The sequence below is a fragment of the Miscanthus floridulus genome, chromosome 18, assembly GCF_019320115.1.
Source record: "Miscanthus floridulus cultivar M001 chromosome 18, ASM1932011v1, whole genome shotgun sequence".
Taxonomy (NCBI): Eukaryota; Viridiplantae; Streptophyta; class Magnoliopsida; order Poales; family Poaceae; genus Miscanthus; species Miscanthus floridulus.
This window is the reverse complement of record NC_089597.1, coordinates 82054118-82126206: the sequence shown is the minus strand read 5'-3', so window position 1 is coordinate 82126206 and position 72089 is coordinate 82054118. Positions and strand designations below refer to the sequence as shown.

At 44.6% G+C, this 72089-nt stretch overlaps 2 pseudogenes; one reads left to right on the top strand and one right to left on the bottom strand.

Moving 5' to 3' along the window:
* Positions 1-16554: 16554 nt before the first annotated feature.
* On the bottom strand, positions 16555-33565 carry LOC136524097 (putative 3,4-dihydroxy-2-butanone kinase; annotated as a pseudogene).
* Positions 23571-25986, top strand: LOC136521116 (uncharacterized; annotated as a pseudogene).
* Positions 33566-72089: the final 38524 nt, after the last annotated feature.

Genomic DNA, 72089 nt, shown 5'->3' with positions numbered 1-72089 from the left:
CGTGCGTGTAGGGTACTTACATAGTCCACAGCGTCAACATTTGTGAATTGAGAGAGCATTTCTGGTATAGCTGGAACAAGCACTCCCACTCGACATCGAACTTCTCTTCTTCAGAATAATGAAAAACATGTGGCGAACGGATAATAACCTCAAAACCAAAGTCCTCCGTCTCTGTTGCTTGAGCCATGTAATATTCATGCAAATGGCGCATATAAGTTGTCAAATTTTTATACTCGTCATCGAGAACCAAAAGATTGCCCCTTTCATACTTCATTGCCAGTGTTCCCGTCCCTTGTACATCATAATAGATGTTCGTGGCCTCTTCCATGGTTAATTCAGGGTTGTCTTCGACATACTTCTGTATCTTTCTTAAATCTTCATTGTGTATTTCTTCGGCTCTTATTGTAGCGTACTTATTATGTGTTTGCCTTTCGAATTCGGACTTCAACAAACACTAAGGCAGTGAGGCAAAGAGATTAAAGAAACTAACACAATCTTCCTTTGAGATGTGTGCTGTAAATTTTTCTTTCATCAAGTTCGTATCGCTGCCACTGAATGGCCTTTTATTTTTTTGTTGGTCCACTTTGGAAGCATTAGCGACCGAATCCAGGGACATTTTCTGCGACTGCGAGGATGCCTTTGATCTTGTTTTGAGCTGAGGTGGAGGAGGAGGAGGAGGATGACGACGAGAATTCTGTTTTCCCGAGGCTGATGAAGATGGAGGAGGAGGAGGAGTCTTATCTTTTCACAGGGCTGATTAAGATGGAGTCAGACGAGGAGGAATAGAAGGAGACCTCTGTCTTCTTAGGGGTGATGGCAAGGGATGAGGAGGGGAGTGATCTCTATTGGGAGATGATGAGTGATCATCATGGGTGGGCGAAGACTCACAGTCGTCCTCATCATCAGAGGACAATTGGTGGTCAAGCTTAATGAAACGCTTGCGCCAGGCCACTTGAGAGCCCTTGTTATGACCAAGTTTCAGCATGTCTTCTATTGTGGGGTACTCAATGTGTATCTTGTTATACTTCTTATCAAGTATTCTATCAATGGTGACGCGAGCATACCCCTGTGGAATTGGGCAGCCATAATGGTCCCGTCTCTCATAGGCCTGGCCTGGCCGAGCGCCACCTTGTCCTTTGTCCATTCCTGACGGATGTACAACTTGACATTGATGAGTTCAATGATGCCGTCTACCGGATGAGGCACATTCGCATCTTCTTCATCGAGTGGGGTCGATCCGCAGCTGCTGCGACCCCTCAATTGTGGGCTAAAGGCAGTAGGAGTAGGGTTTTGTGGTACTCCTGACCCCTTGGACAGCAAAATTTGCTGAACTCGTGCTTCAATAGTCGCCTCAATCTATGCGTCCATTCTATCTTCCATCTCTTTTAGTCGCCTCAAACACTCTGCCTCCTGTTCCGCTCTACCCCTCGAGCGGCTCCGGTAAGTGTGAGATTCTTCGGGGAATGCTAGTTTCCAAGGAACAACACTGGTTCCTCTAGTGCGACCAGGGTGCTCCTTGGTTCCGAGTGCTTGGGTGAGCACATCTTTCTCCTTATTAGAAGTGCGAGTCCCTTACCTCACCTCCTCAGTTACTTGGGAGATCCTCTAGATGAGTTCGCTCATGGGTGGATTTGTGGAGTTATAGCTCCCGTCCTCGGCGTGGTGTACATTCCTCCCCATATAGTATATTATCAATCTTGACTCCCAATGGGCGGACTCAACCTGAACGCCTTCCTCAGCAAGGCGATCCATCTTTTTAAGTTATGCTTCAAATTCTGGCATCTTTTTGGCGTAGCCACGAGAACCGAGATGATGAGGATTCATCACTTTCTGCAAGTTTTCCTTATTCTTCATGCTTAGTTCTAAGTACTCCTCGGATAATCTGTATTCCTTAAAATCCTGCTAGAAGTCCTTCTACTTGCTAAACTGTCTACCATCGAAATCTGGCTCTTTATTTTGGAGGACAAAATGCTTGTACAATGTCCCCTTGAAATTCTTGAAGCATGTCCCCATGATTTCTTTTGCTTTTTTCTTGACTACCTCCTTGTCATACTCCGTTGGGAAAGTGAAATACTCTAGGATCTTGATATCCCATATGTAATCCTTCTCACTTTCAGGAACCCTCCATAGGTCATTATCTTTCCCAATCCACTTCCTATACCTAATCGGGATGAAGTCACTTACAAGTAACCCGAGGATAGTCTTGTATTTGGTCAAAGCTATAGGCGTTGAGAGTGGATCCCTGAATTCATTGAACTCAGTGATGTGCCAGTGTGCGTTCCTACCAACAGGAAGCTTTAACATGCCTCGCTTGGATCTGGCCTTCCTGCTAACCGAACCCTCTGGCTCCTCAGCCGGCAGAGGCTCCTGTTGGAGACACCAAGTAAGATATGACCCTCTCAATTGATTAGCGTGTGTGGCTATATAGTCACATGGTACCAAAGTTACCTGGCCATCTTGGTCATTTTGACCTAGCTCGAGCAGGTCGAACGGAGTCCATGGCTGCTCGTTCTCACCATCCTAATTGACACCGTCACCGTTTGTTGAATCATGCGGCTCTCCCATCCTAGCGATATCAACCGCTTCTTGCTGTCGATCTGTTCTTCGGTGATGGGGTAACAGGCGATGACGAGTCATGGCTGTGACACGATCGTGGTTAGTTTTGGCGGTGGACAACTACTAATAGCATATGCAAAAATAAAGAGGACAGAAACTTAGCATCAAACACAAACACCAAAATGATGCAGCAATTCCAAAAATGAGATGGAACCTAGTCGGAAGCTACACAGAAAACTAACTCATTGCAAGTGGTCACCTAAGTCACAAAAAAGGTACAAAAGCAGTTCCTATCCACTCTTCTGGTGACACCAACTAGGATACAACATCAACAAAACCATCATAAGATAACACACGCTGCTACAAATTAATACATGTACTGCAATTTTACACCTTCTATATTATACCAAGCGGCTTTGATTTAACTGTCGTACCCGAATTCCGATGCATGTTAACCGGGCAACAAATTTTAACAAACTATTACTTCCAATTCACACCACGGTATGAAAACACGCATAATTCATTCCACCACAATCTACTCTCGTATGCAATTAAAGCTCATATGCAAGAACGAAGGGGGGCAGAGCCCAGGTTGGCCTCGGCTAACCTAATGGGCATTTCATCAAACACATAGCGGGCAATGAGCCACGCACTCACCGTGGGGGTGGGGAAGCAGTTGTCCACGTGCTCCTGAAGGCCTCGACGGTGGGAGTGCAGGCGTGGAGGAGGAGGGGCACGGCCGGTGTCGTGGATGAGGAACGAGGGCACGAACGGCGCGGTGCTCCGACGTGGGGCGGTGGATAGCATTGCGGGCGCTGGTGCGGGACTAACGAGGACTCATCGAGGGGATGCACGGGCGTCGACATCGAAGAAGAGGAGAAAGGGGCTGGGAACGGCGGCGCGGGGGGCGGTGGACGGGTGTGGGGGCAGTGGTGCCCATCGGCGCAGGGTGGTGCTCCGGCAACGCGGGGGGAGAGGTTGCAGCGGGGTTGAAATGACTTTGAAAAAATTCACCCCGCGCCTTGCTTTTATCCTAATGGCTCATCACTACTGGTTGCAAGGTCTAAACCGACTGTGATGAGGTAACATCACTACCGGGCCATGCCTGGACCCAATAGTGATGGGGTGCAGCGGTTACGGGTTAAGTAGCATATCTTTTCCCTTTCTTTCGAAATCCTCCAACTGGCGCAACGGTTAAGATCGCGCAATATAGCCCCCAAGACCCGTGTTTGAGTCCTAGGTGGCCCAATTTTTTTGGTTTAATTTTATAAATTATTAAGCGCTCTAAAAGGTCAATAAGAAAAAAATAAAATAAGCCTTGACACACCTCCTATACTAGCGTAGCAGTTAAGACTCAGAACTCTGGTCCCCGAGACCTAAGCTCGAACCCGAGGGCTGGCATAATTTTTTTAATTTTTTTATAAATCACTGTCGGTTTTCAAAATGAACTGACAGTGATAACCAGCATCACTGTCAGTTTTGTCTCATCACTGCCGGCTTTTTGAAAACGACAGTGAATTATATATATATATATATATATATATATATATATATATATATATATATATATATATATATATATATATATATATATATACAGAATTAGAGCCAGGCTCTATCCATTTATTCACTAGACCCAGAAAATCAGAATTTTTTGATTAAAAAAAAAGAAATTGAGGACTGAAACATGCCACTGAAAGACTCTACTGAGACAAAAAGATGGGCTGTCAAAAAGGTAGAGGAGGTAGGATGGGCAGTTGGTCAGATCTAGTATGGATCGTACATGGACGATAGTTGGAGTCGGCGGGCTGAGTAGGATTCGACAATTGCTGAGTAGGATTCGACAATGGGCCTGAGTCAGTGATTCGAAAACTTAATTTACTCCCTTTCCTCGGGAAAGAAGTACCACTCGGGTAATATTTCCAAAGGAGTTGCAAACGGATCCGCTGGTTCACCAATCATTGATATATATATATAATTCCTTTTATATACTGAATAAATAGAAGCAAGTGTATTCCTATGTCGAAATGGCTTAAATTATTTTTGGCAAGCATGTACACCTAAAGTAAGACCCCACACAGGATCTTAGATTTTTCTGAATAGTTTTTTATTTATTATATTATTCTGTGTGCTGAATGAGACAAAAGAGGGTGAATTTTATCTTGTACCCAATAGATTTTTTCATCGACCTTCACAAAATTCTTATCCCTAGGGCACATGAGAGCCTGTGTAAAAGTTGGCACCATTCCGGATCTTTTCGTGGGTAGACTCCGTTCAACCTATAATTAATCGGTGACATCGCGCGGAAATTCAATTAAACCTCAGAAAGTAGCAAACCATCTCTAGAAAATCCTAAACTTAGTGTTTCCTTTACCCGCGGCATATGCAAGCCTAAGAAAAAGTTTGAGACCAATACGACACCGGAATGCATATGAACCACAGAAACATTGATAACATATGTGTATAGTCATTGTTCGATGAAAGGGCTCATGTACCTCTGTGAAACATGTATACTCCGCATATGTCGAAATGGCTTAAAAAAATTTTGGCAAGCATGTATACCCAAATTAAGGCCCCACACAACATCTTAGGTTTTTCTGTTCATTTTTTTATTATTATATTTTTCTCTGTGCTGAATGAGACAAAAGAGGGTGAATTACATCTTCGACCCACTAGATTTTTTCATTGACCTAAACAAAATTCTGATCCCTAGGGCACATGAGACCCTGTGTAAAAGTTTGGCACCATTCCGGATCTTTTTGCGGGTAGACTGAGTTCAACCTATAATTAATCGGTGTCATCGCGCGGAAATTCAATTAAACCTCAGAAAGTAGCAAACCATCTCCGGAAAATCCCAAACTTGGTGTTTCCTTCACCCGTGGCACGTGCAAGCCTAAGAATAATTTTGAGACCAATGCGACACCAGAATGTAGATTTTTAGTTGCCCAACAAATGTTACACGAATTACATACATGGCAATAATTAAACACACAAGCCATACAAATTAAAATTAGAACTCAATTAAACTGCAACCTTGCAAACCTAGCTAAATAAATATTAATTACTCTCAGAATCACTGTCAGGATGGAAAAACTGAGTTCACACGTCCATAGCCGACCACTTGCATTAGATGCCGTGTTCTCGATGATGTCCGAGATAAAGAACCCGCTAAGTGTTGTTTGCAGCCAATCTATTGGGGATATAGTCTATGACATATATATATGCAACAATGATATTAAACTAATTACACTCATTTGTTAGCATCAAAAAAATAAAAGAAGTTGGAAAATATTTCATACAATAGCTAGAACAGGGAATCGTGGAATGGCCACATTAGGAGCGAATGGCTCATCGCCAGGGTGGAAACCTGGTTCTTGTGGTGGGGGCGGTCCGTTGTTCATACCATCTGATCGATAAAATGCAAAAAAAAATATGCACAAAAAATTCCTCCAAGTAAAATGTGGCAACATAATAAAATATAGATCGAATGCAAGGAATAAGAATATATATAAATGTAGAATGCAAAGAAACATGAATATAAATATAGATCAAATGAATATAGATAGAATATTGGAGAAGACAACATATCAATACCAATGAAAAATATAGGAGCATGACCAAATCATGTAGAGAGAATGGATTTTTTAGATGTGAGAGTGAAACGTGAGAAATGAGATTGCGAGAGTTCGTGGGTGGGTGGGATCGATGTATGTGGCCGGCAGTTTGTTTTATATAGGGGCATGGACATCATTGTCGGTTTTTAGTTACAACCGACAGTGAAAGTGAATATCACTATCGATTTTTAAATAGAACTGACAGTGAAGGTGCATATATGTAAAGGACCGTGGGAAAATTTTAACTACAACGATATATTTATTTAGATAGAGTATAGAAATACATCAAGAAATAACAAAAATATTAGAAATAAATTACATATATGATAACAAAGACCTTACACTAAAATTCTATATACGATAACAAAGACCTATTTGCGTATAGGTCAATGTTACAATCAATGTGTATCAACACATTATAATTTAACCACCTCAGTAGCATTCTTCTAGCACCAACTAGGGTCAAACAGCAGCACCGAGGTTGTCTATGAGCTATACCGGTTGGAGATGACAAGGTGGCATTGATGAATCCATGCCTCTGCTGTACATGGCATTTTTCTCGGTACAGTCCAGAGCACACCGGATTTAGCTCGGCACCGCACCGATGAACCAATACCGCTCCAGGATAGGAAATTGCCCAGAGCACACCAGGTAGGCTGAGCATGGAAGATGCCATGTCTCTCTGGACATACAGTCTAGAGCACACCATAGCGGATGGCTCTGTTAACCTCGCGGTGTCTCCAATCTTCGGCGTTGCTCTATCTTCAGTAGCATTCTTCTAGTACCTCTTGTGTGCACCATTTTGGTAGACAACGACACATAACAATATCTGTATGTGGAGGGCTTTCTCCCACAGAGAGGCCATGTATGTGGAAACTAGCAAGCAGAGAACGAACTAGAGAAATAAATAGCAAACAAACAGAGTTGCAAAATAAACACAAGTACTAGCCGTGGAGAGGCTCCCTAACAGGGCGTCATTTTATAGGCTAGCTGTCGTGGTAGGTGGGAGCAGTGCTCCTGCTATGGTGATCAGCGGGAGCACTACTGGCCCGTAGAGGTAATATTCTTATCACTGTCGGTTTTGATAAAAAACCGGCAGTGATAGGGGTCATTAGTGCCGGTTTTTAGAACCGGCAGTGATTCCATGTATCACTGTCTGTTTTTATGCAAAAACCAACAGTGATAGGCCTAGCAAAGCAGCTGCCGCTGCCACAGGCGCTCAGTTTTTTTTTAAAAAATCAGAGCCACTGCCGCAGGCTCTGGATAAAAAAAATTGTCCCGCCTGTGTTTCGAACCGAGGGAGCGAGAAAGAGGGATTAGTGGCTTAACCGCTGCGTTAAAGGAGGATTTACGTTAGGAAACATTTTGTTATCATTTTTATAGTTTAAGTTGAGGTTCATTTAATTATATAAAAATATAAAAAAAAGTTTGCCGCACCTCGGATTCGAACCAAGGGCGTGGGATTCAAAGTAGCTGGCTTTTACCGCTGCGCTATGATAGAGAGTACATCAAGGTAGGTTTTCTTTTTTGTTTTATCCTCTAAATGGGAGTTAATTAATTCAAGGTCTAGATTATAGGGCCTTAACCACTACGCTAGCATTAGGGATTACGTTAGTTTAGGTTATGTTTGTTCTTTTATCCGTTTAGTGCATGTAAATACATATAATTTATTGTAAAATAATATAAATATTTGTGTCTCAATTATTTAATTCCATGATAATTAATTAATGGTCTATAATTATCAAATAATAGTGTTTCTGAACATCATCTCAATATTTGATTACATAGTCAATTATTTAATTTTAGAGAAGCGCACAAAATATAAATTAGATTACATAGTTGGTGAACAATGTTCGAATAATGATTACATAGTTAACAATAATCTAACTATCTTTAGGTGCATCAATAATGAGGGCCTCATTATGATCAAGCCGTACGTAAGCAGGTTCATCACCCTCTTGAAGGATAGATAGGGGTACGTTCACCCTGAATCGAGGCATTTCCTGATAGCCCCTGTAGTCTTCTTCGTCCGTCACTCCATCGACACCGATAATCTTTCTTTTCCCTTCTAGGACTACTTTTAGCCTTCCTTTTGTCTTGTTGTCCCTTGCATAGAAGACTTGCATAACATCTCTTGCAAGGACGAAGGGGTCGTCTCTGTATGCGGTCTTAGTGAGATCAACGGTAGTGAACCCTTCACTATCGGTGTTGATTTCCTTGAGCTAGACCCACTGGCAGTGAAAAAGAGCTGCCTTCAACGGACCGTAGGCTAGCTCCCATATCTCCTCTATGAAACCATAGTATGTCGCCTGCACGTTTCCATTTTCGTCGTGAGCATCAAAATGAACACCACAATTTTGGTATGTGCTCTTTCCATCTTGCTTTTTGTGTAAAATGTGAATCCATTGATCTCATACCCTTGGTAATTAAGATATGTACTTGAAGGTCCCTTGGCTAAGGCATCCAGTTGATTACCCAACTTTATTCCAAGAAAGTGGCGTCACAACCAGTTGACAAATTCCTTCTTATGCTTTTTATCTAGCCAAGCCTATGACCTGCTCGTATACAGAGTTTGCAGCGATTGCCTATGCTCGTCAATGTATGGCATCACACCCTTGGCTTGCTGGAGAACAGCAAATTGTGCCTGTCTAAAAGAAACATGGTCGTCTACTGTAACAGATTTCTCCCCGATCGTTCCTTTGTCACGTAGTCTTCCCTTGTGATGAGATTTTAGAACTCTGACCCTTTTGATGTTCAGATAATATGTGCATAACTCAATAGCCTCCTCTGTTAAGCATCCTTCAACCATGCCCCCTTCTAGCCTAAATCTGTTCCTAACATACCTCCTAAAAACTTTCATCAATCTTCTGAAAGGGAACATCTAATGCAGGTACATTGGGCCAAGGTTCTCTAATTTGGTCAACAAGATGAATGACTAGATGCAATGAGATATCAAAGTAAGTCGGCAGAAAATGCATCTCAAGCCTAATGAGAGTTTCGGCTATGTCCCGCTACAGCTGCTCTCGCGTGGACACATCAATGACCTTTTTTGAGATCATGTTGAAGAACGAGTACATCTTTATGATTGGGGCGTAGACCTTTGGGGGAGGATACCACGTAGGGCAATAGGGAGTAGCTAAGTCATAATGACATGACAGTCATGGGCCTTCATAGGGCTATAGTTGAAATTGAGTTCTCTTATGTTCACTAGCCTCTTTGGGTTCGCACAGTAGCCCATTCAGACTTTGAGTTCATTGAAGAAAGAAATAAGCGAATGCTTTTCTTCCTTCTTCAATGTCCATGACGCAACCGGAAGTTCGAACTAGCCATTCTCTACCTCCACGGGATGCAGCTCCTTCCTGATTCCCTAGTGTTGCATGTCCAGGCGTGTGGCTAGTGAATCCTTCGATGTCCCCCCTGGTGTCCATCAAGGTGTTATGCGTGTTAGTGCACATGTTTTTAGTGATGTGCATGGGATCAAGACAGTGGCGTACACTCAGAAATGCCCAGTAAGGTAGTTTCTAGAGAACCATTTTTTTCTTCCAAATGCTCCCATAAGGCGCTGCTACTGCATTGTCCCCTTCCCAAGGACAACCTTCAGTTTGTTGAGTTCACGAAGTATCGCAGGCCCGTCTCAATATTTTGGAGCTAAGCGTTTCTTAATAGAACCGTTGAAATCTTTTATGTTCCTGCGGTAAGGGTGATCCTTAGGTAGGAATCTACGGTGTCCCATATAAACTATCTTTAAGTTATTTGGCAGATTTACCGTATCGGTGTCGTCAAGGCACTCTACACATCCAGTATAGCCTTTTGTCTTCTCTTCGGACAATGAACCTCGACCTGGCAGGTCGGTGATTGTAGCGATAAGTACTCCCTTGATCTTGACATGTTCCTTTTTGTACTCATCCCAAACATCCAGCACACCCTTTTCAAACATCTCCACTAGTTCATCGATCATCGGTTCTAGAAACACATCGATGTCATTCCTAGGTTGTCTTGGCTCTTAGATCAGTAGTGGCATTTGGATGTACGACCGCTTCATACAGACCCAAGGTGGAAGGTTGTATATACAGAGTGTCACTGGCCAGGTGCTATGATTGCTTCTAACCTAGTCGAATTGATTCATCCCATCTGTGCTCAAAGCAAACCAAAGGTGCCTTACCTCTCCACCAATGTCCTTATAGAACATAGTATTGACAGTCCTCTAGTTATGCCCATCGGCGGGATGTCTCATCATTGTATCTTTCTTACGCTCTTTGCCATGCCAGCGCAATAGCTTGGCTGACTTTGCACATGCAAACAGCATATGCACCCGGGGAGCTATAGGGAAATACCAAACAACGTTTACGGGACATCCTCTGGTCTTGGTACCCTCATCTGACGGCCCTTCCTTGTACCGTGGAGCTTCACACTTAGGGCACTTGTCCAAGTTTTTGTATTTTTCTCCACGGTACAATATGCAATCATTGGAACACGCGTGGATTTTTTCAACCTCAAGGCCGATGGGGCAGATTATTTGCTTGGCCAAGTATGTCTTTTCTAGCAACTCATTTTTTTCTGGGAGCATTTTCCTTATTATACCTAACAACTGATCGAAGCCTTTATCGCTCAATCCATTTGTCGATTTGAACTCTAACAGCATGATGTCAGCTTCCTGTTTGCTCATTGGACAATTCTTATACAATGGTGTTTTGCCATCTTGTCTCATTTTCTCTAGCTTTCCCAGCTGTCTTTCACTAAGACATCCGGTCTCTACATTACGTAGCAGCTGAGAAATGCCATCGTTATCCTTGGTGTCGTCAGCTAGTGTATTCCTAAATACATTATTAACTGTGGCCATAGGTTCCGTGTTGACATCGGGTTCCTCGTCAGCATCGTGGATGGCTACGTCAGGCATGTCCACATCATCATCGTTTTCCTACAGAACATTCACACCAACCTCGCCATGCATAGTCCATATCGTATAGTTTGGCATGAACCCCCTGGTAATCAAGTGCGATCATATAGACTCAATTTGATGAAAGTACCTTTAATTCTTGCAATCTTTGCATGGGTAGAAGGATAGGGTTCCCATTCCCAGCATGGCTTTGGCATCGGTGATAAACTGGCTGACGCCATGCATGTACCGCTTGTCCGTTCGGGACAGATGCATCCACTCTGATCCATCTCTGCACAAAAAAAATATTAAGACAGTAATTACAAAGAATTAATAAGAAATCGAGCTTCATAAATAACAATTATAGCTCAAAAGTGCCATTTTTGGAAAATATTATTGTACACTAATTATTGGAAAATTGAAATTGGTAGTCCCGGCCCTGTAAATTGAAAATCATAGTAAAAAAACAATTATTGCACAATAATAAAGAACAACTATTCTACTCCATGCCACATAAAAATGGACACTTATTTTAAAAAATACTAAAATTGGAGACATGATCATGAACAACAATGTAGCTCCAAACAATGCCCATATAAATTGAAAAGCGCAGCCCCATAAAAAATTATTGCACAATAATGAAGAACAATTATTCTACTCCATGCCACATAAAAATGGAGACACTAATTTTTAAAAAAGTCTAAAATTGGAGACATGATCATGAACAACAATGTAGCTCCAAACAATTCGTTGTTATATGACACATAGATTAATTTTCTCAACAAATTATAAAAGAATCTACTCTACTTCTAAGAACTAATTAAAGCATCACATACTAACAATGATGATCTTGACCACCATGGAATAATTAGCTAGGAATTTAAATGTGTTCATAGACACCAACCTTTTGGATGATGGATTCACCACAATTTGAGCCTTGCACAAATGTCCAATTGGAAAAGTGCTCTATAGAATGGAGAAAGAACTAGAATGAGAATCAAGCAATGTAGCCATCAAAACAAATCTAATTAAGCAACAAAATCAAATGAGTGGATGCTTGTTACTAACCTTAAAGCAAAAAGATCAAGCCATTCTTCAAAATCCAAGCGCTAGCTTCATGGTGAAGAGCAGCCGCAACAATGGAGGGAAGGGCCCAAAAGCGCGCCTCTGTTCTCGGAATGGAAGAGAGGAGGAAGGAGAGGACGGCTGCGGCTTTTTGTGTTGTAGGCTTATCACCGTTGGTTCTTGGCTAGAATCAATAGTGATAGAGTCCAATCACTGTCGGCTCTTGGCTTGAACCGGCAGTGATATGTTGCCGTTAAGCCACTGCCGGTTAGAGACACAAACCGGCAGTGATAGTTGTCATCATTGTCGGTTCGGTCACATCCCAAATCAATTTCTGATTTTCCGATCCAAGAACCGACAGTGAAGGGTCAACACTGCCGGTTCTCCTAATTCCGACAGTGATGAGGCCGGCAGTGAAGTGTTATTCTGTAGTAGTGCCTGCTAGGCTGCTTTCATCGATAGTGAAGTTCTACACATGCTACTGACGACTTAAGTTCATACATTTCATGTATAATTATGAACTTGTAATAATTTTTAAAACCTAGTGAGATTTCAATATTACCAAAATAATTTGGAGACAACTGCACAACTGACTACCTAAATGTGGGAACATACTAAATTTGGTTACGCCCAATACCTATGTATGATTTTTTTTTTACCTCCCATTGATCATTGAAATGACAGAACCGCCAAACAGGGGTGAGTTGGGCTTTAAAATGTTCGACGCAACAACTGAGCCTATACTAATCTACTCACCCGCTTGCATAGGGGAGCTAACACTTCAAAAGTTCACACTGAGCACAAGTCCTTAGGACCATCATACTAAACATGTCCTTAGTCAAGATCACACAAACATAACGTCCTTAGTTACGGAATTACCACTAGCCTCTTAATGAAAAACACGTGAAGTCGCCTTCGCAAAAAAAGTAAGAACACAGTATAGCATGGAGAAAAAACCAAGTTGCCAAAAAAAAAATTGTGCACCAAACAGAGATCAAAACACAACCTAGAAGGAGAGTGGAATTGCAAGAATTAGAAAGATGGAGAAGAGAAATCTGGATATATTGCCTGTGAAATTGGGTAGTTGCTACTACCCCTTAATCCACGTTGGAGCACCAAAGACTCGCAAAGACTCAAGTTTTCATTAGTGAACACCCCTTCTCTGCTATGGATAGGTGGTTTCAATCCAAGCACAACTCTAAGAGCCTCTCCATGAAGTAGCTCCACCAAGACGATCACCTATAGTCCTCCACCAGACCACTTAGGTGTTGTCAAACACAAGAGTAACAAGTCTTCAACGTCCATTTGATGAACTCTAGTTCAAGAACACTGAATGCACACTAAGTACACACTCCCAACTCATAATCTTAACCCTTCACCAAATTCCCCCTATATGTTGAAACTATGGGTTTAAGAGAGCTCCAAATAACTCCCAAGTATAGTTATTCCCATGTGTGAATCTTAAGATTTAGGGTGTGAAGGGGCTGCTAGCCGTTGGAAAAATCTACGAACACACACGTCACTAAATGATCCGATAAGTGCCACAAAGGCACACCAGATCATATAGTGACCTTATTCACTCCAGTTCTCCGACGGTTAGAAAAGAATATACTAGAATATGCTCTATCGGATGATATTGTTGACAGTCACTACATGATAAAATCTAACTGTTAACATGTATATGAAAGTGGCAAAAGCATGATCATCACCACTGGAACTAGCCGTTGTTGACCGTTTGGTATTGTTCATAGCACATACTCCTGTGCCCATCACCAGACTAATCCGGTGCCCTATTTTCCTATCTAGAACCTTACTGGTGATCACTGTGCTACACCTTTAGCACTCACCAGACTAGTCCGGTGGCAAACTCTAGGTTTGCACAATGGCAGCGCTTGGTCCAGTTCTCTTGTGGCCTCAGCCACCAGATCAATCTGGTGGGCCTACAAAACCCTGTGCGGATAGCCACCACACCGCATGGTCCAGTGCCTTGTCTGGGCTTACACTGGACCAATCTAGTGCATGCAAAAAGCATGCACCCGACCCCTTTTTCTGTGTCTTCGCGTTTGGCTTGGTACCATCTTGTGTCTTGGACTTTTGGCAAGTCTTGTGGATTTTCAACATGTCTTCTAATATCTTGCTCGAGGTGCTGATTATTCAGATCACCACTTTGCCTTAGTTTAAGTCCACCTTGCATCCATTTGAACCATACCTTGTATACTAGCAAACATCATTAGTCCAAATGGTCATGTTCATCCAAAACCAAAATGAAACTTAATGGCTTATAGGGTCTATTTTCCTTACAGGGGTCACGCCCATTAGTGGATAGAGGTTCCACGCATCGTGTGCGGCAGTACGGCCAAGAATGGGTCTCGAGGCGCGATGGAGGTCTGACAAGGCATTGATATGGCGGAGGCATCATGGTCCAACAATATAGATATGGCCGGTGAGCAGCTCATCTCGTCCTCCCCTCTCTTGCTCACCCTTATTATCCCTCTCCATCCCAGATCTGCAGTAACCTGGATGACATGGCGAGGGGGAAGAGAAGACGGCGTGGCTGCGGGGAGGTCGAGCATGGTGTGGCAAGAGTTTGCACATCAATAGCACAGTGCCCTAGCAGCGGCGTGTGGATTGATGCGGTGACGACGCCCTAGCGTCCCAGATCGAGACCTAGGCCTGGTTGGACACCTGAGGTTGCGCTTTTTTGTTTTTTATTTGGATTAACAGAGGCCGGCATAAATAGCCACCTGATTAAAAGTGATGTTGGAGAGCCCACCTGTGATAACCTATTTTGATCTACTCTGTAAATCGTTTTTGTGGTAATAGAAGCATGATACTAGAAAAGTTTTACAGGAACAGGTGCTCTTCTCTTCCTATAAGTATCCTATATGAAATTCACTGATACTAACAAATTCAGCAAGACAAATACAGCCACTGTGAATCAATAAATGGAGAGTAACCAAAACAGCATTTTTTTTCTTGGTCACGTCAGTGACGAACTAACAGACGGCCACTTCGCCAACATGCATATGTGATGTTAACATCCATATATACATAATAGTATGATACTGGGTATATATCCATCCGTGTCGTCCTTTTCAGTCCATGACACGACCGTGATCAAATGGACGACTGAAGAAGATTAATCCGTCTGATTTGCTGCTGCCTGTCGACACTCGACAGGATCGGATGCTGTTGTCCACGCATTCGCTTCTTCCATTTCTCTGACAAGTAACTGTGCTCGTGACCTCTCGCGGACTCGCACCAACGTGTGAATTCTGGACCGGAGCACTCATGCTTTGCTGAAGACACAGAAAATTGAAAGAAAGGTGCTCATCAGAGTAGATTGGATAATCTGCTACCCGACTATGTAAAAAAATGTTTTTTCAAGAAGCCATATTTTATTTCCGGCGACTAGAAAAATAGAGCGGTTTTCAAAAGTGGTTTGTGTTCCTCCATATCTTCTATCCCTTTTCGTTCTAGAAAACTTATGTTCTAGAATCTAAAAAGGTCTTAGAAAACTTGATGTTTTAACTCTTACACAATAAATTTAAATTTGTCTCGTCAATTTGAAATTGTAGTCTGAATGTGTATTTTTTTAATAAAAAGTTTATTTCTTAATTAACATGGTTCACCTTTAGTAAATAGGGGTATATGGGTAATTTATGTTGAGCACTAATGTATCCTAAAAGTCCTAATAAAGCCCTAAAGCATCGATCGAGTTCTTTAGGATGGAGGGAGTACATTACTATGAAGAAATATTTTGGTATTGACGTTTATAGTATTTTCTGCTTTTTATGTTGATAAATTTTAAATGAAAATTAAAGTATGTATGTGAAGTATAATGCCAAGATGGTTGTTACGGCTGTGTTTGGCAAGCTGGTCTACCCTCACCTTGGCCCCATAATACAATTTGCGTGTGTTTGAATGCACTACTACATAGATTTTAAGGAGGTGGCCAAATACAATTTCTAGAGCCGACACCCTGTCCGTCACTGTCTTATACTCTATGTAAATTGAATATAACAAAAGTAGTGGTGGATGTCTGCCTCTAAAAATGTTTTTAGAAAATAAAAATTATTGGGCCGTTGAGCCCAACCTACACTACACCACAACACCAAGATTAGCAATGGATGGTCTGACGCTAAAAACGGCTACAGCGACAGATAATCTGACGCTAAAAAGTTACAGCGACAAACTCCTGCAGACGTTGTAAGTCCTGTCGTTAAAAATCTTTAGCGTCAGACAGTACTTTTAGCGACAGACAGTCTGCTGCTCTAAATATTTATAGCGACAGATAGTCTATTGCTACTTTTTAGCGACAGATAGTTCATTGCTACTTTTTAGCGACGGACTATGCGATGGTACATATGGTTTTAGCGACAGACAGTCCAGCGAGACAATTTTAAATGGTTAAAAAAATAAAAATTAATCCATCAACAATTGTTCACAACAATACAAATGTCACTACACAACTAAGATTCAACTTCAACAAACATACATGCATCTTCACAAATTTGACCAAAACTTTACAACAGCTCACATAGATAAGCTCACCATCTCATCTATTTCCTCTAGAGACAATAAGAACATCCTTCGGAAAGCACAAATTATCATACAAGATTCCACTTGTTCCACCCATCACCCTTTGTTGCCCCAATTTCATTTATTGTTCCAGCTGCATCATCCATAGGGTAACTGGAATAGAGAAAAAAATGCACTAAATTTTGGTCATATTTTACATGAAAAAATGAATTATATCATAAAATTAGCTAACCCGATTATAATATCAGAAAAATGATATAGAAAAAGACACTGGCTGGAAATGAAGTGTGATACAGTGATACAACTAATGAGAATCATCAGCATCATGTATATGATTTCCACTGGATAGGAACCAGCGTTATATACTAAAGCTAGTAAAACCAGGTGGGAGTTCATATATCGTCTTTTTATCACATGTCAGCAGCACAATTATCATATTTCTAATCTACATTTCAAGAATAAAAAACTTCTTGCCAATGATTTGTAGTGCTTTGAACTTACCGCTTTTTCATATCTTCAAGAATAGCTGTTGCACCTCTACACATCTGAAAAGAACAGCAGTGAATTTCTCAATCCTAAAATAGCAGTAGTCAAATAAGCATTGAATTGAATTGGTAAACACAATTTTAACTCACTGTGGTTCCACAGTCACCATCGTCCACTTTACTGTCCCATTCATTTAGGCTATCCTTGAGATTGATAATTGCAGTAGCACTTACTTCAATAGCAGCCTCCAGGATACACCCTTGCTTGCTTAGCTCCTGAGATGGAGCAAAAATCTGCAGAAGAATAACAAATCATGATAACTGAGGGACTGCAAATGCATATGCCAGTGTGATAAAAGACAAAAAAAAATACAGAACAGTCTTGAAAGTTCTGTGAAAAGGGACAATGATAACAGAGCCCACGGTTTTCCCATTCTCTGGATCTGGCATTGAGAAACTGAGATGAAGCAATACCACATAACAGCTTGAAATAAAAAAAATTACACCCATAACCCCTACAGAACCAGCAAACAGCTACTTGCACTTCTTGCACGCTTCCACATTAGATCACAGGTGAACGGACGACCTCAGAAAACAGATCGCAAAAATCCTAATAGGGAATTTGTTTTACCTCGTCATCCTTAATTGAAGGTGATGGTGGTAGAGGAACAGGAAACTTTGCTGGTGGACGGTTTCCTACAGTCAAGTGATCAACACTAAGTTTAGAAAATTGATTCATAATTGAAAGGTTCTAATAGAGCTTAAAATATTTTTCCCCGTGCTGAAAACATGATTCGGAAGTTTTGATAGCAGTCTATGTGTCTCAATAAATTCCCATTTATCTGAACAACCTACACTTGTTACAGCCTTGAATCAATGTTCGCACAACACAGATCGTAAGCGAGTCTTTAGTATGTACTAAGAAAAGGAAATGTGTGGCAAGTGAGATGATGGTAGAAGGAGAAAAATAATGAAAGGAAGATAACAGTATAGGTCCAATTTATACACCAGAAATAAAATGACTACAGCATTGTTCTAAAATGTGACCATCCCACCCACCCACCTAGCCTTCACCTAGGTGTGAGTTAAATCCTTCCTCCTAGCACCTAATCATCCAATTAGCCACTCGCACCAATCAACCACCCTCATAGCACTGATTAGCCACTAGACATGGAGCCCACTGAACACCTAGCACCTTTTAGAGCGCTTTAGAGCAATGTTAGAGAACACTAGCTAAAGGCACTCCCTCCATTCCAAGTAATAAGTTATTCTGGCTTTTCTAGATACATAGCTTCAGTGGGAGCAGGCCAAATTAACTCACCTTCAGAACCAACAGGCCAAGCTGGAGCTTTAGTGGGAGCATCAAGTCTCTTTAAAATGCTATCATCGGACTTCATAATGGTAATAGATAATCCTGCAAAGGGAAAGAGTCTGAAACAATATTGCCTTCCTGGTTACTTAGGAAGCTGAGTCAACGTAAAATGCTGGCATATGCATTGTGATTAGATAAACAATTCCACTTAAGTCAACTGCCCGTATATCAGATGATTATGAACAATATATAAAACATTTTTGTTTGTGAGCATGACCGTTGGAGCAAAGCAGTTATCTTGACCAGTGAATGACTTACGAGGTTTGGTAAAATCATGTTAACTGAATGTAGAGATGACAAAGCTCATCCACATCATCATTTCGAGGAATCATGCAAAAAACTGACCTGCCATATCAAGAGATGTCATAAGTGTGCCAGTGTACACTCTGTCAACAGCAATGCCATACACCAATTGCGACTCAGGAACTGCTTTTCTCGCTGCGATCATAAGTTCCATGATAGGAGTGGCTCCTAATCTGCACATTAGAGATGGGGTTAAAGAACAAAGTTACAAACTGTACTCAATTCAGAACAAAGTGGGGAGAAAGGAAATAGCTACAGTTAAAAAGTAAATAAGTAATGTACACTTTCAAAGAGATCATCAGAAAAAGTGAATTTTAATCTAAGTATGATTTATATGGATAGACAATATTATAACCACGCTGCCATAAGCTCTCAATCCTCTCATATATAGCGTTAAATACATTTTGTAACAACTAATAAGCAGAAGTAATTAATGTAGTAGGCAGGCCAAAGTTAAATTTGAAAAAAGAAAAAAATATTTCTAATGCTATGTCTGACTCAATCCTGTGAGCCCTTCCAGCTATTCCAAGTCTCTGGTCGATCCGAACCACGTAATGAAGTGCTATAGAGATGGTAATAAGTAATCTTTCAGGAATTCAAAATGGATGCCCCCTACCCCGGCCACCATCAGCAAACAAAGAAATTATCCATAAAAGATGATGACCTAGGTACAAGTGACATTAATATGCAACCTTCTAACCAGATCCCTTCGATGTATGACGAGGGGAGGTAGAAGTCTCCAACTGAAACATACTCATAATTTTTAAATTGTTGTTGCTTTCCCATGTATGATATTTTTTTACTGCAAGTCTAGTGTTGTATATCCGGGATAAGTTTACTGGAAACAACTTTCACAGTAACTCATAAAAAGAAAGTGCAACTCCCATCGTACCAACAACCTCAGATGCATGCTTTGCTTCTGCAGCAACCGCTACAAGAGATAAACCAGCATCTACTGCAGCCCCAGCAACCTATGGATTAAACAAACTTAAAATTAGACATTAGAGTGCGAGAAGAAATTTTACAAGAAATCATTGGCTGCTTCAAGTTTGAAATCCATGCAATACAATGCCAGAATTTCTTCTAACAGAAAGGATCTTATATGCCAAAAGTCAAGATTATTGAAAAACTAATTATTACTTACTGTTTCCCCATTCCAAGTCTAGCACCTAACTGTACAAGGTTTAGTCACTATATTTGATGTACAGGGTGCAGGGTGCTGGCTTAGATTAGAAACGTGTGTTTCATGAACAAGCAGTATATCTTTGACTCCAGTTAAGATCACTATTGGTTAGTGTTTAGTGTTCATCTTAATATAATGATACGCAGCTCTCCTGCGTGTTTGAGAAAAAGTGTTTAGTGTTCATGCAGATAGCACATCAGCTTACTTAAAAAGGCACTCCCATTATTTTAGATGAGCATAGTGAATAGTTAAATACTTAAATTAGAGGGAAAAGGCTGCTTGCATGAAAAAGCAGATCAGATGAGTGTTAAAGAGATTTTTGCAGGTCAACTTGGCTGAGTGAAAGAATGTAACATGCCAGTAACTGGGGATGAGCCTAAGAGGAAAATCTAGGATAGAAAATACAATGGCAACAACAAAATACCTTATGCACAAGAATTGTTCCAGCTAAACCTCTTCTACCAGCTATCCCTCTAGGTGGGGGAAGGGCACAATCATTTCCAACAATGACCATCTACAATTGAAGGATAAATGATACATAGTCATTAAAATTAATATGATCTGCCACACAACATAGTAATATGTGTGTTTTTCAACCTCCATCTTATAGCCTTCAGATTTTGCCTGCTCAGCAGCTAATCCAAAATTCAGTCTATCACCAGTGTAGTTCTGCAAATGTTTGGCAATTGAAGGTAAGAAGAAATGAAGCTTAGTAAGATGAGAGCACTGCAATGCTTCACAGTTTACACTTATAAAATTGAACAAAATGGAGCACTGCAGTTTAAAAATAATGGAGAAAAGTATAATGGAGAAAAGTACCTGTATCCCTACATCAAGCATACACATTTATCCAAAACAGCCCATAGTTTGGCCCCTTTCAAAGCAAATACAGATGTACCACAGACTTCTTATTGAACTAAAAATTGATATCACTACACCATGACACACATTTGCCTACACTTATGTGTTGGCAAAAGGCAGGTTTGGACAACATATTATGTGTTGGCAATTGTATATCGTTTTAATGTCTAATCATCTGTCGGCAATAAGACTGTAAGACTACAAATTATTTGTCGGCGTTTCTCTGCTGGCAGAAAAAGTGTCGGCAAAAATTAGAAGACTTAGAAAGTGTCGGCGTAGCCTATACAGGGCAACTGTGCAAGTGTCGGCCAAGGAGTACCCGCGCTGGGTAAAAATACTCCTACCCTCCTCTCTCTCCCTCTTTCCGTCTCTTCCTTTCCCGTAGTGCTCTCTCTCCCTCCCCTGCTCTCCCGACACGGCCACGGCGGCGCCACCTCACCTCGGCAGCGCCGGCCCTCGACGCGGTGGCGGCTGCCCTCCTCCTCCTCCTTCTCCACGCCCTCATCACGCCTCGTGGCCGCGCAGGCCGATGGAGCCCCCCACCAGGTGTTGCGCCGGTGTGGAGGGTGGCCGCCCCAACCACAGCCGACAGCGCCCCCTCCTCGACGACACGCCTGGGGCCCATCGATGGCTGCCGGCGCGGGTGCCACCCGGCGCTGCCTCCTTCGACCGATCCGCCTGTGCTACTGTGGTCGATGAAACCCTAGCTACCTCATCTCAATGACGCCGGATGCATCGCGAGCCACGACCAACGTAGGCCGGCCGACCAAGCCTGTGCATGGCCTCATCATCGTCGGCGGCGGTGGCGCCTTACCTCGCCCGCTGAATCTGGCGGTACGTCACCCTCTTCCTCTCCTCCTCGGTCTCCTAACTCCTCCCCTAGATCCTCTCTCCCTCCACCTTTTCCCCTTTGTGCAGGTGATTGGGCGGCGTTGGCTAGCACAGCTACTCTCTCAGAGTAGAAGTGGGGATGAGAGGGCGCAGCAAAAGGAAAAGGATAAATGGTGAGACTGTTTTCCACCCTTCCACTTCCATTATATTGAAGTTGACCTCAGCTTACATGCTGCGCCAAGTGACCCTTAAACATTCCTCCTACGACGCTGTAGCTTGCCAACAATTGATTTATTTGCTCTACATTCTTAGCTAAGTACTGCTCCAGTTTTGCAGTAATGTATTGATTTATTTGCCAACAATTGATTTATTTGCTACTGGCATTCATAATGTTTTGCAGTAATGTATTGTTCTTTCCTTGTGATATTCACTGGTCATATATGATTAACATTGTCTTTGTTATGGTGTTTCTGTTGTTAGTAGTTTGTCAATGTGTTGCTCAGGAGCTATTCTTTGCATCCTAGCTCAGCTCTGCACAGATGTAATTAAGCATGTTTATAATTTGGTGGTTTCAACTACTCTGCAGGGACCAGTGGGCAAGGCATCAGTTTCATCTGTCTCTACAGCTGCACATGCTAGAACAATGCGGAAAGGGTCGTCGGATCATCTTGTTCTCAACATTGGTTCAGAGTCAGAATGATTAATTGCTGCGCGGGATTCAGATGACAAGGGTATCGCAGCCTTCTTCTTTTGTGCTTTTGTTTTTGTGCGGAACAACAAGGAGGAGGAGGGAGGGGGTGGGGGGGTAGTTCCGCTAATTTTCTAGTGTGTCTAACAGCATTGTATTTCTCATCTTTGAAGGGCGTATAAAATCACTCCATACATCTGGCTTCATTCCAGCTCAGGGAAAGCACATCGCTGATAGGGTCGATTCTGGTAAGCTGATTGCACAGTAATTGAATAATAATGTTGTACACGTGTGTTGGAAACTTAAAGAGTTAGGTGGACCATGCTCCATGCTCGACATTCTCTCATTCCCTTAGGCTCTAGTGGTTCAGTAACTTGCGCTTCTTAGCTCTACAGGTTTCAATTAATTTTGTAAAATGGATATCTGCCCTTTTTTTCAAAGATAAAAGGAATGTCTCTATTTCTCCGATGCTAAATGATTCTGTGAAATGTATGTAGAACATAGGCTCCAAAAGGATTACCTGCACCCTGATAATTCTAGCTGCTATACCCTTTACTTTCGTGTTACACTTAGTAAATTTCTTGTTACACCGAGGAGGAGTTACCACATGTTAGTTTTTGATACTGCCTTCTGTTTCCAATAGTGATAGGAGTGCATATCAAGCCGAAATCAGTAGTTAGATGCATATAAAACTTCTGGTCAACAGTCTCAGGAAAAACAAAACAACCTTCACAAATACTAGTCATTTCCAACACTGATAGGACTTAGGAGTGCTTATCAAGCCCAACCAGTAATTAGGTTCTCTAGTTCTCTTGTTTTGTTTGTTCTCCTAAGACATTGTATCTGATCATGAAGTTTCAGTACTATCTTCACAAATATTTTGGTTGTTGGCAATTCATTTTTTCAGTACACTGATATCACAATTGATTTATTTGCTTCTTTGGCTTTGGCTGTTGTTCTATAATAATTTCACTATCCTGCAGTATATGTTTGCTAGAGTCCTTAATGTCATGGCTTGTTGCTAGCCCCTTCCACTGCATTTGCCAAATTGGTCCCATGTATCATTATGTATGAAAGTGTACCTTGATACTTAGTGGTTAGTTATTTTGTATATCTGTTGAGACAATTTAATTTAGTAGTAAACTTTAAAGAATTAGTTATGAACTGTGCTGCATAGCCTCCCTGTATCAGGCAATGGTGGAATCTGCATCAGTAATTTCCTGCTCACATAGTCATCATTCTATATATGGTATGTTTTGTTTATTGCGTCCTCATTTTAGTAACTGTTGTTTTTGTTCTATATATATGTGCCAAGACAGTTGAAAAACTCCTTTTCATGAGCTTATTCGCTATTTGAATAAAGAATATAATTTGTTACCTATCCAGATTTGTGCAATCCATAGAAAAAAAACCATTATTTTCTTGTTAAAATTTCTTGCACATACATTGATTGCAGTCCTCTACTTCATTCCTCTGAAGTTAAAGGCACACATCATCAATGACATACATGTGGTCATGTGGACTTGTTTTTGCTGAACCCGATTGACATGGGATGTTTTCTGCTGTCTTTTGCCCTTGCAATTGGCAAAGAAGTGAACAATATTAGCTTGTTATAAGGCAACATCGTAAGAAACACATACCAATTCATCATAATAAGCATCTACACCTGTTACATCCAATTTTTCAGAAATTAAATGGGCAGATGACACTAGTATCTTTTCTCTATGCGATTTGTTTGTACATATTGCCAAGTTTGTCCCATTTTCTTATCAAGTTTAGTCAGTGATAAGATGGGGAATATATGCGTGCTTTCTGCGGAACTTATTGTATTGAAGGATGTATTTGACATTGAACTTTACTTGTACTGGTAACTGACTGCTGGCATTGTTTTGAAAGAATGCTTGTATATTCTCAATAGCTGGACTCTTTAGCTTAGCGATACCAAACAAGTTTGAATTATGAGTTTACAACAGCCTAATAAATCAAAGAATTGATAAGACCACCTTATATCCTGTTCAGTCTCCCAACTTCTCATTCAGTCACCAAAGTTCACAATGAACTACCTGTACATTGGGTGTAAAATACTATTTCACTTCATATGTTCAAGAATGGTTTTCTAACATTGCCATTTGGTTGACCTTTTTAGACTGACAATGCCACCAGTCCAGACGAACAAAAAAAAAGGTTGTTCTAAGAAAAACACCAATCTTGGACAGTGAACATTTCATCCTCTTTTTAGATTACATGATTTTTTGTACTCGTTTGCTTCATCTCTTTTAAAGCAGGCATCATCTCTTTTATACTGGTTTCGGAATGCATATGTCACCACAAGTCAATTTCACCACACTTGATGCACAAGTCAAGTATTAGCCAAGTATGCACAAGTGTGGTGAGATGATTTTTTAACATCTCAAGCTACTTGTTCAAATACCTGCACAAGTCAAGTATGCACTCACCCTTCAATGCATACTAGCCAGGAGAAGTTTGAAGTTATCACCTCTGAATGTTCCTTTAAGTAAGTGCTTACTATACCTTGTGCTTTCAACTGCAGAAAGAGTTTTCCTAGTTACTTGCAGGAGGGTATGCTTGAGGCCATCTCAATTCAGGCATTGGCTTAGGTAAGTTCACCTGTTATACTTATATTTTTTTTATATTATGGTGCTGAATTTGTAATTAGCTTGTACTGTCCAACTGCACAAAACAGTGTTGGCTTCTGAATGTGAAAAGGCAACATTGTCAGTAAAGAGGAGGCTAGCCTGTGAGCAAGTTAGTTATTTTTCTCAGGTCAGTATTGCTTAACACAGTCCTACAATTGACATTTTCTTCAGTTATTTCAGCGTCTAACAATATTGCTACTTATTTATGCTTAGGCTCACTATTGTCTGTCGGGATGCGATACAAGTGACTCGTATGGAAAGAAGCTTCTGTTGTTCTTGAAGTGGAAATGCATGGAGGCTAAGGTTGTCTGAAGACACAACATATATAATCCCTTCAGATACACAAGACTGAATTTCTGATGTTAATTTATTATCTTGCCCATTAGGCTGTAGCATATTACTACCATGGGCTCGTACTCGACAAGGGCAGTGAACCGACCAACCATATTAGCGCAGTCTGCTGCCTCTCTACAGTTGATGACCTACTTTCAGACAGCAAAAGGGCTTGCTTGAGTTTCTGCTTGGCTAATCCTGTCACAAGGTCTGATACTACATTACTACTCCAACATAGCTACATCTACATCTGAAATGGCAAATTTTACAGTTGGAAGGTTGTTGTTTGTTGATTCTAATTGCTTTTGCCCAAAAACAATATTCAGAGCATGTTGAAAATTGAAATGGTAGTCTGCTTGAATTAGGCTCAAGAACATAGATGAACAACCTATATCATTCATATTTATTGTTTTGCTCTAGTGGTAATTTCACTACTTTCCTGGTGCAGCACACTTCAATTGGTTCCTGATCTACCAGAGTTTGCGCTGTCACTGAGACCGGAAGGATACGAGTTGCCAAGCACTGATTCAATCTAGGAGAATGTTAATGGCCAACCTCAGATTCAGAGCCTCAAGGCGCATCTGAATGATGGTGAAGATGAAGTAGATTCAAAACGATAGTTCTCACTTCCAAATGCTTCCTTTCATTGTACCACCAAACGTAGCAGAAGTTATACTCTAGAATTCAAAATGCTTAATCCAAAATGGTTATGAACTCTTGCTTTAGTCATAACCAACTAATACAAGACTTGTAGTATGTCTATATATGTCTGTAACTGACTAATCTATATCTTGGACCTATATGGCTCTATGTACTATGATCATCACTTGACCTGATATATATATATATATATATATATATATATATATTGGTGTATGTATGGAAGATCTAATATATTATTTATACAAAAATCAAGTGAATTTGTTCAATGTGATGCCTTCTATATGAGCAAAAGTGGATTTATCAAATTATTTTAATTGTAATTATATTTATGCAGTTTTGCCGACAATTTTTTTGGGCAGGGTATGGTTTGTAAAATACCTTGGAAATGGTTTGGCCAACATACAAACTGTCGGCGTAGGTCTTAATTGTCGGCGTAGGTCTTAACTGTCGGCAAAGGGTTAACTGTCGGCAAAGGTTTCAACTGTCGGCGTAGGTAGACCGTTTGCCTACACATAAAGTGTCGGGGATTCTGTTAACCGTCGGCAAAAGTTTCGCCCGCGGCTTCTAGCGCGACTGTTTCTAAACTGTCGGCAAAACTTTTCGCGGGAGGTTATCTGTCGACAAAGGTGCCCTTTGCCTACAATAGAAAGTGTCGGCAAAAGTATGTTGTGTTATAGTGTATGTCCCAAGCAAATTTTAGAAAAGCAAATGTTATCCCTCCTCTCTATCCATTCATGCATGAACACAGGACGATAGGTGGAGGAAATGGTAGTTATTGATGTGGTAATAAATAAACAATGCATGGTCCCAAAGCATCAGATACTCATATTGCACAATCCTCAAGTGTACTAAAAGATCCCTCTTATCTCATGATTTGACATTTTAAAGCTGATATCACAGTGAGAGTACCTTTACTATTAGAAGGCACCCTAGGGGACCAGTTACAGCTCGAATAGCCTACAGTGAGAAGATGCAGTTAAATGTCAGTTAAGATGATTTATGCTACTTAAGAAGCTAGACATTGTTTTACTAAAAAAGAAACATATAGCTAAAATAGAATCAACAGGTGGAGAAGCGAAAACATCTCCAGAAACAGCAGCGGTCAACATCCCTGGTCCAACAAATCCAGCATGGGCAGGTTCATGGCCACTTCCACCACCTATGAACAAAACGGTGCTAGAATAAGTAATTGAACTTGATATGAAAAAATGGAAATATCCCAGCAACCATCAGCCATGCAAGTTACCAATGAAGATATTTTTTTCATGCAGAAGTTCCTATTTGACATTTCTTAAAGATGGAAAAGAAACAGTATGGCCATATGCTTATATATACTATTAGTTCAAACAGGGAAACACAACAAGTGTATGAGAGATTATATACATGGATTTCTGTATGATGATGCCATGGTATGCAAGAGGTCCATGCAATACACTGTCATCCGTTCCTCGTCCAGCAGTAATGTCTCCAAAGCAGAGTACAACGTGGTACTAAATGTAAAAGGATATCTCTTTTTTCATAGTAGTATACGAAAAGAGATTGATGGCATAAGATGATAGAGGTGGGTCATTCAATCGGCATATCTTTCTTTTCTCAAATGGAGACATTGGTTGCATAGTGATATGTGTAGCTCCTTACAAATCACTTAAAAACTTCTCTACTGAAAGTGGTACTAGTAGAAAAAATAAATTAATGCAGCAATATCCCTTCTCTATATGGATGAATCTCTTTTTGTCATGGTTAGTAGAAGAAATGGGACAACAAATAGTTAAGGCCAGTGCTCACATCAGCTGACAAAGCTAAATAGAAGTTCATACATATGACAACAGCTATATATATGAAAAAAATAATCATTAGTGAGAGCCCACAACAGTTGGCAAGGCTAAATAAAAGTTCATACATGGTGGTAGGCTTAGAACCACATATGACAAGGCTCTCAAGTACTCTGTCTGTCCCAATCCAAAAGACAAAGAACCTAATATATTTACGGAGGTCGGGATGGTACATATTGGAAATATTTGGGATAAATATAGCATGCACCACCACTATACTATTTTGCTAAGCTATAAGAGGTATAAACATACATAGCTAATTAAATATGGAAAATATATTTCCAGAAGAATGATGAGAGTATAGGAAAAACCATTTAGACCATGGTTGTATTCTAAAAATCAGAATAATACCATAGTTATTCATCAGTACTTACTTCCTGCATTTAAAATTTGAGGTACTTGGTGCTTGCCGTTGTAGCTTTCTCATTTACTGTTGCATCCCTGGTTGGTCGGTGCCTCAGCCTTAGCTGTCCTGCACTGCGCAAAGGGGAAGATGGAGGGAGGGACGATCTGGGTGAGGAGCCATGAGACAGAGGACGGATCTGGGTGACGAGCCATGAGACAGAGAAGAAGAGGGTGAGGTACCTCCAGATCTGGCCGCCAAGCTGATCCGCCGAGGAAGAGGCCACGCACGCGTAGACGGAGGCATCGAACACAGGCACCTAGGGTTTTGATGTTTCGTCGAGCCCAGGAGCGCACGTGGACCGGTGGGAGGAAGCCGTGTCGGGGGGTGGCAGCCACGACAATGGCCACCTGTGGGGGCTCGCTAGTGCCCGTGCGCCGCCGTCCCGCCCACGCAGGTGGTCTTCCCTCGCGGTTCTCCTCCCCTTCTTCCAGTCCGATCGGCCTAGAGGAGGTGGACGGCCGGTGAATGGGTAATGGCGAACATGGAAGGGGCGTGGTGGCAGGCTCCTTTAGATCCGCCATTGCTGGCTTCAAAAGTGGGCCCGCTTGCCGGCACTGGCCACGTCCGAGACACCGTGCGCAGGAGAGGCGATGCCGGCACCAGATCTGGGGCAAGCGGTTGCCAGTGGCGCGATGAGTCGGGAGGGGCCACTTGCCAGGACAGGACGCGCTCGGGGTGCCATGCGCTGGAGGGGCTGGACGATGGCAGATCTGGGGTAGGCGGCGCTACGGGCGGGGGGATGGCGGACTTGGGCAGCGGTGGCTAGCGCGCCGGGATACCGAAGGAGCGGCGGCGGCCGGGTGGGCTGAGTGGCGGTAGGCTGAAAGGGTCAAGATGGCGACTAGAGGGGGGGTGAATAGTCCTTTTTGAAACTTAATCACGTTGGCTAACCGAAACAAGTGCGGAATTAAAACTATCGGTCTAGCCAAGACTACACCCCTCTATATATGTTCACTAGCACCTTACAAAGACACTAATTATGCAACGAAGGTGCCGAGCTAGCTAGAGCTCTCCTAAACAAATCTAGGAGCAAGGTTACACAAACCTATGCCACTAGTGCTTTAAGCAACAAGGGAGCTCCTACACATGCTAGTAAGCAAGAGCACAAAGCTAACTAAGCTCACTAGCAATACTCAATAACAAGGCAACCAATGCCTAATTAGAGAGCGCAAATACTTAGCTACACAAACTAAGCAATGTGACTAACAAGGTTACTAAAACCAAATTAGCCACGCAAGGGAGCTACTTCTATGCTACACAAGCAAGAAGATAATTAGCAAGCTACACAAGCTATCTAATTACAAGAGCAACTACACAAGCTTAATATGTATAAAAGTAATTGCAAGCTTGTGTAATGGGGATGCAAACCAACGGGAAGAACAAGGTTGACATGATGATTTTTCTCCCGAGGTTCACGTGTTTGCCAACACGCTAGTCCCCGTTGTGTCGACCGCTCACTTGGTGGTTCGGCGGCTAATTAGCATCACCCGCTAAGCCCGCACGTCGGGCGCCGCAAGAACCTACCCCTTGAGTGAGGGTAGCTCAATGACACGCTTTACTAGAGTTACTCTTCGCGGCTCCCGCGGGGCGAGCACAATGCCCCTCACAAGCACTTCTCCGGAGCTCCGCACAAGCTTCTTGCGCGCTTCGACGGAGACCACCACCAAGCCATCTAGGAGGTGGCAACCTCCAAGAGTAACAAGCACCACCGGCTTGCAACTCGATCACCTAGTGCCACTCGATGCAACCTCATGATGCAATCGCACTAGAATCGCTCACTCACACAATCGAATGATCACTATCAAGTATATGTGTGATGGAGGGCTCCCAAGCACTCACAAGCACGGACACAAAGTCCCTTGAGGTGCTCAGCACCAGCCATGGCTGAAGGCCACTTCTATTTATAGCCCCAAGGGCTAAACTAGCCGTTACCCCTTCACTGGGCAACGGTCGGGCCGACCAGACGCTCCGGTCGTGTTGACCGGACGCTGGACCTCAGCGTCCGGTCGCCCACAGACGGCCACGTGTCCTGGTACCAACGGTCACTTGACCTGACCGAACGCAGCAGCTTCAACTGACCGGACGCTGGACCCTCAGCGTCCGGTCGTTTCCAGTAAGGTACCAACCTCGACCGGACGCGTCCGGTCACACTTGATCGGACGCAGCCAGCGTCCGGTCACACTCCAGCTTCTGCGTCATCGTACGTCAGCCTGACCGGACGCAGCCAGCCAGCGTCCGGTGCTTTCAGACCCAGCGTCCGGTCAGTTGACCGACGCCAGCATCACTCCATGTCAGCGCGACCGGACGCAGGCAGGCAGCGTCCGGTGCATTTGGATCCAGCGTCCGGTCACTTGACCGATGCTGGCATCTCCTCCATTCTCTTCACCCTTGCTCAAGTGTGCTAACCATAAGAATTTGCATCCGGCACAATAGAAAATAGGCATTCTATTTTCCCGAAAGCGCCGAATCCTTTGTAAACACCACCTCCTTTGTAAATGTGCCAACACCACCAAGTGTACACCATCATGTGTATGTGTGTTAGCATTTTCACAATCATTTCCCAAAGGATGTTAGCCACTCAACTTGCCACGCCACTCGATCCTAGCGACAATGCAAAGTTAGATCACTCGAGTGGCACTAGATGACCGATATGCAAACAAGTTTGCCCCTCTTGATAGTACGGCCATCTATCCTAAACCCGATCATAAACTTCTCTACACACCTATGACCGGTGAAATGAAATGCCCTAGGTTATACCTTTGCCTTGCGCATTCCATTTCATCTCCTTCAATGTTGATGCAACACATGCACCAACACGATCAACAATGATATGATCCACTTCATATCATCACATGATCATATTGGTTCATCGATCTTGACTTTACTTGCTCTTCACCGTTGCCATCGTCCATCGGCGCCAAGTCTTGCTCAAGCTTCACCGTCACGCGGTCCATCACTCCAAAGCCTTCGACTTGCCCTTCACGCTTGCAACCGGTCCATCAAGCCAAGTCTTGTCTTGATCTTCTCCACCTTGATCACATGACTTAATGTCATGTCTCATGTGCAATAAGCTCCTTCATCATCACATGTGTGAGCTTTGCAACATCTCCAAGCCATTTTCACCTTCATGGCATATGTTGCTCATACACATGTACCTGTGGACTAATCACCTGTGTATCTCACATAAACACAATTAGTCCACCTAGGTTGTCACTCAATTACCAAAACCAACATGGACCTTTCATAGGCGACGGGCGCCGGACCTGAGCTGGGAGCGATGGGATGGGGTGGGAGCAGCGGATCTATCTCGTGCGAGCGTGGGCGGCGCGTACTGCTGTGATGGGGTGGGGTGCCAGCCGCATATGGAGGATTTAGGTCTAGGTGGTTTTGTGTTTTTTTATTTTTTTCACTACCTTTTCTATTCCTAAAGACAGGCACCAAAGTTGAAAACCGGGTGCCAATGCCAAATGCAAGTGGGCGCTGGGCGCGTGAGCAAGGTGGGGGCCCTTTTTTAGCGACAGGCGGATTGATGCTATACCTATTTTCAGCGACAGATAGTTCGACGTTAAAGATGATTACCTATAGCGACAGACAGTTAATCTCTAAATGGAGAATTAGCGTCAGATTGTCTGTGAGTTATCTTTAGCATCAGATCATCCATCGATAAAAAAAAGTTTTAGCGTCAGATGTCTGACGGTGATATGGTGTTTGTGGTGTAGTGCTACACTACTACACTCAGACCTTTCACAACCACATGATAACCCCCATCGCAGCTGCATTTCAGCCTCGGTAGTAAGCTGTCGGCAGTGATGGTCATAGCCCTCACTGTCGGAATCTGAGACCGACTACGATGTACACTACACCGCCATATTGGCTTATGATCCATCCGTGATAAGGTCCTTACTTCCATCGCATTGAAGCACGACCCGTCTGTGGGTATACACTAACACCACCGCATTGGCAAATGATCCGCCTGTGTGGAGGCTATCATCACCGTCATGTGGGCACATCAACCGCTTGTGTAGTGGTCACCAGCACTGTTGCCTTGTACTTCGACCCAACTGTCTACGGTGCAGCTTCGCTGTCGCTTTGATGGCCGAGACATCTGTAGAGATAAACATCACCATCGCTTCAGCGTATGAACCATCAATACAAAGGTTATGGTCACCGTCGCCTTGATCCATGATCCGCCTTTGATGATCGTTTAGTCGGTGTTGGGTTACTAAACGATTCGGCGGTGATATACTTTTATCCCTGCCACATAATACGTATAGCGATGTTGTTGGACGTTTGCACCGCCAACGGTGGTGGTGATAACAATACAATAAATGGTTCTTAATAGCTTACTGAACGCAAAGCATACAGATATAATCATTGCATCCATAAACCATGTTCTTACAATAACAATGGACGCTTACCATAATATCTTTCTCGACTGATGTCCTAACACAAGCGGTACATAGATTGTAATCTAAAGGTACTGATCTCTATAGACATACATAATGAAAATGACATAGTTATGCTCCTCCTATGTGGCACTCCTGCTTGCTAGGGAAAAATGAATATAATTAGTGCATCCTTCGAATTGGTAGGCAATACACCATGGAACCCCACTTCTTCCTCCTAGCCAATGTAGGAAAATTGTTCAAAAGCACTCAGACTTCACCTACACAAAGCAGTAGAATTAATAATATTCAACACACCTTCCTTTAGTTAGGAAGCCCAAATTGGTCTATATATAGAATCAAAACAACTACCTACCTGAACAAAGGCATGACGTAATTACAATAAAATATAGCATATGCACCTTTACTGCTCTGCTAATGACTCCATGAACAAGGGAACATAAGGAAGATAGTGTGGTCCGCCGCTCATACATAATAGTTTCTAGGTACATCTAGGATAGCCAATATCCCGGGCAGGGAGGACATGAACTTTACTGTGGTTCATGTCATATGCAAGCAGTATTTTGTCCTCCCCAACATGGAAAATCAAATTCCATTCTGGATGAACTGCAATCACTCCGTAGGCCGCATCACAAACCTTGGTACCAATTTCAATACTCTTCTTTCCAAATAGCTCCAGCATGGTCACCTTATGCTTCAATGTCCATTTACTAGTACCATAGTCTTTAAGGATCCAGATTGAAAGCTCATACCTATTCAAAGTATCAGTAGTACATAAACACAACTGATCCTGAGCTTCATGGATGGAGATTGCATCACCAGTTGGCCTATGAATTTGCCTCCATGGCTTTCGCTCCATATCAATAGCAACTATCAGGGTGAACTCCAGCATGTGCATAAAACCATTAACAAACACACCTTTCCCATATGTGGATACTATAATACCCTCACCCCATTCATATTCTTTAAAGATCCATGCTCCACTTTTAGATGATTAGATGTTGACACCTAAGGAGTCATCATCAATGATCCTGTATTCAAACACATGGAAGTGTGAGGAGACTGTCGGATCAAACCCCAAGCGGGCTGAACCATAATAATGGTTGCTACCCAGTAGTAGCAACCATTTCTTAGTCACCGGATTGTAGACAACATAGCAAAACCCAGAGTAACAGCAGAGGATGAGGCCTCGGGAGCAATTTGAGATCATGACATCCTGAATGGGGAAGGGCAAGAAGGACAAGGAGTGGTATTCACCTTTGATGCTGGTGAAGTTGGATTTGCATTTCCAGCTGCGTTAGAAGAATCCGGTGAGAATCTGGGGCAGCTCCTTGCGGTACTCGGATCCCGAGATGAGGTTATTCCAGGAGTGACATACATACTTGTAGCTGCACAAGGAGTGGGCGGTGAGGCGGCTAAGGATGAGGACCAAGACATGGATTGTGAGGATGGCCACTTCGTTCCTCTTGTTGGGGGCCTCCGCCTCCATCTTGATGAGGATCTAGTGGAGCAGGGATGGTGATGGAAGCGACGATGTTGTCGCCTGAATTAGAGAAGGAGCGCCTGCGGGGATGTGTTCATGAGCTCGTTAATAATCAGATGGAAGCTTCATTCGTACTCAAATGAGTGAGGAAGGGAATAAAAATCTAAGAACAATGAATAAGTGTCGACCAAATATGTCTGATAGTCTACCGAGGGGTATACCCACGGTAGTAGATGAATCGGTGGAGGTGCGCATGAGGAAGCTGGATGGTGACATAGAACGCGAGAGACAACGATTAGACAGGTTCGGGCCATCAGCTTGACGTAATACCCTACGTCCTGTGTCTCTGTGGATTGTATTGCGTACGATCAAATGAAAACGAGGGGGTCCCTACCCGCCTTATATAGCTCGGGGGTAGGGTTACAGATCGGTTGTTTCTATCCTGATGGGTTTTACAAGATAGGAAGTTACAGATATTACGGGATCTGGCATATTCGAGCAGGTTTCCTAGACCATCGAAGATCTTCATGCAGTCTTGCAAGGCACGCCAAACTGTGTCGTGCCTCGCACGATGTCGTCTCGTAGGCTAGGCCTCCACTAGTGGTGTGGCCCATGCGTAGTCTTGTGGGCTAGACCTCCCCTAGTGGCTCGGCCCATGTACAACCCTGCTGGTATCGAGGGTTATACCCCCATAGCTAGTCCCCAAGAGCCTTGCATCCATTGAGCAACACCATCTTGAGCTTGTCTGAGCTTTTGAGCATGCATCCGAGCTGCTAAACATGTCATCCGAGCTGTTTGAACATGCATCCGAGCTATCTGAGCAAGCATCCGAGCTGTCTAAGCATGCGTCCTAGCTATCTAAGCATGCATCCAAGCTGTTCGTCTAGTTGCTAGAGCCGAGCACACTCGAAGCCAGGGTTTGTCAGAAGGATGTAAGGAGCTCAAGTAAAAAAATTCAAAGTCTCCACCTTAGGTGAAGTGTTCCCACTTAGGTTCTAGGCATCAAAGTTGGTCGCATGGCGTCCTTGACTTAGTTAGTGCAGAAGAACTTAGCCATTTTGTAGAAGATTAAGTCTAAAAATAAGCACATTCATCGCGAGGTGAAGTGTGCCCACTTAGTCCCCGAGCCTGGTAGTAGGTGAAGTAGTAACGTGGTGCCATGGTCTAATGTAGTAGTCTTCAGGTGTTGGCCAAGTCCCCAATGTCACTGGAAACCAGTGTAGAAATAAATACAGTCATCGCAAGATGATGTGTACACACGTAGTCCTCGAGCCTACTGGAAGATTTTGAAGATATCTTGTAGCAGGGTCAGAGAAAGAAAATATCATGTCGTAGCAATGCTCAGCATTCAATATCAACCCGTGTTTGATATAGTTTGACGTGGCGGCCCACAAGGCCCACTCAGTGGCCCAGCGACATGCGGAGGCGTCGGAGGAGAATGCGGGGCAGCGGGTGTGGTTTCCCAAAAATCCTAGAAGGCGGAGGGTCAGGGGTCGAACCGTTATAAGAGCATCGCAACCCCGATGCACATTCCCCTCTTTCTCTCCACCACTTCATCTTCTTCCTCACACCCACGTCGCTTCACCTGGCAACTGCTCTGCCATTAGAGCAACCGCAAGCGCACAGCCACATCTAGGCGACAGATCTGTTAGATGGCACCAAAAAAAACCACGGCGGTTTGAGTAGAGCATCACATGAGCTCAATCGCGCCGAGGAATGGGTGGGGTCCGTTAGCAACGAGGCGACACTCAATCGGTTGGTGGAGGACGGCGTGCTGCTCGATAGGGTGATGGTGGGATGGCATCTGGCTCGTGGTGAGAGCTTTTTGACTCCTCGCGGCGATGAATTAGTAGTTTTTGAGGATTATTTCTATCATGGATTTGGTGTTCCAATCCATACGTTCCTCCATGGATTGATTGACTATTATGAGATTAGTCTTTGCAATCTAGGCCTGAATTCCATCCTTCATGTCTCTGTCTTCATCCATTTCTGTGAGGCTTATCTTGGCATTCTTCTGCATTTTGATCTCTTCCTCCAGTTCTTCCGTTTGAAAGCCCGGGGGTATCTAGATCTAGGATCGTAGGCAGCGTGTACTTGCAGCTTCGGGACGGGATGGTTGGCCAATACATTGCCACCCCATTGAACACAAATGTGAAGTATTGGGCACAATAATGGTTCTACATGCCACAGGGGGAACACTATGTGGCATACGACTTTGATCAGATTCCGTGAGCCACGCCAAGTGGTCGAAGGGACCTAGTGCCAATGAGATGGAGCAAGTGACGGAGCTATTGGCCCTGATCGGCCGGAGAAGGGTGGATGGGGTCATAGTGGCGATGAACTTTACTTTTTGGTGATGCCAACCTAGCAAGGATAGAGCACATCCCGGATATGAATTCCGAGGAGATACTGATGGGACCCATGAAGTGCCCGAGCCATTAACTGGGATGAAGTCATGCAGCAAATGGGAGTGTTGTTTAACCTCATGGGGCATCATAGGATCAACGATCAGCAGAGGGCCTTCAGTGTAGGGCCCTCCCACCGCGGGTAAGAGTCTTCTTTTTAGCTTTGCTTGATCTCTTATCTGTTGCAATTGCAATATACTCATTCATTTTCCTGAAGATTTGTGGGAAGGATCGGTCCATATACTTCTTGGCGGTGCGGTTAGCTGACTGGCTGAGGGGTGTTGATGCCCAGTCGAGCCATCCTCAGCCTCGATCTAGCTCGAACGCTGGTGGGGATAGCTCGGCCGACCTTGACGACGGAGATGAAGACAAGCGGACGCCGTATGTCCGCGAGAAGCTGCAGGGGAAACGATGACCTGGCGAGGAGCTATCCCCTAAAAGAAGAAAAATAGCTAGATTGTCTCACCGTGAGGAGAGGCCGGTAACCATTGGAGCATCCACCTAGCCTCAAAGGCGGCAGGTGCTGATGTCGAGCTCATCGGACGACGATAAATAAGCGGCACCTCCTTCACCGAGGGTCGTGACACCCTCGCCATCTGCGCCAGCTGGGGCGGAGATGTGGGAGAGGTGGCGGATGCAGGGGGCTACAACAATAACGCCTGATAGCATGCGGGCGGCACCAGCAGTAGCAACTCAGGTGGCGCCATCAATGACAAACCGGACGGCTACCACAATCCCTGAGACCACGTAGATGACTCTAGAGGCGGCAGTGCAGGCGACCACCGTAGTCCCCAAGACCACACGAATGACTCCAGTGGTAGGGGTGGAGGCGCTAGGTAGTTCGGCTACTAGGCAAACCGGTTCTAGGCTGGGGCATATTTTCCGAGCTGTGCAGCGGGAGTCCTAGTTGTAAGTGCTTTATTTATTTGCCATATTCCTTCAGCACGGTGGTATGCTTCTTAATGAATTTTTTTGCTTGTTATAGTGTGGAGTCGACGGAGGTCCTGTAGCCATCGGCTGCTGATGACAGAAGGCACACGGAGGAGCCAGCAGCTCCCCATGCCAAGCAAGCACAAGCAAGGGTAGATCTGGTTGCCCCCTCCGTGGAGCAACCGATTGTTGCGGAACCGACCGCCCCTACTATGGAGGAGCCCTCAACAACTGGACCGACCTCACCAAGAGATGGATTGCATGATGACAACGATCCTGGTGTAGAGGAGGCATGGGATGCTGCGTCGACGTCAAGTGGCCTTGCTAGAGCAGGTACGGAGCCTATGGGGCTAGGGATGCGCCGAGCAGTGCGGTGCAAGGTCCACCCACGGTTGTTGAACAAGCACCATCTATAGCAGCGTCAACAGTGGGAGTGGCACTCAAATGCTCTGTCCAAGCACAATAGCAACCAAGGAGGGTACCTTTGTTGGTGGCCGCTATTGTGATCGAAGAGATAGTGCGGGAGCCCACCCTGCCTCCCCAACTCATTCGCATGGTCATTTAGCGCAGCAAAGAGTTTGAGATGCTTGAGGAGGGGGAAGCAGGCACGGAGATAAAGAAGCTGAGGGCTGATCTGACATCGATGATGAGCCATATTGAGGTAAGCCTAAAGAGATCTTATTTGTCCTTTAAAGAGCACAGTCTATTAATCCGTTTGCCCATGCAGAATGTGATGAAGGTGTCCGAGCAGCGCCGACAGTAGGTGGAGGAGATGACTCTGGTACTAGAGGAGAACAAGAGCCTACAAGCATTGGTGGAAGACCTCTAGGCGCGCCTGCTCTAAGAGTGCTACCGCAGGGAAGACCTGGAGGTGAAGGTTCTGGCGTTGTAGAAGGAGCGCCAGCAAATGGAGATGGAGGGCCAGTCGATGACCGAGCAGCTTAGCCATAGCACTGATCGGCAGAAAGGTAGGTCTCAGAATTTTGCTTTGCTGGTATTCAGCATTGTGAGACGTCTGACTGTTATACACAGCACTAGAGATGGAGCTTGGCCTTTCCCAAGGGGCCTTCGGCCAGCTTTCAGAGGCGAAGGAGAAAGCAGAGAAGAAGGTCGAGAAGATCACTGAAGATCTTCGACGTGAGTGTTTTCACGCTATTTTGACTTGTGCAGCGTTAAGTGCATGCTTAGCATATGACTGTCCTGCTTGCAGAGTATCGACACTAGGCCTAGGCATAGTTCCAGGTGCTCATGGAATAAGTGAAAACCCATGATGACAAAGTAGAGACAATGATCATAGGAATTCAACCCGTGCTAGACTGTGTCAGTCTTGAGCAACCTGAGGGGGCATGGCTGCCCAGTAATGGGCCGTACCGGTCGATCGTGAATCATTGCCGGATGGCACGGGTGGACTTCAAGGAGTTCACATGTAGCACCGCCCATGGAGCCATTGTCCACACATTCACGCAGCTGCAATCACACTACCCTTCAGTGGACCTCCGGCGGGTGGCGACCAGGTATGCGCAGGGCACGGACGTGGTGAAGATCGCCAGGCTAGAAAACGATGTAGAACAGCGGGCGAAGAGGCTGACCGAAGACATCAAGCTATTCGGTGAAGGGGGAGCTATGCCCCATAGATAAGACAAAACTCATGTTGAATCATTGTGTAATAGTGCTTAGCAACTTTTGTTGAACACTTGTTGTTATGGCATGTTTGTGTTTATATTTGATATAAACCATCCGAGCAGTAGTGTATAGCTGAGTCCCTAGCCCTAGCTAGCCTATTAACCAGAACGCAGGGCACATGGGCCGTGGGTGTGTGGGAAGAACAGGGCGTCACTAAGGGACCGCTGCCAACCACCCATGACACAGAGGGCAGACGCTCATGCACATGTAGGTTGAAGTCAGAGACAAGGTCGTCTCTAGAGGCGTCCGAGCATCAATGTGTCTGTTCGGGCATTTGCTTTAGGCATAGTTGGCATGTCATCTTTAAGATGTTGTACATAGAAACAGAATCACTTAGAAAAAAGCATGAAGATGACAATATGGATAAACATTAGAAAAAACTTTATTGAATACTCGAATATGAATGATACATATCTTTGAAAGGAGACCCTTCAAGCTTGATATGCCAAGAATTTGGAACACCTAAGAAGATCGATATGCCAAGAATTTGGAACATCTCTTTCATTCGTGTCGCATAGCCTATAGGAACCTGGTCGGGTGACAGCTTTAACAACGAAGGGGCCCTCCTAGGGTGAAGATAGCCTGTGCATCCTGTCGGTCTTCTGCTTCTTGCGGAGCACTAGGTCTCTGACCATGAAGAATCGATTGCTGACGTTGTGGTTGTAGTATCTTCACATGTTGTCAAGGTACTTCGCTGTCTAAACACAAGAAACCAAGCGCTCCTCCTCTAGGCTATCCAATTCAATGAGTCAGGCTTGGTCGTAGTTTTCTTCATTGTAGTTCTCCACTCTAGGTGCTTGGAAAGCGATGTCAACTGGTAAAACAGCCTTGCAGCCAAAAACCATGAAGTATGGGGAGATGCTAGTGTTGCGACTGGGCTAGGTCCTTAGTCCCCAGACCATAGCTGGCAATTCCTTAAGCCACTTGCCAAGGTGCTTCTGCTCATTCGTGTAGAGCCTTTTCTTCAACGCGTCAAGAATCATGTTGTTGGCATGCTCAACTTGGCCATTAGCCCTAGGGTGCACGACCAAAACATACTTAACTGAGATGCATCTTTCATCGCAGAAGTCCTAGAAATCAGCACCAGTGAAAGTTGGTGATGATGCTGTTCGGAAGGCCAAACCGGTGAACGATGTCGTCAAGCAGCTCAGCTGCCTTCTTCGCTGTAGCTTGGACCAGGGGTTTGTATTCAATCCACTTGAAGAATTTGTCGATGCAGACGTAGACCCAGCAGAAACCTCCCAGCGTAGTCTTGAAGGGCCCAATCATATCCAGTCCCTAGCATGCAAAGGCCCAAGATGTAGGAATCATTTGCAAGGCCTAGGTCAGGACATGGATTTGCTTAGCAAAAAACTAACAATTCTCGCACCGATGAACGAATGCCTCGGCATCGGCAACTGCAGAAGGCCAATAGAAACCAGCTTGGAAGGCTTTATCAACTAGTGTTCTAGAGGTTGCGTGATTGTCGTACGTGCCAGCATGGATCTCCTTGAGTATCTTCTTGCCCTCTTCCATGGAGACGCACTTCTAGAGTAGCTCTCCCTTGGCGTTCTTGCGATATAACTTTCCATCAACTAGGACGTAATGCTTGATGAGGTGGGTGAGGTGTTCTCTCTGTGTGTTGTTAGCTAGGACATCTGCAGTGGTGAGGTATTTGATGAAAGGTTCCCTTCAATCACTGCTCGGGCTAGGGACCGCTATGACTAACGACTCGGTAGGTGGCTTTTCTTCAATACCTTTTTGCCCCTGCTTGATGGATGGCGTCATGAGATCCTGGACAAACACTCCGGTAGGAACTTTAGCTCGGGTCGACCCTAACTTTGATAGCTCATCGGTTGCTTGGTTGTCAGCCCAGACCACATGGTGGTACTTGATACCGTAGAACTTGTCTTCTAGCTTTCTTATCACGGCGCAGTAAGTGTCCATCTTCTTGTTGGTGCAATTCCAATCCTTGTTGAGCTGATTGATCACGAGTGCGGAGTCACCGTACACCTAGAGGTGTTTAACACCAAGCTCGACAGCTATACGGAGACCATGAAGTGTCGCCTCGTATTCAGCGGTATTATTGGATGCTCGGAAGTTTAGGTGGAGAACATAGCGAAGCTTATCCCCCAATGGCGAGATGAAAAATACACCTGCCCTAGCACTGTTGAGGTTGAGAGACCCATCGAAGTACATGGTCGAGTGCTCAGGGTGGTCAACCGAGACAGGAGTCTGCATATCCGTCCACTCAATGATGAAGTCGACGAGCGCCTACGACTTGATCATGTGGCAAGGCCTAAAGTCGATGGTATAGGTGCCAAGCTCGACCGCCCATTTCATGATGCGGCCGCTGGCTTCCTTGTTGCGGAGGATGTCGCTGAGTGGGTACTCAGTAACTACCACTATGTGGTAGGCGTCAAAGTAGTAATGACGGAGCTTCTAGGATCTGATTAGGATGGCGTATAGTAGCTTCTGGACCTAGGGGTAGCGAGTCTTAGACTCATTTAGGACCTCGCTGATGAATTAGACTGGGCGCTGGACTTTGTATGTGTGTCCGGCCTCTTCTTGTTCAATAACAATGGTGGTGCTAACTACCCGGTTGGTCGCTATGATGTAGATTAGCAGGGTTTCATCCTTTTGGGGGCGGTCATGATCGAAGGTGTGGTGAGGAACCGCTTGAGCTCGGCGAATGCCTTGTCAGCATCCTCTGACCAGAAAAATTTCTCTTGAGCCTTGAGTAGCTTGAAGAAGGGGAGTCCCTTTTCACCTAGATGGGATATGAAATGACTTAAAGCCGCCATGCACCCTGTTAGCTTCTAGATGTCCTTAACACAGGTTGGTGGCTTCATGTTGGTCACCACCGCTATCTTCTCTAGGTTGGCTTCGATGCCACGGCGGCTGATGATGCTGCCTAGCTGGATATCGAATGGAACACCAAAAATGCAATTAGTGGGATTCAGCTTCCATCGGTACACTTTCAAGGCTTTGAAAACTTCAGTGAGATCAGTGATGAGGGTGTCATCAGTCTTAGACTTAACCATCATGTCATTGATGTAAGCCTCGATGTTCTTCCCGATCTGGTCCTTGAGGCAGCGCTGGATGGCTCTTTGATAAGTCGCACCCATGATCTTGAGCCTAAAGGACATGGTCGTGTAGCAGTAGGCACCGAAGGGCGTAATGAAAGACGTCTTGATCTAGTATTCTTCCTTTAGCATGATCTGGTGATAACCAAAGTAGCAATCTAAAAAGCATAGGAGGTCACAACCGACTGTAGAATCTACGACCTCATCAATGTGAGGTGAGCCAAAGGGGTCTTTAGGGCAGTGTTTGTTGAGATCAGTGTAATCAACGCACATTCTTCATTCTTTATTCTTTTTTCTTACAAGAACTGGGTTGGCTAACCACTCCATATGGTACACCTCTTTGATAAAATCGGTAGCTAGGAGCCGGGTTATTTCTACCCTAATGGCCTTCTTTTTGTCCTACATGAATCATCGAAGCTTTTGCTTGGTCGGCTTGGCGGTCACCAAGACATTTAAGGAGTGCTCGATTAGCTCCGGAGGCACGCCAGGCATGTCCACCGGTTTCCATGTGAACATGTCAACATTCTCCCTTAGGAAGCTAACGAGCATGTCTTCATATTTGGGATAGAGGTTGGCCCCGATCCGAGCAGTCTTAGACTGGTCATCGGGGATGAGGACCACTTCCTTCACCTCCTTGGACTTGGTTGACGGTCGGGCGGCCTCCATGGTTGGGATCTCCAGGTCCTACGGGGAAATCTACTGCGAAGACATGAGGCAATCCTGCATGCGGATGGAGATGTTTGTAGCCTCGACGAGCGTGAAGCTTTCCTTCTCGCATGAGTAGGTGACATCGAGGTTGGCGTGTAGGGAGAGGACCCCCTGCTCCATCGGCATCTTCAACACCAGGTACGTGTAGTGCGACACGGCCATAAACTTGGTGAGAGCTAGTCGGCCAAGGATGGCATGGTACACCATGTTGAAGTCGGCAACTAGGAAGTTGACGTAGTCGACGCAGAAGTGCTTAGCGGTGTCAAATTGTACCGGTAGTGTAATCTGTCCTAGAGGTAGGGATGCTTTTCCAAGAATGATCCCCAGAACGGAGAGTCCATGGGGGTAAGGTCTTCTTTCTTGATCCCTAGCTCCTCTAGGGACCCAGCGAACAAGATGTTGAGGGCACACCCTCCGTCAATGAGGACCTTCTAGAAGTGCACGTCCTTGATGATGGGATCTAGGACGGATGGGAAACACACTGGGTATAGGATATCCGACCACTGGTTGGCCCTAGAGAAGGTGATTGGGTGCTCCGACCAGTCGAGGTATTTGGGATCAGCGATGGGGCCGTCATATGTAGCGACCGACATGACAGATCGGGCTACAAGCTTCTGCTCTTGCTTGTCTTCAGAGATAGATCTCCCACCAAAGATGGTGGCGACGGTCTTGGTAGGGTCTTGGTAGGTTGGGCCCTTGTTCTTGCCTCGTTCTCCACCTTGACCGTCTTTGGTCTCATTGTCTTCATGTTGTGGCTTCTTTGATGATTCGCCACCGAGCGTTGTCTTTAGGCCTCTGTACTCTCTCATGGTGTGCTTGGCATCCTTGTGGATAGGGCATGCGCCATCTAGTAGCTTGCTGAAGTCAGCGTCATAGGTGTGCTTGGCATGGGCGTTGACGGTGTTGATGGAGTTATCAGGCCGGTGACTGTGGCCTTGTCTGCCTCTTGAGCTATCTGGGCAGTCATCACATCGGGGCTTGTGGTCATCTTGGTGATGGTCACGGTCATCATGGCGGTCTTGGTCATCATAGCGCCTATCTTCACGATGGTCATCATCATGGCATTGGTGGTGAGCGGAGCGGGCCACTCGTTCGGCTTCTTTGGTGTCAGCATATCCATTTGTTGTTTGTATCAGTTCACCGATGGTTGTGGGCCTCTTGCGGTACAGCTTGCCACAGAGTTGCTCGTGCCAGAGCCCTTTGGTGAAAGCGGCCATGGCCTCGGCATCAGTGATGTTGGGAATAGAATTTCTTGTCTCTGAGAAATGCCTAATGAAGTCACGCAGGGACTCCCTGGAGGATTGATAAAGCTTCTCTAGGTCATACTTGGTGTCGGGCTACTCACACGTAGCCATGTAATTATTGGTGAAGACTTTCTTGAGGTCATCCCATGATCGGATGGAATTCTCTCGCAGGCTGAGGAGCCAGTTGTTCATAGACTGGTTAAGCATGACGGGTAGATAATTCGCCATGACGTCTTCGTCTCTGCCTGCGGCTCTTACGGCGATCTCATATAGAGTTAGCCACTGATCGGGGTTGGCCTTTCCATCATAGGTGTTAACACCAAGAACCTTGAAACCCATAGGTCACCGGACGGCTCAGAGCCTTTCCATGAAGGGGCGAAGTCCTGATACGCCGGTGGGAAGTGGCACTTGATGGGCAGCAAATCCCTCATGTTCGGCGTCGAATTGCCGTCGACGCTCCATCTCTGCTTCGTAGCATGCGGACCTGCTATTTTTGATGCGGTCGCAGACATCTGCACCGGCATTGATGTGGTCACAAAGGTCATGAGGGAGGGGTTGATTGACCTCCTAGTTGCGGTTGTCACCCTGACCTCCCTAGGGGCGTGGTGGGTGGCCGTTGTGGCATAAATGAGCTCATAGTTGCCTTTGGATCCTCTATAGAGGTAGGGACCTCCAGCCTAATGTTGGGGGCCCTCAGCATCGTGATGCTGGCCTCCTCCATCGTGGCGGGACCGGCGGCTATGAGCTGATGCGGTGGAATAAGATGGGGCATCATTCCAGAACTCATTGACTTGGACTTGCGCTGCTATGATATGTGCTCGGACCTTCTTGACCTTTGGAGTGTGAGGGAGTTTGTCGAGCTCGTTGAAAGCGATGACCAGATTGGCGCTTGGAGTCTGGTAGACTGGCTGGTCACCCACCATGTCAAATGCCTCCTCTAGATTATGTTGATGGTGGGGCAGGCCGCGACCATCCTCGTTGGCCACTTGGGCTACTTTTGCATCTCGGCGACATTGGCGATCGATGTTCTTCGCTAGACGAGCTTCGCGCTCTTCAACGGTTTGGCCATCCTTGGTGACGCTATCATGGCTAATGTGGAAAATCATGCCCCCAAACCCCAGAGGGAAAGTAGGGCAGCTTGATACAGTCTTGGTTGAGCCCTTGGAATAATCATCGGGGCTCTCGTCCAAAACATTGTGGACAGACTCGGTCGAAAGAGAGGGATCATCCAAGAGCTAGCGAATAGCCATCATGTTGACCTCGGTCGCAGGCTGACTGGAGTCAGTCGGGTGGATCATGTAGAGGTCAGTATTGTGGTCATGCTCGATGTGGTCAACAAAGAGGTGGTGGATGGCGTTCTGTTATGCAGATCTCGCACCCTCTAGCCCAAAGGGATAGGGCTTCGGTGGGTCCTCCATCGGGGCCTCCTAGTTGGCCAAACATAGGCTGGTAGTGGGAAGTGGTCAGCGCCGCACCGTGCGCCCATCTAGAGTGGCCGTGATCACTAGATCAGAATCTGGCCACCTTGAACGATGTGGTCGAGCAGGTCGCTCGATTGCAGCGGCTTGGTGATCTTGGAGTATAGGAAATTTGTCGCTTGCTCTAGATTGATCTAAGACCGAATCCACGAGGAGCTGACATTCTGCTAAGCGGTCTGTGACCCAATCGATGGATGCGATCAGATCATCATTGCTGATGGATCTCCTAACCCATCAGTGGGGCACGAGGATCAGAGATGTCATTGCAGGTGTTGGCTCAATTGGTGCAGGGTGATCCTGCACCGCATCCATGATCTCCCCGTTGCCATTGGGGTAGATGATCCATGTCATGGATCCGACCGTGAAGATCTGGACCGGCTCGGGGAAGGCCATGGAGCTCAGGAAGGTGACCATCTAGCATGCCATGAATTCAGCACACACACCCCTACCTGGCATGCCATTATCGATAGAATACGTTCAGTAGTCTACCGAGGGGTATGCCCATGGTAGTAGATGAATCGGTGGAGGTGCGCATGAGGAAGCCGGATGAAGACACAGAACACGAGAGACAGCGATTAGATAGGTTTGGGCCATCAGCTTGACGTAATACCCTACATCATGTGTCTTTGTGGATTGTATTGCATATGATCAGATGAAAATGAGGGGGTCCCAGCTGCCTTATATAGCTCGGGGGGTAGAGTTACAAATTAGTTGTTTCTATCCTGATCGGTTTTACAAGATAGGAAGTTACAGATATTATGGGATCTGGTATATCCGAGCAGGTTTCCTAGACCATTGAAGATCTTCACGTAGTCTTGCGAGGCATGCCAACCTATGTCGTGCCTTGCACAACATCGTCTCGTAGGCTAGGCCTCCACCAGTGGCGCAGCCCATGCGCAGTCTTGTGGGCTAGACCTCCCCTAGCGGCTCAGCCCATGTACAACCCTGCTAGTATCGGGGGTTATACCCCCACAATAAGGGAAGTGTGAAAGCATTATCATTGCCTTTGGATCTTGTGGCATTGAGCTCGAGCGGCGATGGCAGCGATGAGTACCAGCCTAGTCACTGGTGGATCTGTGTTGTCTACCTGCCAATGAGGCATATCGGCACGGAGCACAAGCTGTCGGTGGTGACTGGCAGCTTGCACGCCGCTAAGTAGGGGCGGTCGCATAGTTTGGCACTAGGGAGCTGGGGTGGTTATGAGGAACAGCAGCACTGAGGAAGAGAATGATATAGTGGGGAGCATCCTTTGTAAGCAACTATATCAAACGTGGGAATGCAAATTTCTGCAAAACATTTAGAGGAATTGTTGGAGAAGGGATTCATCCATCCAAGTTCTTCACCATGGGGTTGTCTAGCTATTTTTGTGAAGAAGGACGGCACTCTTCGGATGTGTGTGGATTATCACCCTCTCAATGTGGTAACCATTAAGAATAAGTATCCTTTACCTCGTATTGATACTTTGTTCGATTAGTTGGCTAGTGCCAAGTTGTTTTCAAAGTTTGGTCTTTATTCTAGGTATCACCAAATTAAGATCCAGTCACAAGATATACCAAAGACAGTTTTCTCTACTAGGTATGGGCTCTATGAATACCTAGTCATGTCTTTTGGTCTCACCAATGCTCCTGCATTCTTCATGTACCTCATGAATTTAGTCTTCATGTCGGAGTTAGACAAGTTTGTAGTGGTGTTCATTGATGACATATTGATATATTCTAAGAACAACAAAAAGCATGCACAACATCTTCGTATAGTAATGACTCGATTGCGGGAACACAAGCTGTATGCCAAATTCAGCAAGTGTGAGTTTTGGTTGGATCAAGTGCAGTTTTTGGGATATGTCCTAACACCTGAAGGCATCTCTGTGGATCCTAGCAAGGTGCAAGACGTGTTAAAATGGAAATCTCCAAAGTCAGTGCATCAAATTCGTTAGTTCCTTGGTCTTGCTGGTTATTATCGGCGCTTCATCCTCGAGTTCTCCAAAATAGCTCAACCAATGACCAAGTTGCTCTAGAAGGATGTCAAGTTTGTATAGAGTCTGGCTTATGAAGATGCTTTCCAAGCCCTGAAGAAGTTTCTTACCTCTACTCCTATTCTTGCCCTACCGGATATTGATAGGCCATTTGATGTGTATTGTGATGCCTCTAGGACTAGATTAGTTTGTGTGATTATGCAAGATGGATGTGTAATAGCCTATGCTTCATGTCAGCTGAAAAAGATACCCCACCCATGATTTAGAGCTGGCTACAGTGGTGCACGCTCTAAAAATTTGGAGGCATTACCTGTTGGGAAATAAAGTACATATTTTTATGGATCACAAGAGTCTCAAATATATTTTCACTCAGTCCGAGCTAAACATGAGACAATGGAGGTGGCTCGAGTTAATCAAAGATTACAATTTAGAAGTTCATTATCACCCTAGAAAAGCTAATGTGGTGCTAATGCCTTAAGTCGGAAGTCACGTCAAGTTGAAGAAGAATGTTTGTCTCTCAACCATTCTAAGGTGTTAGCCCATATTGCTCTAGTCTTGGATCTACTTGAGCAAATTATTATAGAGCAAAGGCAAGATGCTTCTAGAATTCCGCATATCAAGAAGCTAATCACCGAAGGGCGTGGTCCCCATTTCAGTATTAATGATCAAGATGTGGTGAAGTTCAAGAACCGATTGGTGGTTCCCTCAAGTGATGAGCTTAGGAGAAAAAATTTGGATGAAGCTCACAACTCCAAATTAGTCATTCATCCGGGAAGTAACAAGATGTATCATGATTTGCGTCACTTGTATTGGTGGCCAAATATGAAACGGGATATTACCAAATACATCGCAGAATGTGACATTTGTGGAAGGGTTAAGGCAGACCATATGTGTATGCCTGGATTTCTACAGCCCTTGTCTATCCCTGTTTGGAAATAGGAGGATATTTCCATGGACTTTGTTGTGGGTTTGCCCCACATGGTAAAGGGGTATGGCTCTATTTGGTCATTGTGGATCACCTTACCAAGTCCGCTCATTTCCTCCTGGTGGATACAAGGTATTCAGCCAAGAAGCACGCCAAGCTGTATTTGATCGGGTTGTGACCCTACATGGAGTTCATCTTACCATTGTTTCCGATAGAGGGTCAGTCTTTGTCTCTTGTTTCTACGAGCAACTCCAGAAATGTCTTGGTACTCGTCTCCTCAGAAGTTTAGCTTATCACCCGCAAACTAACAGTTAGACAGAAAGGGTCAATCAAGTACTTGAAGACATGTTGAGAGCTTATGCCATTTCTTATCTAGAAAAATGGGACGAATGCTTGACTTTAGCTGAGTTTTCCTATAACAATAGCTATCAAGAGAGCATTCGAATGGCACCTTTCAAGGCTTTGTATGGCAAGAAATGTAGGACACCTCTTAACTAGGTTGAAGTGGGTGACCATGGTTACTTTGGACCTGATTTTATCAAAGAAGCAAGAGAACAGGTCAGTGTTATTTAGAGTCATTTGAAAGCGGCTCAGAACCGTCAGAAAGCTTATGCGGACAAGAGAAGAAGACCTTTGCAGTTTGAAGTTGGTGACCATGTGTACCTAAAGGTATCCCCGATGAGAGGTGTGCATCGGTTTGGAGTTCGTGGAAAGTTAGCTCCTCGTTATGTTGGACCTTATAAATTTTTAGAGCGGTGTGGATCTGTTGCTTATCGTCTCCAACTTTCGGATATTTTGTCAGCAGTACATAATGTCTTCCATGTTTCCCAATTAAAGAAGTGTCTACGGGTTCCTGATGAAGTGGTGGAAATTGGAGGACTTCCTCTCCAGCCTGATCTTTCTTAAATTGAGCATCCTATCAAGATCTTGGATGAAAAAGAAAGAGTGACTAGAAACAAAGTGGTGAAATTTTATAAGGTCCAATGGCAAAACCATTCGGAGGACGAAGCAACTTGGGAGCAGGAGAATTATATTCTGGAACATTATCCTCATCTCCTTCCTAATGCGTCGAGGTAATGGTTTAAATTGAAATTTATTTCTTATCTCTTTTCCACACTATGCACGGGGAGAGCTTTAACACCCTCGGTGTTACACCCTAAACAAACTACTAGATCACCTCATGAGCATCATGTTTTTGTGTTAGAATATGTGGGAAAGTGAAAATAGAATTTTGGTTGTACTAAAAATGCCCAATGAAGATTTAGTTACGAAAGGTTCTAGTGCTTGTGTGTTATCGAGTAGGCTTATAAAACAATTTTAATTAAGCCAAAAATGTTATAAAACATGTATGTGACATTTAAATAAAGTTTGAAGTACAGACTTTGTAGATGACAATACAACTTTTATCTTAGGAAAATAATATTGCTAGCTAGTATTTCTAATAGCTTAGAAATGGAACTTGAAATCAAATCTAGCTCAAGACTTGGATAAATCGTTAAGTTTGAAAACAGTGTGACAAGGCTATGTTGGTGAATTAATTTTGGAAATTTTAGCTAAAGGTCAGTGCTATGTTTTTGTTCCATATGGTAGTTTGATGTACCCTCTTTAGCATGGTCGAGGTAGTTTAGCTTCAACTGTGTGAGGTTAGTTTTTAGACGCGCTTTAAAATTCGTGCATGTCATATGTCTGGCCTGTGCGCACGGTCACCTCGCGCGGCCGCTCGGCATCACGTGGCTGGCCGCGTCCCGCGCGCCACAGTGCTGAGCCTGGTCAGCCTGTCTGGCTGTGGATTGGCCATGGCCGGCCCCAGTGGGCCGCTGTCATCGAACTGCAGCTGCTGGCCGTCGCGCTGCTTCCCCACCTTGCTACCGCGCTGCTGCCCCTCTGCCTCGCACTGTGGTGCTGCTGCTGACCCTCTTGCCTGCACACACATAGGCTTGTCCTAGCTACCACCATCGTCACCTCACCATCGCGTCCGCGCCCCTATAGCTCTGCGCCGCTGCCTGGCCATGTCTGTTGGCGCTGCCACGGTTGCGCGCGCGCACATTGAACACTCGCTGTCCAGCCTATGGCCGTGCTCATAGCCACAGTGTTCCCATGTGCGCCCAAGCCACCGCGACAACTGTACCCCCCAGCAGCCATCGTCTTTAACTACGTCGCGCTGAGTGCAGGCTGACCTCCCACCCCTCCTTGTCATTTTTACCCGATGCGATGCCGTTCATTAAACCCATCAGGGAAAGGTCACCATCGCTTGATTCGTCACGCCCCTAGCTCTGCCATTAACCCTCGTAGCCATCCGACCCCATCCCGCCTTGAATCAAGCCTGGCCAAGCTCCAATTTGGAGTTTTCCCCACCGCCGAGCCGTTAAGGCCACATTCGGCCAACGCGAGTGGCATCTCCCCTCGAGGTCGTTAGAGGTCAGCCTAGCTACACCATTAGCTTTGCCTCTATGCACCTCAGCTAAACCGCTACTGCTACCCTAACGCCGCTGATGCGGCCGTGCCGTCGCGAAGCGCCGCTGCACTGTTCGGTCGCACGCGGCGACCAGCTCTACTCGGACCGCCTCCGACCTAACCACCCCTTCTTCCGAGTCCGTGGTGAGTCCCTTATGCTTGTCCGCTATCTCTATTGCTCTAATAGCGCCATTGCTCACTGGAATGCCACCGCCATCGCCACGGTTTGTTCGCCGACGTGGAGAGCCACTGTAGTTCATCTCTGGTATCCTAATCACTGCCCATCATTGCGTGTTGGCCCATAGGTGAGCACGGCCCTTTAGATGTGTCGTAGGTGTCCCTAGTTGGTTGGCGTAGCTGCTCAGTGCCGGTCAATGCCGCACCGGCGAGCATGGGGATGTCGGGGATGGTTCCGTTGCGAAGATAGGTTAATGCGAGGGCTTCCTTGCATAAGCGCTGTCTGTAGGAATAGTGCGCAAAGCGGTCGCGTTAATATCGGATAGTGTGGGGATGTTACTGCAAAAGCGCCATCACACGCGGGCTCCCCATCATGGGTCGCCTCGCATGTGGGCCACACCCGCACGGGCCGCGCGTTTGTGGGCCACTTGGTCGAATTCGTTTTTCTTTTTCTTAAGGAATTAGTAATAGCTTTCTATTTCAATTTCAGAGCTAGATTTGTATAATTAATATAAAATCATATAGGTGTCCAAAAATTGTAAAACTAATTTTGTTAGGTTCCTAAAATTTCTGTCTATCTGTTGGAATAGTTAGTCATGCATATCTATGTTGGTACTAAGGGCTATTAAATCGTTTGAAAGTGCTTAATATTATTACAGTAATTATTGTAGGAATTTTTGTGGTAAATTGGTGATAGCTTTAATCCTGAAATTTTCACATTAGCTTCATTGTATTATTATGTGCTTACTATAATTTTTGTAGCCCTAAGATAGATTGTTTATTAGGGTAGCTAAATATCCATTAAACCTTAATATGAATAAGAGAATAATAATGACTTATGAAATTAAGCACTTGTTAGGGTGAGCTTGACACTTGATTTGATAGAGCTAATGATTAGCTTAGTATCTTAGTCATTAGAGCTAGTTTGTTAGTATGGCATATGTGTTCATATTTTAAAAGTTGTTGTTGCCAAAATACTAAATCGTTGCATCATCATCATCGCATGCATATAGAGAACGAGTCGGCAGAGATCGCGACCAATAGCGAGCACGAGTTTGAGGAGATCATCGAGGAGTACGAGGAGGAGATTCTCGTGCAGGAGGAGATCCTAGAGCCACCACTGACTGACATAGTTGACACCGCGCCTACCCAAGGCAAGTCCCGGTGCATAACCCTTATTTTAATAATGACTATATGTATATATGTGATGTCAATTTACGTTACAGGAATTTTATGGAAACCACATGCATAGATATATCTGTCCTATGAGTTTTACTAGTGTAGGTTCAAGTAGCTACTATGCTTAGGTTTTCGGTAGCGTGAGTAACCTACCGTTACTCACAATAGGTGATTATTATAATTACTCTCATCATAAAAATGATGAAAGGAAAATAGAGACAGGGCAGGGATATGATATGGGTATTGGTGGGTGTAACGAGTTGTGTCCCGCGGCCATGGGGCTTAGCTTGGTTACTATTTACACCAAAATTTGGGAAGAAGAACGCGGGAACTCGAAGCTTTCAAGATTGTGTCATCAAGGAATCAATTGCATGAGGATTGATATCAGCTAATTTAGATGTGGCAGTGGAATCGGCTCTCTTCGAATGACGTCAGCAGATAACGACAATGAGCTATGGTTGGCATCGACAAAGACATGTCGAACTCTATAAAAGGAAAAGATTAGGGTCCAAGTTATCTTAAATTAGGAATGTTTTCTCTTATACCAAAGATTGTAATGAGTCGTGCTTGAGTAGGATTCATGCTTAGGTTCTGGGTATAAATATCGGACCCCGGCTGTTGTAAAAAACGACATCCAATCAATCAATACAAATTACTTTTTCGGCTTTATGCCAACCCTTAGGAGTAGGAGTAGTGTAGATCTCGGCGAGTTCTTCAACAAGCAAGGCTGCATCGGTCTGGCTGACCTCTGGCTTGTCTGTAAGTACCGTCATGGCTTATGCTTTGGTTTGTAAGGCTACATTGGTTAAGTTCGACCTCCACTACGAGCTCTAGCATAAGCTAGTTATCGATCTTTATCTAGTTCAAGTACGGGTGCATCGGTTAAGATCGACATCCACTACTCGAATTAGATTAAGGTCAAGTTATGGGCTCTACCTAAGAGTGGCATCCTTCGGGTAGATTCATTAAGTTACCGATCTTGCTGATGTTCTTATTGTCATTAGTTTTCAGCAACATCAACCTGCCCGGTTGAGATCGATCTAGATCGGCCTCATATCCTTTTAGTCTGTCATTTGCTTTGTTACAATACGATGTTTCTTACTTTGAGCGATGGGTTATGTTTCATCGGATGTTCTACTTTGATCTTGATCGTGCATAGTACGTAGTTAAGGCATGTCTGATCTTGAGGAGGTTTGTTGGCTAGTTAAATCTGATCTATAGTTCGCTATTATGGCTGTAACGATCCGGTCGATCCCCACTAATGGCACTTTAGATCGGAGGACGCTAGTTGGTAGATTTGTTTTCGATCAGGCATGACCTTGACTGTTTGCTATGTCTGCATTGGCTAAATAGCTGATCGTCCGCACTTTAACGCCTATAGTGTGTCTCCATGATTCTGTTAAATGTGAATAGATCTATTTACTTTGAAGGTTTGATTTGTTGTCTTTATCATGGCTGTCATCGATCCGGTCGAACCCCACTGTTAGAGATAGCAGGTTAAGTCTGATGAGTTCATAGATTTGTCCAGGTTAAATAGTCAATTGTTCACATGTTGTGGTCCCTTTTCCACCTGAATCGGCTATTTCAGCCGATCCGCTTGAGCTTTCACACATATAGCATGTCTTTCAGAAAGCCTGTCAATGTATAGATGGTTTTACGGATTCTTCGGTTTTAGTTTGTTATTATCATCATAGCTACCATCGATCCGGTCGAACCTCACTATTGATGGTAACAAATTAGATTCAGAGCGTTTGAAGATCCATTTGTACTAGACAGTCGATTTGTTTGCATATTATATCCTTTCTCGTTAGATTCATCGGCTTAATGCTTCACACTGGTAATATCCACCTAGCTGATGATTTTATTCACATCTGCGTGCATTATAAAATCAATCGTGATTTACAAGCTTTACAGTCCATAATAGCTGATTTCTTCGCGTATTGGCTATTTAGTCAATTTTCCCATCTGGCTGCTCCCGAAGCGGCACACTTGAAACTGTCTGGGTAAGACCGGCATGTTCCACCTTAAATTACTGATAAACTTTCTCTCCTTGTCAATTGCAGGTCAAATTGACTGGCATGCCTTGGGAGGAATTCGTAGGGTCGACGCGTCCTGCGATTGAAGCCAAGCGGATCTCCGGGCTCATCCTAAGCAGATCTTTCCGGCTTGCTATGTGCCAGGCGCATTGACATGTTTTTGCACCAAAAGTTACACTATTTTCCCTATCCATGTCAATTGAGGACCGTCCTTTGCTGTGGATGGTAGTCTGGTCACAGATTTATTATCCTGAGCACATACTTGCTTATGGGAGCGGGAAGGCTCATTGCGCTCTTGTCATGGGTTTTGGCTCTTTTTGTACCAACTGATTGGAGACGGGGAAAGGTGGAGGTCTAAGCACCATATTGACACCGGGTATCAAGTGTGGGGGCTTGGAGTCCAAGTTTGGACGGGGACCTGGACCCCATGACAGGAGTGGAATGGGTTGGTCTTGTTTGTGCCTGGGGTACAAACGGGGAGTGTGTTTTGGGGTACCCAGCTAGGATACATTGGTTCATGAATCGCCATTTCTATGAGACGGTATGACTTGGCTATGGTCTAGCATCGTAGTAAGAATTGGAATATGAAAGATGGTAAATTGGTTCTGATTGCTCAACCCTTGCTTGAAAGTAGAATAGGTGCTTACGTAGAATGGTTAGCTAATGAAGTAATCATGACTGCTAATTAAACTTGATCTTAAGGACGAACTTCTAGTAATGCTTTTCACAAACAAAAAGAAAACAACAAACCCATATTGACTATCATACCCCTTGGAGTCGAGAAACTATTCCCACTAGTCGGGTAAGTCTTGTGAGTACATTGTGTACTCAGGGTTTATTTTACCCTATTGCAGGTGCAGCTTGAGGAGTAGCTCTTGTGTGGAGGATTCTTCTAGTGGGCACAGACGGATCCTTGTATTGTTTCCGCTAGATGTTTATTTTTATTTTGTTGTTTAATTATCGCACTCTGAACCCTGGTATTGTAATAAATAATTTCCAAGAACTCTTGTTTTATGAAATGGACTAAGTATTGTAAGCTCGTACTCATTATTGGATTCTAGAGGTAAAACGTGGATTGATTCGAGTTCTCTCGTGGGGTGTGCTCGACGGAACTATCCGATGTAGCTAACTTTCAGGGTGCTTAGTGTCTAGTGGAAGACGAGCGCCACCGAAAGCATGTTATTTCAGATAGTTCTGCCACAAATACATAGGGCAGAAAAGGTGGCAACTGTACATACAGACATATCACCTTCCTAACGGCCCTGTGCATATCGGATACCAAACCAGGGATACCAAAGTGAATTCAGTACCCCTTGGCTTGCCCAAATAAGCGCGCCCCCTTAATCGCAAAACTTCCATTAGCACCTAGATTGAGCAGCCCCCGTTGTGCCTAGATGCCGGTAGTACCCAATCTTGAAGGCCTTCTCCCAATGCTACGGCGATGGTGATGAAGAAAATATAGATAGTTGGCTCAAGAGCTTTCTCTATATCTATCTAAATCTAAGGAGGAAGGAGTGTGTGGATTGCCAAGAAGTGCGTCTAGCCCCCCTTAAATAGGCCAACCTTGAAGATGAAGAAGCGGAGAGGAGCAGCTAATATGCATCAAGGATTACTCCGTAGGAAAGTAATGGTGATGCAACTGTGTTGTGGGTAGTTGGAAAATGGGGAAATAACTCACACTGAATTTACTACCGCCGGTACACCAAACAGTCGTGTAGGGCCAGTAGCCATAAAGCCTATCGCAATCGGCTTGACTTTTCATACGATAGAGAAAATACCACTGCCACATCTATTGTTAACCCGTGGGTGGTAGAAGTTTCAACTGTCGGTTTCCTTCCTTAGGAGGCCTCCCTATCGGTCCAACCGACGGTGGATGTATCACACCGTCGCTTCTATCGCTACGGCAGTGAAAGTGGCGATAGTGGTAAATCAATATGTAGTAGTGCTACTAGGGCCCACATCGTCTGGAACCCACCACAGACCGTCGGAACGAATCTCGCTGGAGCCGTGGAGGTCCACTGCCCGCTGCTTGAAGTTGAGTCTCCTTCGCCATGTGGATGATACGTCGTGTATCTGCTTGCCTCCACCATGGACACACATCATGGATCCACCATCATTGGATGACTTGCACGTCAAGTTGTCAAGGCCACCACCATGAGCCCGTCCTTCCGAAGTCGCCATCACCATGCCCAAACCAACCACTTCGCAGTAGAGACGGAGTGAGTGGAGAAATAGATAGTGGTTGCTGCAGATCCTACCTTGAGCATTTTCCCTTGTGGATTTGCCCACCATGTTGCTGCCTTCACCGCCACTGCAACCTATATCACCGCCCTGTAATAGGTTTGGAGGCAAGTGTGCCACCAAAGGAGGCTGGGGCCTGCACATTCCCTGGGGACTAGGGTCCATGCTCCGCTACCGAGGAGGGAAGAGGAGACATAGGGGAGGGCTAGGGAATTGCGCCACTATTGTTGGCGTTGGATATGGAGGGAGAAGGCAAAGAAGCCTTATTGGGCCCCGCACCATCGAGGAGAGAAGAGGAAGTGTAGGGAGGGACGGTGCTGCATGATTCCATCGTCGATGCCAGATCCAAAGGGGGAAGGCAGAGGAGCCTCGGGCCACGTGGTACCAAGGAGGGAGGAGGGGGAGGCAAAGGGGAGCAATAGGGCCATGTGCCACCATTGTCGGTGCTAGATCCAGAGGGAGGACGCGGAGGTTCTTCATGCAACACGTCGTCGAGGGGGAAGGAAAAGAAGAACAAGGCCACTCACCACCACCATCATTGTCGGATTTAGAGGAAGGAGGAGTCTAAGGAGCATTATCTTCTGGTGCCCAAATAACTCCTTATAAAACCTTGGTGTATCTTTGAGGTTAGCTTGCCCCTCTATTTTTCCACTCTCATGATCTAGGGAGAAATTCTTTTTTTCCTATGCTTGCCAATAGCAACGATTTGGAATTATCTAGTATCGCAGTCTCCCAACAGCCTTATTAGTTCGCCGATAGTGTTTAATTTCGTCCTCTCAGGAGTTTGGTTAGGTGATCCCGAGACTGAGCAAGCTAATCATGCTTAAAATCAAATCCCTAACTTCAATAGCGGTGTCAAAGTTGGTAATAGTAGACAGAAGGTCAACCTTTTTTGTCTACACACACCACCATTATGGGCTGCCAACCCATGGATTTATCTTCTCAAGGCATTCAGCTTGTTGTTCCAGCATTGAACCGAGTTTTGTCCCTTCACCTGTTTAATCCATATGTCAACGACAATCATGAACATCATCAGGACTAAATCGACTAAGCTCAACTTTGAACTATTGTCCATTCCACATGAAAGCTGATGTACCCGTGTCTACAATAAAGGTGTGTCGTCCAAAACACCCAGTAAAAGTGTATACAAACACTAGCGAATATTTAAACTCCCATTCAGTTAACGTGGGAGTTCTATTTATCCAATTTCTCGTAGGTCGGGATAGATAAGAAATTCGCCAAGGTATATTGACGCTCCGTTGGTCAATTTCCCTGATATCAAAGTTGCCAAAATGACAGGATTGGATATAAAAGGCCACTATCACTTATCTTGCATCACGGATTTTATTCGATTTCCACTTGATCCTGCAGTGACAGTTACGTTTCTGATAAAGCCCTCTATATATCTCACGTTCTCACGTCAACATCAGCAGTGCTGCTTGCTTAAACCCAGCAACAAAGTATATATCCTGCAGAAAGCTTTGTCGATGCAGCGTTCACAACCTGCAAAATACTGGTACGCATAGTACTCCTCTATTTGCCTTACGTATGCTTCATGTGTCCTGCAATATGAAAGGAACTCTGCAAACATTTGTTATCTCTTACTTCCACAGTTGAATACCATGGATCGGATTAGAACATAAAAAAAATCTAGAATGTAAGGGATTCTGTCTCATTCTTTCAATAATCGTCCTCCTAACCGAATACTAGTCCTACTCTAGATCTGGTAACCACAGCTACCATGCACTCAAATTTTGCTTTACTTGCCTTTTAATGAGAGCAGTAGCCAAACGGTTCCCTTCTAAATCCACAATCACAACTACTACCCTGCACGTGAGGATTAAACAGAATACGAGTTGGAGACAGCGTACGTGTTCTTTGACATGCAATCTCTCTTGGTCTATTTTAAAACAGATTTGCTATGTGACACCCCGTTGTTCTGGCTCCCTCCGGCAACCGTTTTTCTGGCCATCCGATTTGTCACGTGCCGCGTGCTGGAGCGTCCGATCTGGCTGCCTGCAGCTGGCAATTTGTCTCTCGCTCCCTCCGTTCTTTGTGTCTCTGTCATGTGGGGTCTGGATGTCGGCGCCACTGTTTGATTTTTGGGAGTCGCGCCCGGAGTTGTGTGTCCGTTCCCCTCTTTTCCCATTCTCATTTCGTGTCGTCTTCCTCCTAGCGACTCCCTGTTCCCTACGGCGGCGACTGGAGATTTAGGGTTTGTTTCCTACTCCAAGTGAATCTTCATTGTTTGCTTCCTACTGTTTGTTTGGATTTGTTTGCGGCACGGGATTTTGGCAATGTGAACTCGGTAGTGGTCATGGGTTTAGGTGTGGCTGTGGATTTGGTCACTTGCAGGGGTTGTGGCTGTGGATTTGGTTGCGGCATGGCCGGTGGCCGGGGGTGCGTGGTTGTGGATTTGGTCACGGCAGGGGTTGTGGCTGTGGATTTGGTTGCGGCATGGGCAGCGGCCGGGGGTGCGTGGCGTATCGGCTCTGTGCGCAGGGTTCGAGCAGGCATTTTGCATGGATGTGGAGGTCGGATTTGTGTTCTATTTTGCTGCTTTGGTTTGTCTTTGTTGATGTTTGTTTGATTAGTGATCTGCATTATAGGATTGTCAATCCCCTGTCCTAGTATGCAGGATAGCAACTTCCTCTCGAAATGTCATGTTCGAATGAACAGAGACCCAAGGCTTTGTCTGTCTCTGCGGAATAATTGGGCTGGCTGGCTGCTTTTGGAGCGCATGGCGTTTGCTTGCTCTCTCTGATCTCCTAGCAGTAGAGTTCTTCACTAAACATTCATTTCTCTGTTTCTAGTTGGTCTGAATTGCCTAGTGCAGCTGAATGGCTAATTGTAGATATTTTGTTTTGTTTTCTTTTTATAAGAACAATTTGTATTCATGTGGGCTGGCACTGTGATCTTGTATTGAGTTAAATGTCCCTATCACTCTTAATCGAATGTGCTAGTACTCTTGATATGCTTGCATCTGAGGTTAGAGTAAAAATATAGTTCTGAAATGCCACATGTCATCAATGTTCAGTGCCATGCACTTTATGGTAGGCTAGTAGCATGCTTACAATATCTTTGCAGTGGTCGGCTTGCATGAACATGTAGTGAGTATTTACCAGTAATAATTGGGTGTTGTCTTTGTTTTGATACATTCAGTATGACATAGCAAGGGAGGGGGGGCAAGTGTCTACCTCTGAAAAAATCTGGTAATGATTTTGGCATGTGTCCTAGTTGCAGTAGCACGTATTAGCTTTCTCAGAAAATTCAATTACAACTCTCTCTTAAATCTTCCTCCAGCGTGTTAGCGTGGGGAGCTTATATAATTCATGTACTATGCTCTGTTAATGTGTGGAGAACTGGACAGAGGAATATCAGTTCAGTGCCAGAATCCATAGAAAACATTTGGAAAGTTTGTTTATTTTGTATAATTTGTCATTAGATCGGTTAACGGTGGGCTCTTTCTGTTGATACTAGTCTCTGTGCAATTATGGCTATAAATCATAGTCCCTTGGTGTAGTGTACCATATGCTTGCAATTAGATTAGATTGTTTTTAAATTTATCTCAGAATTGCATTTATCTCTGAAATTTTTTATCCACAGTTTGAGTTTGTGCAGTGTTGTGGTTGTGTGCTCTGTTAGCCTAGTCAATAGAGGAAATCGGTGACATATTTTTGGTTTTACATTGTATTTTTACTATTCTTACAATGTCCTCTTACTATATTTACACTAATTTGTTCAGTGTAATTTCCTTGATAGGTTGATGTAAGTTGGGGATAAGGCAACTTCTATTCAGTTGGTCTTACATGGTCCCAATTTTATGGAGTGTCAATATGTGTAAGTTTCCTTGTCCACCTTTTTTCTTCCATTTTTGAGCAGTTCTTTTTTTTTGTTGAGCTTGTAGTCATTTTCAGATGCTTTGTTACTAGGAAGTGTGAGCTCGAAGAGGTGTGTTTTGAGGTTGCTTTTGTGGAATGCGAGTAGGAAAGGCCAATGAGTAGGTAGATAATGTTTTGTTTTAGAAACTGAGAAATACTAGGTGCCTCTATTTTCTGAATCCCTTCATTTGTGCACAATGTGGGACATTTGTTTCTGTTATCTGCATTCCATACAAAATATTTGGTAATATTGTTTATTTTGAAGAAATTTGTTTTGCATTTGTGAAGTATGTGCCATATTTCTCTCTGATATCTGGCTTCCATAGAAAATATTTGGATATTGTTTTTTCTGAAGAATTTGGCATGTCTTTTTAAATTCCTTCATTTATCTCAGAATTCCATTACCTCAAAAAATATTGTTTTACAGTTTTCAAAGTTTTGTGCACTGTTGTTGTTGTTTGCTCTGTTCATCCAGTCGATAGACAAAATCAGTGACATATGATTGGATTTATATTGTTGTTTTACTGTATGTTCAGAGGGAGTGTGTTGGTGAACATATATGCTTCTGCAACAGCAACTGCGTATTGTCATTAATTGGCTGTCTGGAGGCGTCTTGTGCCATCAATGAATGCTATTTCTTTGAGACCTGAGGGCAAGTTTTTTACTTATCTTACTCATATATACCCATTTTGGATTTCTTCTTCATATAAACATATTTGAAGTTTCATCTGCCAGGTTTGCCTCTGTTAGTTTGATGTGGGGTTCTCCTGCATTCCTACCATTATTTTAAATCGATATTGGTTTTTTACTCCCTTTTATTCCATATGAGGAATGGGTTTGCCCAAAAATTCATGTGGTATTATAGTACCTTTTGTTTCTTGATATACTTGTTTTGTTTCTTGGTAGTATTCGTGTTTCATAATTGATGTAGACAAGGCCCGATCTTTTGATAGGTACAATACCGTCGATTGGTGGAGACTTGACGTTCATGATCTAGGCTTCGAACCAAGACCGACTCGGACCCTCGCAACCGTTACACCACTGCTCCATTGGTTATCAACCACGCGAACACAATTGACCTCGTCGAGAAGGCTTTCCTGCAAGCTAATCGAGAACACAAGCAAGAACGAGATGAACGCAATCTTAAATTGCAAATAAATATGAGGCTTATGACAACGAGAAGGAGTTCAGGTCTTTATTCGAAAGGACTAATCGCCATAGGCGAATAAGATCAAGAACCGAGGCCCTGGTTCACAGCAAGCGGCCTTGGCGACACAGTTGTAGCAAAACAACATCTGTTTCACAAGGAAATCAAGAACTAAACAAAACCCAAACCCTAAGGAGAGCGACGGCTACTAATTATAGAGCCCCAGACATCACCCCCCCTGGACGCGCCCCCTAATGGGCTCTAAGACGATACACGGCCCAATGGACCAAAAGACAGTGTCGCAGCACCCTGGTAGATTCTGGACGCTGACTTGTTTCGACGATTTCCATTGATTCTGAAGGGATTTTGATGTGAGACCACTTGCATTGGCTTCCTTATCTAATTAGCTTTCCATCCATATGTGGATCGTCAAAAACGGAGCCCGAATGCACCTGTGTGACCAGTTTTATGATAGACTGGTCCTGGAACCCGAGATGGGCTCGAACTTGATTTGGGCCTCCACCTTGGTGACTCGAACCGGATGAGCTTCAGGCCTCCTTCTTGGTTAGGACACCCTCGCTGATCTCCTCATCCTCTATCTCCAAGCATGGTTGTATGCATGGAGCTCATGTCCTTATCATCCTCCCTTTCTTGATGAAAAGTCATCCTCAGCGTCGATTTTGCTTGAAGTTGATCCTGCACAACATGAGGACAAACGAGGTTTCCAAAATAATGGGAATGGACAATGTTGTGAGAAAGAATATGACCACAAGTCTAGGTTTGTAGCTTGTCTTGTCCTATAGACATGTAGTCTGCTCGATTGAAATACACACGATCTTTGCTAATACTATCCTGCAAAAGATTAGTACTAACAAGAAACATATGCTCCCTTTCTTTGGATTCCACTTGTGTTCGAAAAGCAAAACTAGAGGAATATGGCATAACAATAGTGTTGATTTTACTATCCTCTAGTCGATCATTACTTTGCACAGCAGAAGGAGATTTTGGATTTGTACAAATGTAAACTCATTGTATTAAATATTATCCTTGGTTGTTATATTTGCCAAAAACATGATATGTATGTCTAGAGAACCATGGCAAATCAGCATATACATAAAGTTTCTCCTCTAAAGAACTAAGATTACATAGAACATCAAATTCAATGTAACCCAAAGTATTTAAAGAAGACAACAATTTCAGCTCATCAACTTCACTAGCATTATGAATAACAAGTCTATTTTTAGCACAAGTATTAGATTTTAGCACACATATAGCATGATCATTCTTCAATGATTGCATGGGTATAACATAAATATCATCATGCAAGTCATCTTCGTCACAAGGAACATCAAGCAAATCATCTTGTGATAAAGGTAAATCAAGCGAAGGCTCCACGAAAATTTGCTCTATCATAGCATGATTGGTGGAAAAATTCAGCACTTCAAGAGAACTCTCACCTTTCGTGAATTTAGCATCATGGGCATTATCTTTGCTCTCATGTTCAGCAAGAGTAATAGTTGATGGTTCTAAATTTTCACATGAGGCTGTGAGCATCTCATTTTCTGTCACGTCATCCTCGCTCTTTTGTACATTGTCCTGCAAAAGGTTAGGCATAGCAGGAGGAATAACAAGAGATTTATCTAGTTGATGCACCTCATCATTTGAATTAATTACAAGAGATGGATTAACAAAATTTTCTCTCATAAGATCTTTCATATCATTCCATGTGTGAGATTTATCTGAAAACTTAAAGACTCCCACCAAGTTGATGCAGATTGTCTCAAAACACTAGTTGTATTTTTTATTTTCCTTCGTTCACACATATAACTTTGTGCAAAAATATTATCTATTTTAGTTTCCCACTCAATGTACTCATCAGCACCAATACCGTCATAAGTAGGCGGGGAAGAAAGAATAGATTGACCTACGGGAGGAGGTGTAGCAGTAATAGTGCATGGCTCATGCATCATTGATGTCTCATATCGGTACGTGTTGTAACCTGTCATTGTTAGCATCAAACAAGAAAACACACAAGTATGTATTTTCCTATCAGCTACTATAGGATGTGGTCAAGGAGTAAAGTCATACACTCTCAAGCGTCTTACCACGGTCTTACAAGTGTTCTTACCAAAGCAACAGGTGATGCAATCGGTCGGTGACTGTGATACCGTTGTAGCTTGAGTGTAACAGTTGCAAGGCGAACCTGTACTTGGTTAGAAGAAAGTAGAGCTTGGACAGGCACAATATAGTAGCAAGGAATAGCAATAATTTAATTCAAAAATTGTAAGATTAAAAAGTAGTCAAAAGCTAGTCTATGTCACCAGCCTAGTCTCGTCCTAGACCTAGTTCAACAAGCAACAATATCTCAGCACAAGGACTAAATAGGATGCAAGCACTTTTGAATTTTTTTCACCTTCTTTTTTTTCCTTTCCTTTTTCTTTTGGTGCGGCTTTTTTCTTTCTTTCTTTTTTTTTTTGCACCTCTTTGCCTTTTGCGTTTCTTTGTTTTTTAACAGAATGTGCCGCAAATGACTCTAATATGTAACCACCATATGAATCGATCAAAACTGCATAGGCTTGTGCACCAATATGCGTGGCTGGACACATGAGAAAAGCAACTCCACAAACAAAACACCTTGTTGATTATTACTCTGACGTGTTCTAAAGGGCAACAAACCTTCCTTTTTTGGATCTAGTACCTAGAACAACCACAGGAAATTTGGAGTCCTGAATTTTTACGCACACAGCAGCAGCTTGTGTAGATGGTAAATCAGACATGTAGTAAATCTGATCGACCAAAATAAACACCAAACCAATCTATTGGCCAAACCAACTTTATCACTAAGATATATTTTTTTTGTTCAGCCAGCAAAGAAGACTGACACTAGACCAAGACTAATTAACCAACGAACATAATGACATGTGAGGGACGACAGTTCAACAAAGCAAACTGAAATTAAAAATATTGCAAGGCACAAAGGGGCTGTAGGATATGGAATATGTGGCAGTGTATATATTTTTTGGCTTTTTTGGACTATAGGTAATACAAAAACAGTAACAATCTAAAGGGGAAAACAAAGTTATAATTAAATGGGCAACAAGGTCTCTGATACCACTTGATGTAGACAAGGCCCGATCTTCTAATAGGTACGATAGCGTCGATTGGTGGAGACTCGACGTTCACGATCTAGGCTTCGAACCAAGACTGATTCTGACCCTCGGAACCGTTACACCACTGCTCCGTTGGTTATCAACCATGCGAACGCGATTGACCTCGCCGAGAAGGCTTTCCTGCAAGCGAATCGAGAACACAAGCAAGAATGGGATGAACGCAATCTGAAATTGCAAATGAATATGAGGCTTATGATAACGAGAAGGAGTTCAGGTCTTTATTCGAAAGGACTAATCGCCACAGGTGAACAAGATCAAGAACTGGGGCCCTGGTTCACAGCAAGCGGCCTTAGGGGCATAGTTGCAGCAAAACGACGTCTATTTCACAAGCAAAACAAGAACTAAACAAAACCCAAACCCTAAGGAGAGCGACGGCTGCTAATTATAGAGCCCTGGACATCACCCCCTCTGGACACGCCCCCTAATGAGCTCTAAGACGATACACGGCCCAACAGACCAAAAGACGGTGTCGCAGCACCTTGGTAGATTCTGGACGCTGACTTGTTTCGACAATTTCCGTTGATTCTAAATGGCTTTTGATGTGAGACCACTTGCATTGGCTTCCTTATCTAATTAGCTTTCCATCTATATGTGGATCGTCAAAAATGGAGCCCAAATGCACCCGTGTGACCATTTTTATGATAGACTGGTCCTGGAACCCGAGATGGGCTCGAACTTGATTTGGGCCTCCACCTTGGTGACTCGAACCAGATGAGCTTTGGGCCTCCTTCTCGGTTGTAACAAAATTGTTTCCCGATTATTTAAACAGTATCGTCCGACCATGCAGTGCACTGTGCCAATAGATCTTGGACGTTGGACGCAATCTCAATGGCGTAGCCCACAACATCGCAGTTGGGTACGGTGTGTTCTTACGTGTGAATCGCACTCCTAATTGATGACTATTGTGGTGGTTGCGTTTCCAATGTTTTTGAATGCTTTGGGTATGCTGCAAGGCCAAGCGATGTGAAATACGCACCTTGGGAACTCAATGCTACCAAGCGAATGGTCGTCATTGAATGGACGCGTTGGGTACACAGTGAGGCGAATCAATGGGAAACATGCGCCTAGGGAAGTCGACGTTGCAATGTGAACCATCATCATTGCTTCATATAAGAAGGGGGTGCGGTGTGTTGCTTTCTCCGCTCTAAACTTGCAAAATTTTGCAGTTGATCTTTCTCTTTCTTTCTTCAACTGTCTCCGCAAGCATGGCAGGCCACAGTGACTCCGAGATCGAAAACTCATATTCAGACAATTCTGAATTCGAAGAGAAGGAGAGCGAGATCCTACTCGGCCTCTCCAATGCAGGCATCAGGTTTCGTGGTTGTGGCGAGGGCACCTTTGTGTGCCCTTTTTGACGCGGCAAGAAAGTGCCATCATGGAGTCTTCGCGAGTTGCTGCAGCACATGAATGGGAAGTCTCACAGAAGCGAGGGGATCTCTACGCCAAAGCATAGTGCTTTGGCCAAGTATATCCTGAGCAACGACGCCATGGCCCACGACCGCGAGCTTGGTGGAGTTAGGGACTACGGCGGGAATCAGGCGACAAAGGCTAGCAAGGACAAGTGCCACGCGGCCAATAGGGCCAACAAGGAAGCACGCAAGGAGAAGATACTAAAGAAATAATAACTCTGTGTGATGATGTTTTTTGTGATCAACCTTCTTTCAATTTTTTTAAGTTACTACATAGTTCCTGTCACCAATTGAAACTAACTATATATATTTTAATTAACACAGCGGACCGCACACCGCATGGGAAAGGGCCCCTACTACAAGCCTGGCAGAAGGCCCGACGGAGGGTCATCCGCATCCCGCTGAAGCTAGTCTTGAAGTAGGATTTTATTTTATGTACTGAATTTTTAGCGTACAATATGTATGTTTTATTTACATCAAATATGAAATGTTCTTAACTTATGTATTTTTGGGATCTTCCTTATCTTTACTGCGATGTTTATTTTGTGTGATGGGGAAGCAGCCTTCTATGACCGGTAGTGTGATGGTAGCCCTCGAGCACCTTAGATTTTGTGACCGTATGTCACGTCCGTCGTTAGGTGATATTCATAACACGCAACCACCACCACCGGCAGACTTCACTACCGTGTCCAGACGGTCAGGATGGCACCGCTATCGTCAATTTCCAAGCCCATCCAAATCTCCCGTGCGTATTTATGAAGTTTCACTCAAATTTGCATTGTCATGGCCCTAATTTTAGCTTACAAAGACCGCTTCCCCACCCTGACTGCCTCCTCCTCAGTGCTACTATTCCCCATCACCGCCGCTCACCGCCGACAATCTAGTGCTCCGCGCCGCGGTGCCGGTACGCCTCACCACCCCGCATAGAACAACTGGTGACCAAGGTGGTACTCACAGCCATGCCCGCTTGAGCTCACTGCTGCAAGATCCAAACGCAAGGGTAATGCTTTCACACTTCCCTTATCCATGTTTCTTGGATTTTTATTCCCCTCTTCACTCATGTAAGTAGAAAGCAAGCTTCCATCTAATTAGTGTGTGTCTACCGCTCCAGCAGATCCTTGTTAAGATGGAGGAGGTCCCCAACAAGATGAAGGGAGTGGGCATCCTAACAGACCATGTCTTGGTCCTCATCCTCCATTGCCTCACCGCCCACTCCTTGTGCAGCTGCAAGTGTGTCTGCTGCTCTTGGAACCACCTCATCTCGGACGCCGAGTACCAAAAGGAGCTGCCCTAGATTGTTGCCGGATTCTTCTATCACACCTGGAAAGGCAAACACCACTTCGCCAGCATCACCGGTGAGCATGCCTCCTTGTCCTTCTTGCCCTTCCCCATTCACGATGTCATCATCTCAGATTGTTGCAGCGGCCTCATCCTCTGCTGGTGTTTTGGGTGTCGCTATGTTGTCTGTAATCTGGTAACTAACAAATGGTTGCTACTGCCGGATAACCTTCGTTCTTATGGTGAGGCTCGCTTGGGGTTTGATTCGATAGTCTCCTCACACTTCCATGTGTTTGAATATGGGAAGATGAGGGACGGATAGTCCGTAGGTGTGAGCATCTACTCATCTAAGAGTGCAGCTTGGATCTTTAAAGAATCTGAATGGGGCGATGGTATTATAGTATCCATATATGCGAGAAGTGTGTTTCTTAATGGTTTTATGCACTGGCTTGAGTTCTCCCAGATCGTTGTTGTTGATATGGATGGAAAGACATGGACAAAAATATAGAAGCCACATGGTGATGCAATCTCCATCCATGAAGCCCAGGGTCAGTTGTGTTTATGTATTGCTGATATTTACACTATGACTCAGCTTTCAATCTGGATCCTTGAAGACTATGATAGTAATAGGTGGACATTGAAGTATACGGTAACCACGCTGGAGATATTTGGATAGAACAATATTAAATTTGGTTATGAGGTTTGTGATGCGGAGTACAGAGTGATTCAGTTCACCTTGAATGGAATTTGATTTTCCTTGTTCGGGAGGAGGACAGAACACTGCTTGCATATGACATGAACCATGAAAAAATTCATGTCCTCCCTACACGGGTCATCCGCTGTCCTAGACCTACCTAGAGTCTATGTATCAATGGACCTCACTATCTTCTTTATGTTCCCTTGTTCATGGAGTCATTAGCAGAGCAGTAAAGGTGCATATGCTGTATTTTGTTGTTAGGACATGTCTTTGTTCAGGTAGGGAGTTGTTTTAAGTCTATATATAGTCCAATTTTGGCTTGGTAACTAAACCAATGGTATGTTGAATATTATTAGTTATTAATTATACTGCTTTGCATTGTGCAGATTTTAGAGTCTCGGTGCTTTTGAATGATTTTCCTGTAATGGCTATGGGAGGAAGAAGAGCGGTTCCATTATGCATTGGTTGCCAAGCTAATCAAGGAATGCCAACCTGAAGGTGCAAAGCACATCTACCTTACGTAAGTTTGTAGGGAGTAGAACCTTTATTATGCTATCTATGTACCGCTTGTGTTAATTAATCAGTTGACATAGTTGTTATGTTAGTGTCGAGCATTGTTATTATAACAAGTACTCTTCGTTGTGGACATGATGAATGATGTGTAATGATTATATCTATATGGTGTGTGTTTAGTAAGTTATTAAGGCCTAGCCGAATTAGTAAATACATTGTGAAAACCGGAAGCAATTCTACCACCATCTGATGTACGGGCCGTTGGTTGTTTTGTCATCACCGCCGCTATTCGTCTAATGCGGCAGGGGTCAATAGTGTATCACTGCCAAATAGTTTAGTAACCCAACACCGACTAAAGGATCATCATAGGAGGATCATAATGCAACGTGATGGTGATGATGCCCTATGACCAAGCGGTTCATTCGTTGAAGCGACGGTGATGTTCGCCTCGACCCAGGCGAGTCATGCTCCAATGTGATAGAAACAAGGACCTGATCACAGATGGATCATAAGCCAACACGGCGGTGTTAGTGTACACCTACATAGGTGGGTCGGGCCTAAATGCGACAGAATAAGGATCTGATCATAGATGGATCATAAGCCATGCGGCAGTGCTAGTGCATACCCACACAGGCGAGCCATGGTCCAATGCACCGGAAGTGAGGACCTTATCATGGATGGATGATAAGCCAAAATAGCGGTGTAGTGAACATCCCAGTCGGTCTTAGATAGCAACAGCGATGTCTATGACTATCACTGCTGACAGCTTGCTGTCGAGGCCAAAATTGGACTGCGATAGGGGTTACGACGTGGCTGTGAAAGGTGCAAGATGCAGAGGCGACCAGCGGTGGTGGACGGTGAAGAGGAATAGGTGCCAAGAAAAATTTTGGCAGCGCTTCGCTGCAATTTCGAACAAGCGCGCCAGGAACTTAGAAATTTTTTGCCCAAGCGCGCCTATATAGGGCAAGAATCTTCAGCGGTGGTTTTCTTAAGTCAGTCGCTGCTAAAGATGATCTTCGGAGGCGACTGACATAAGCAACCGCCCCTGAAGAACATTTTTAGGGGCGGCTGACGTAAGCAACCGCCCCTGAAAATACAAGCCAGGGCAGCCAACCAGTGTTGTCCGTCTCATTTAATTTGTGAACGGTCGCACCGTCCTTCGAGGCTTTATAAGGACGAAGGACGTCCAGCATAGTCTGGCCTGCTCAAAATTAGCACGTTCAGAAATTTATATCAGCGATTGGATAGATTTGCCCCTGTTCATAAGTGGATAAGAACATGTCGGTCCACACGCGCTTGTCACTCACCATACTCGCTGGCTGAAGCTCCAAATTTGCCCTCCCCCACTGACCTTGCCACCGCTACCCTTGCCCTGGCCCCGGCTACCCTTGCCCCCAGTCCCTGCCACCGCTGCCCTTCCCCCCAGCCCCAGCATTCCTCACCCCCATCTACTCGGCACGCCAGCAAGCCTCCTCTCCACGCGCTGCTGAAGCCTCACTCCTCATCTCGCCCAAGTAAACTCGTGTCATATGTTCATTGACCATCAACTGAATGAACCGGCGATGCGGGTTGATCCACACTGTAGCATAAAACTAACGTACCCAACGAATCACAACTCAGTCTACCTCGTTGAAAAGGCGAATGAAGCACTGGAACCTCTCAAACAGGGGGAGGATCAGCATGCCTGTTGCTCTCTCAAGCTCATCCCAGCCAAGTCGCCTCTGGTCTGCTATTGCAATATTTCTCATCATATAGCTCCTGTGGAAGCTCTCCTGAGTAATAGTCTAGAAAGCCCTACTGCAATCTTTCTCTCTGACCTATGGAAACCAGAACGCAACATCATAGAACCTTGTCCATTATCTTCTTTGAGCTCAATCTCGTAAAGTCACGGAATCTAGGCCCTCTCTCCTGCTCACTCTGCTCACTTCTTCTCCTCTTTCTGCCACTTAAACCTCCTCCTTGAGTTTTGGGGCCCCGATGACCGCTTGCATGTGGTGTGCACAAGTTCGGTGCAAACACAGAAGTCTGGTGTTTCTTGTGGAACATGTCCATCCGTGGAATCTGCTCCTCAGTATACTCTTCCATCTGTACTCCCTCTGGGATAACCTGATGGGTCTCCTCGCCCCTCCACGCTAGGCAGGACAATTGTCTAGTCTCCCTCTCTGTAATCCTCAATGCACCACCACGACCTCGACCCTGCCTTGCCTCTTGGGCCAACATAACCCGGGTGGCTTGTTCCTCTCTTTATCGTTGCTTTTCTGTTCTACTCTTCTTCTTTTTTGGCTCAGGTTCAGGAGCTTTCTCCTTCCCCTTTCACGTCATCTGCACGAGTTCGATGGGGAAAGCCATGAGACTAGGTTAAACAACATAAAAAGCATACAAGCATTTCATCAAACACGTAGCATGCATGATCAGCGGGAGAGAAGGCATCACCTTTAGCCGATTTGCTAGCCCACCTTTGGAAGAAGAATGCACGCGATGTCTGGGTGAATGCACGCGACATGGGGACGATGGTGTGTGCGATGATGGCGACAGCGTGGCCGGGGCATTGGTGGCGTGACACGGAGATGGTGGCACCAATCGGGGGTGGCCGTGCGGAACCGCCGCGAGTCACAGGGATGGCGGTGCGGAGCAGTGCGGACGTGAGCAGCCGGGATCGCGAGCGTAATGATGGTGGCGATGGCGAGCGCAATGGCGGCGGCAATGGCGATGGCGATGGGGAGTAGCCACGGGTGTGGGGGCGGTTAGGGCATGGGAGAAGAAAAATGGTTCAGCCCCTGTTTTTAAATCTGGATCCACGTAGTATTGTCTAGCCGCTCGAAAAAGACACTGGCCGGACCTTTAGAGAACCGCTGCTGAAAATAATTGTCTGGCCTGTGTGATTTTTAGCTGGCCAGACTGTCCCACGCCCAGTATTAGTTAAAAAATTAAAAAAAATTGGCCCCCATGGGGTCCGAACCCGGGGCGAAGGGTCCATAGAGTAGAGGCTTAACCGCGGCACTAGGATAGTGAGTGCGTTAGGATAGCTTTCTTTCTTTGTTTTATTCTTTGCTTGATGCAGTACTAAATAAAAAAAATAAAAATTTGGCCCGTGTGGGTTCAAACCCAGGGCTATGGGGACATAGAGTAGAGGCGTAACCGCTACGCTAGGATAGGAAGTTCGATACAATAGCTTCTTTTTTCTTTATTTGCTGCAGTATTAAATAGTAAAATTAAAAATAAAAAAATTGGCCCGCGTTGGGTTCAAACTCGGGGCTGTGTGGAGACAGAGTAGAGGCTTAACCGCTGCGCTAGGATAGTATGTTCGATAGAATAGCTTTTTTTTCTTCTTCTAGTCTTTG